Below are 70,569 nucleotides of genomic sequence, written 5' to 3'. Positions count from 1 at the left end.
ATATCTTTCAACCGTTAGATCGAACTTAGATTGTTACATACAAATGAAATGTACCCTCATTTAGGTTTATGTAACCGTACCTAAACGTGTACACCAGGTTGGTTCACAAATAGTTAACCGAGGTTAGCCATATGATTACTCTCATATCAACCTTATTCATCTTAACCGTAACTAGTTCAAATGACTCAAATGAAACTAGTTAAAGAGTTGTTCAATTGTTTAGAAAACACAATTGGAACCAAATCGGTTTTTGATTCACTTGAATCAATCATGGACATTATAGCCACGGTTTGCAAAGATTGTATTCCTTATAATTTAAATGTTTAAGTCCATGAACTGACCGATTTAACAAAGTAACCAGCTTAAGTATGCGTACGGGTATGCGTACTTAAGCAACCGGTTTTTGAGTTTGTAAAGTTTCCAAACTCAGCAGAAATTTTTGGTTCGAAAACTTCCGCCAGTATGCGTAAGGGTACGCATACTTAACCTGTCTCCTTCACCAATTTCGTATACACACATATGCATACTCTTGGCTTCCGGTTTATGGATTTATACACTAATGTGCTAACACACTATATATGCTTATATCCAAAGATGGTTACATCATCAGCTCTTTATTTCAATCATCGAAACATTCTTCTATAATGACAATTGTCGTTTTCACACACTATTAGCATCAAAGCAATTTTCAAGATATTGAAATAATCATTATCGAAACATTCCAATCCTACATCAAGTGATTGTATCACACAAACCATGTAAGATGTTACTCGGCAATTTTCTCATGATATAAGATGAACTTGGTCGAAGCGAAAGCTTACTAACACATATTTCGAGAAATATGTAAGCGAGATATACTCAGCTCGAAATCTCAAATGTGTATAGAGAAAACTATATTGTAACACGACTTATGTCTCAATATAGGAAATAGTAGAAATAGACTTTCCAAGTGATAAATGAGTTTAAGTCTCCACATACCTTTTGTCGAAGAAGTTCCACAAGCTCCCCTTAGTAGTTCTTCGTCTTCAAGAGATGAACGTCGAGAGATTTAAGCTAAACTACACTAACTATGTCCTAGTCTGAGACATCTATAAATAGGCCAGAAATCAAGACTTATAGTTTTGATCACTAACATTGACAAGCATGCTTGAGATAGCAACGCATGCTAGTTCGACCGAGCAATGCTTTAACAATCTCCCCCTTTGTCAATTTTAGTGACAAAACTATCAATACATATGGATTACAAAAAAGATAAAAAAAAATGTAGTTTCTCATCCACATGCTTGATCTCCTTGGCATCTTCAACGCGACTCGAAATCTTCGTCACTTCCAAGTACTCTATGATCCTAAAGGTTGTAAGTTCAACATCACAGTTGTTGAAGATCCGTAGCTATAACAATGAGAAAACTAAATGCTCCCAATCATTGTTATACAGTGTCATGGTATTATTACACAACATCAAAGTTAAATTGTATCATTACTTTGACAACAACACTATGGTGATATGTATCACTCCTCCTTAGTCAATACTGAAAAAGCGGTGGTCTAACAACCACACCTAACAATTCGATTAGCAATCTGTATGGACAAACTCCAATATACTTTCTAGAGAATCAACTAGACAGTCAGACTCAATCTAGATAAAAGTATATCAAAGAGTTTATATCTCAATCTCTCGATTTGATCTTTACTCAAGCAAATAGAAATCTGTGAGTCTTTATCAAAGAGAGATAACTTGGATGGTACCAAAGACCAATATCCAAGTGTCAATCAATTTAAATCAACAACCAAAAGGTCGGATATTCTAATTGATTGAACTAACGCACAACATGTATTATTTCAATTGTAAAGATAAAACAATATAATGCGGAAACTCAAATAACACAGACACCATAAATTTTGTTAACGAGGAAACCACAAATGCAGAAAAACCCCGGGACCTAGTCCAGATTGAGCACACACTGTATTAAGCTGCTACAGACACTTGCCTACTCCAAATTAACTTCGGTCTGGACTGTAGTTGAACCCAAACCAATCTCACACTGATCCAAGGTACAGTTATGCTCCTACGCCTCTGATCCCAGCAGGATACTGCACACTTGATTCCCTTAGTTGATCTCACCCACAACTAAGAGTTGCTACGACCCAAAGTCGAAGACTTTAATAAACAAATCTGTATCACACAGAAAAGTCTACGATAATAGATAAATTCGTTTTCCACGAATATACCTATGAGTTTTGTTCTGTCTTTTGATAAATCAAGGTGAACATGAACCAATCAATAATACCAGACTTATATTCCCTAAGAACAACTTAGTATTATCAATCACCTCACAATAATCTTAATCGACGCAGCGAAAAAAGATATTGTGGAATCACAAACGATGAGACGAAGATGTTTGTGACTTCTTTTCTATCTTGCCTGTCAGAGATATAAAATCTCGAGCCAATTATTACAATCGTACTCGTAACGATAGAAGATGCAAGATCATATCACACAACTACAAGAAAAGTAGTATCGGTCTGGCTTCACAATCCCAATGAAGTCTTTAAGTCGTTAACCTGGTTTAGAAGAAGAAACCAAAGGTTAAAGGAGAGTCGACTCTAGCTTAGCACAACTAGTATCACACAGAATGTGTGGGGATTAGGTTTTCCAGTTGCTAGAGTTCTCCTTTATATAGTTTTCGAATCAGGGTTTGCAATCAATGTTAGCTTGGTAACAAAACATTCAATATTCACCGTTAGATGAAAACTTGATTAGATTCAAGCTAATATTTCTCAACCGTTAGATCGAAAACTTAACTTGTCACACACAAACGAAATGTCCAATTTTGGGTTTATGAACTGTACCCAAACATTAACATTTGTTGGTTCAACAAGTCAACCAAATGGTTAGTCATATGATTACTTTCATATCAACCATATTCTTCTTCACCATAACTAGTTCAAATGACTCAAATGAACTAGTTGGAGAGTTGTTCAATTGCTTAGATCTTATGTAACTACACAAGACACAATCGAAGCAAAATCGTTTTGATTCACTCGAATCGGTTCATGAACTTTATAGTCATGGTTTGCAAAAGCATTCCTTAGTTTATTTAAACATTAGTTCAAGAACAACCGACTTTAGATATAATCTGCTCAAGTTCGCGGACTAGGTTCGCGGAATTAAGCTCATGGAAGGAGTTCACAAACTCCAGCAGAAATTCTCGGGTCAAGAATTTCCGCCAGTTCATGGACTGAGTTCGGCACTTAGCTCACGCCAATTCCATTTCTCTTGATCAACAAAGTTCGCAAACTTTGGTTCAAGGAATAAGGACTCATACATATATGTGTTTCCACAACAATGCTTATATCCTATCAATGGTTATGTAATCTAAACTCTCATTTCAATCATCGAAACATTCTCAGAGGACAGATATAGCCGTTATTCACAGACCATTTTTCGTCAGAGCAGTTTTCAAAGTGATTGAAACATAACATGACTTTCGTCACTAGGTAAAGATGAATTCGGCTAAAGCGAAAGCTTACCAACACATATTTCGAGAAATAGATAGGCGAGATAAACTCGTCTCGAAATAGTAAATGTGCATAATGAAAGTCTATATATCAAAACGACTTTTGTCTCAAGAGTAGGAGATAGAATAGATAGACTTGTGAGTGACAGATAAATTCAAGTCTCCATATACCTTTTATTCGATGAAGATCCACCAGTTCCTTGAGTAGTCCTTCGTCTTGTATAATGATTGCCATGGAGTTCTTGAGATCAACTACACTTTTTATCCTAGTCCGAGACCTTTAGCTATGTAGGCTAGAAATCAAGACTTATAGTTTCGATCACTAACATTGACAAACATGCTTGAGATAGCAACGCATGCGAGTTCGACCGAGCAATGCTCTAACAATCTCCCCCTTTGTCAATTTTAGGGAAAAACTATTAATACATATGGAATATAAAAAAATAAATAAATTAACTTTTGTAGCTCCTATTCCACATGTCTAATCTCAACATTACTCGAAATCTTCGTCACTTCCAAGTACTCCAATGATCCCAAAGGTTGTAAGTTTAGCATCATCGTTGTTGAAAATCCGTAGCTATAACAACAAGAAAACAATAGTTCTCAATCATTGTTATACAGTGTCATAGTATCATTACACAGCGTCAAAGTTCAATTGTATCACAACTTCAACAACAATACTATGGTGATATGTATCACTCCCCCTTAGTCAATACTCCATCTCACATGGAAACCATTCCCCCTTACATAATGATCCGAAAACCATATGTATTTATAGTGCGAACTACATATTAATTCTCTCCCTTTTTGTCAATAAAATTGGCAAAGGTACAAGAACGGGATCCTAATGAAATTTCTGAAAGAGACATTTCTTGACCAAAAGAAAGCAAAAATATCAACTTGTTCTTTAGATGCAATCATAAAGCCGAAGCTAAATGCATTCATCAAGAAGTTTAAAGATACAAGATAACCCTTCCACAGCCGCACTCCCCACAAAGATTTGGAAATTAAGCACAAGTTCAAAAAGAACTCTCCCCCATAAAATGTCATTCCCAAGGGAACAACAAGAGCGACCTTAATTTCGAAAGAGAAAAGAAGGATTTCTTTGGACATAAAAAATCACATACAAGTATGAATTTGAATTCAAAGTATTAAATTAACCACAAGAATTTCATGATTAATTTAACCAAAAATGCTCAACACAAGTAAACTTATGGAGACTTAAGAACGCTCAATTAGATTAATCACAAGTAAACCCATAATTAATCTAATCGAAATAAATAATTAAACTAATCACAAAGTAATCAATTTAATTGGTCATACTCACACAAGAGGGTCAATGGAGCAATGACTAAGTTAATCATAAAAAAAATCAACCCAGTCATGAACGCTCAACATAAGCAGACTTATGGAGTCAAAACTAAATAACCAAACAAGATGATTAATTTAGTTGAAAATGCTCGACATAAAGTACCTTACGGAACAACAACATAGCTAATCAAAAATAATCAACTTGGTTGTTTAATGCTCAACATAAAACACTTTACGGAGCCTCACAGTAATACATAAAATATGGATCAGGGAAGATCAATTACTGCAGAATACACAAGGATTCATTCTATTTTCATCACTATTTGCATAACGACATTTAATAGACATAATCCTTGCAAACAAAAGATTTTAACCTATCTTTCATCAATAAATCACAATATAGGCTTAGCTTTTGTATTTGTCAAAATTCCATTCACTCTTTCATCAATACATGCATATCAATTCATGAACGACTTTACTTTTGACAAGATATGGGACAATCAAGTTCACGGGCGCAAACACACATATCCCATAACAATATTGCAATATATAAAACCATAAAGATTAATACTGCAAAAATAATCTTCCAAACAAATTATAATTTAAACCAATAAATCTAAAAACATGAAGATGAAAAAATTGGACATACCTATGTGTAATCATAATAATGGTTATTCCAACCTCTAGTTATTCTTCTAATAAAAACAAGAAAATAGAAGATTTACTAGGCAATAAGACCTTTGAATAATTCTTTATCGTCCCCGAACTCCTTGTCGTCAACAACCATTGGGACATAAGGTTCATTAAGGTAGGAGTTTATATCAATAAACCTTATCGGTTGATGTTGTCGAACCAGGGCCTTATGAATCTCATGAGTCTCATACACAAAAGCCTTTATTTGTTGAATCTCCTTTCGCATCTCATTCAACTCTTCAAGAACACCAGAAAACTTGTGAGAGTTTGAAGGAATGGCTCTTGGCTTCCTCACATTCCTTCGTTTTCTTTTCAAGGTAGGAGATAACATAAATTTTTATTTTTCCTTCATGATTGATGGCTTAACAATCACATTAACATCTTTTCCATCAGAAGACATCATGCTTGGAGTATCCATAACGTATGGGTTTGTGAGAGGAAATCACAAATTGAACTCAACAAGTAGTCTTGGGATAAAAAGAGGTTTTGAGGAAGGAAAAAAGAATGTAGGGTTTCGAAACCTTTAAACAGGTTCGTACACGTCCAACTCACAACCCTATAAAGAATCGAATTGTCGATAATAACCCTCATTTGTTGATAGACAGGGAAGAACAAAAACTAAGAAAAGAAAGAAAACTTTTCCTAAAGCCTGAGAGGTACAAAATCATTGTCTCTTTTGATCAGGCACATGAGACAAGATTTCCAAATCAACACAATCAAGTTGCGTTGAGGTGAACAACAATTTGTCCACCATTTTCCTATTGAGAGGAATCCTCAGACTTCTGTCTATCAAACTGACTTGACCATACTTTCTTCTCTAATGGTCTTGGTTTATCCTTGGAAACTAACTTCTTAGACGAAGATAAGATCCTACATACCTCAGCGTTCTTCTGAGCAATTTTAAGCTTCCTTGATAAATGATTTGCTCTTCGTTGAAGTTTGTTGACGTGCCTCAATTGGTGTTTGTACTTGTAACACCTTGAAAGTTCATGACCCTTTATAGAACAATATGAACACGTCAAACTAGGATATAAATCAGGCTTCTGAGATGTGCATGCAACTAGACACATGGTGGAACCTGAAACATTACAAACAGAGTTTCCAAGAAATGGGTCAATTTTTTCTTCCAGATTAGTTGGATTATCTTCTGAAAGAATATTGAGATTGATGTATGTATTGCTACAGTTATCAAAATCAATATTTTCACCAAGAAGTGCAACACTTGATTTCTCGTCTTCATTAGAATCATAGCTGTCATACATTTCATCAAGAGTCACAGCAAGACCTTTGTTCCCAGTGTATTTTCTATGATTTGGACACTCGTTTGCAAAATGACCAAATCCTTTACACTTAAAGAACTGAGGCATATCCTCATCATCAGTCTCACCTGTTTCCATGTTTTTAGGAGGATTTATGAGGTTTAAATGATGTTTTAGGCTTATCTCTGGGGAACCGTTTACTTCTCTTCAATAAAAGATCCCTAAACTGTCTTGTGATCATCGAGACTGACTTTTCAAGATTTTCATCTGATGAGTCTGTCTCAGATTGATCATCTTCAGAGATATACACTTTTTTACTCTTATCAAGTAATTTAGTGTCCTTTTGTGCTTTGAACACAACATCCTTGGTTTTGGATGAATGTTCGTGATCAAGGATCTTGAGCTTCCCAACCAGCGTATTTATGGAGACATTATCAAGGTTATTTCCCTCAACTATGGCATGCTTCTTAGAATCATATCTAGATGGCAGCGATCTGAGAATTTTCATCACAATGTCCGTTTCAGGAATAGTCTCACCCAATGCATTAACAATTTCAGACACTTTGTGATTAAACTCATCAAATGTTTTTTCATCTGCCATACGAAGGTTTTCCCAATCGGAATTAAGGTTTTGAAGCCTGGATTCCTTTTCACTGGAGTTACCTTCGAATACGGTTTCCAAGATATCCCAAGCTTCTTGTGACTTAGTGCAATTAGTCACATGGTGCTGAAGATTTTGGGTAATGGCATGTATGATCGCATTTAAACCGTCGGAGTTTTTCTTTGCATCAAGTATCTCAGCAGGGCTGTATTCACCAATAGGTTTGGGAACGTTTACATCTCCAAATGCCACAACGGGAGGATCATGGCCATTAACAACATATACCCATGATTTAAAATCACGCGCTTGAAGAAAAGCTCGCATAGAAATTTTCCACCATAAGTAATTTGAGCCATCGAATATTGGTGGTACGTTAATTGAGATAGCACCTATGTCCATAGGGTTAGATCGCTACAAACACATACTTGTAAGGTCTTGAACGTGTTTGCCTGCTCTGATACCAATTGAAAAAGCAGGGGTCTAACAACCACACCCAACAATTCAATTAGCAATCTGTATGGACAAACTCCAATATACTTTCTAGAGAATCAACTAGAAAGTTAGACTCAATCTAGATAAAAGTATATCAAAGAGTTTATATCTCAATCTCTCGATTTGATCTTTACTCAAGCAAATAGAAATCTGCGAGTTTTTATCAAAGAGAGATAACTTGGATGGTACCAAAGACCAATATCCAAGTGTCAATCAATTTAAATCAACAACCAAAAGGTCAGATATTCTAATTGATTGAACTAACGCACAACCTGTATTATTTCAATTATAAAGATAAAACAATATAATGCGGAAACTGAAATAACACAAACACCAGAAATTTTGTTAATGAGGAAACCGTAAATGCAGAAAACCCCCGGGACCTAGTCCAGATTGAACACACACTGCATTAAGTCGCTACAGACATTAGCCTACTCCAAATTAACTTCGGTCTGGACTGTAGTTGAACCCCAACCAATATCACACTGATCCAAGGTACAGTTATGCTCCTACGCCTCTGATCCCAGCAGGGTACTTCGCACTTTATTCCCTTAGCTGATCTCACCCACAACTAGGAGTTGCTACGACCCAAAGTCGAAGACTTTAATAAACAAATCTGTATCACACAGAGAAGTCAACGGTAATAGATAAATCCGTCTCCCACGAATATACCTATGAGTTTTATTCCGTCTTTTGATATATAAATCAAGGTGAACAGGAACCAATCAATAATACCAGTCTTATATTCCCGAAGAACATCTTAGTATTATCAATCACCTCACAATAATCTTAATTTACGCAGTGAAAAAAGATATTGTGGAATCACAAACGATGAGACGAAGATGTTTGTGACTTCTTTTCTATCTTGCCTATCGGAGATATAAAATCTCGATCCAATTATTACAATTGTACTCGTAACGATAGAAGATGCAAGATCAGATCACACAACTACAAGAAAACTAATATCGGTCTGGCTTCACAATCCCAATGAAGTTTTTAAGTCGTTAACCTGGTTTAGAAGAAGAAACCAAAGGTTAAAGGAGAATCAACTCTAGATTAGCACAACTACTATCACACAGAATGTGTGGGGATTAGGTTTCCAAGTTGCTAGAGTTCTCCCTTATATAGTTTTCAAATCAGGGTTTGCAATCAATGTTAGCTTGGTAACAAAGTATTCAATATTCACCGTTAGATGAAAACCTGATTAGATTCAAGCTAATATTTAGATCGAAAACTTATCTTGTCACACATAAATAAAATCTCCAATTTTTGGTTTATGAACTGTACCTAAACATTAACATTTGTTGGTTCAACAAGTCAACCAAATGGTTAGCCGTATGATTACTTTCATATCAACCATATTCTTCTTCACCATAACTAGTTCGAATGACTCAAATGAACTAGTTAGAGAGTTGTTCAATTGCTTAGATCTTATGTAACTACACAAGACACAATCGAAGCAAAATCGGTTTGATTCACTCGAATAGGTTCATGAACTTTATAGCCACGGTTTGCAAAAGCATTCCCTTAGTTTATTTAAACATTAGTTCAAGAACAACCGAATTTAGATATAACCTACTCAAGTTCGCGGACTGGGTTCGCGGACTTAAGCTCATGGAAGGAGTTCACAAACTCCAGAAGAAATTCCCGGGTCGAGAACTTCCGCCAGTTCGTGGACTTGGCTCACGCCACTTCCATTTTTCTTGATCAACAAAGTTCGCAAAATTTGGTTCAAGGAATAAGGACTTATACATATATGTGTTTCCACAACAATGCTTATATCCTATCAATGGTTATGTAATCTAAACTCTCATTTCAATCATTGAAACATTCTCAGAGGACGGATATAGCCGTTTTCAAAGTGATTTTCAAAGTGATTGAAACATAACATGACTTTCGTCACTAGGTAAAGATGAATTCGGCTAAAGCGAAAGCTTACCAACACATATTTCGAGAAATAGATAGGCGAGATAAACTCGACTCGAAATAGAAAATGAGCATAATGAAAGTCTATATATCAAAACGACTTTTGTCTCAAGATTAGGAGATAGAATAGATAGACTTTTGAGTGACAGATAAGTTCAAGTCTCCACATACCTTTTAGTCAATGAAGATCCACCAGTTCCTTGAGTAGTCCTTCGTCTTGTATGATGATTGCCATGGAGTTCTTGAGCTCAACTACACTTTTTGTCCTAGTCCGAGACCTTTAGCTATGTAGGATAGAAATCAAGACTTATAGTGTGGATCACTAAAATTGACAAACATGCTTGAGATAGCAACGCATGCGAGTTCGACCGAGCAATGCTCTAACAAATACATATCTCAACATGAAAACCACTCCCCTTACATAATGATCCGTAAACCATATGTATTTATAGTGTGAACTACACATTAATTCTCCCCCTTTTTGTCAAAAAAAATGGCAAAGGTACGAAAATTAGTGGGATCCTAATGAAATTTCCACGAAGATACTTCATGACCAAAAGGTGTATTAACATACCAACAAATTTAGATGCAATCATAAAGCCTAAGCTAAATGCATTCATCAAGGAGTTAATAAAGATACAATATAACCCCTAAATATTCTACAGCCGCACTCCCCACAAAGATTTGGCAATTAAGCACAAGTTCAAAATGAACTCTCCCCCATAAAATGTCATCCCCGAAGGAACAACAAAGGCGACCTTACTTTCACAACAAAAAAAGGATTTCTTTTGGACAAAAAAATCACATGAAAAACATGAATTTGAATCCAAAATTATTCAATTGAAATAACCACAAGAGAACCCATGGTTAGTTCAATCGAAAAATACAACCAAATTAATCACAAGAAATCTCATGATTAATTTAATTGAAATACACAGCCAAATTAACCACAAAGTGATCAATTCAATTGGTTATGCTCGACATAAGAGAACTTACGGAGGAACAACTAAAATAACCAAAAGAGAATGACTAATTTAGTTGGTTATGCTCGACATAGGGAACCTTACGGAGCAACAACTAAGTTAATCATAAGAGAATGATCAACTCAGTCGGTTGTGCTCAAGATAAGGAACCTTATGGAACAACACAGTATATCCACAAAAATGTGGATCGGAGATCGACCAAATACCGCGGAATAAACAAGGATTCATCCTATTTTCCATCATTATTTGCACAATGATATACAATAGACTTCATCCTTGTAAACAAAAGTTTTACCCTTTGTTCCATCAAAATATGACATAAAAGGCTTTAACTTTTGTAATGCCAAAAGTTCATTCTATCTTTCATCAATACATTCATATCGACATAATAGAGATAACTTTTGAACAAGTATGGGACAGTCACAGGTTCACGGACATAAACAACAGATTCCATAACAATTTGCAATATATAAAATCATAAAGATTAAAAATTGCAAAAAGCATCTTCCAAAAAACTTAGAATTTAAATAAATAAATCTAAAAACATGAAGATGAAAAATCGTTGGACATAGCTATGTGTACTCACAATAATGGCTATTCCAAACCCTAGTATTCTTATAAACACATAACAAAGAAAATTTACTAGACACTGTAGAGCTTTTTCAGGGCATCTATGGAGAATTCCTTCTCATTATTGAAAAATATATTGATAATGGGATCATTCAATTCCTCTAAATCTTCAGAAATATCAGTTAACTCACTAAGTTCTCTTTTCAGTTCACGCAGAGTGTTCTTTGTTAGAGACAACATTTGTTCATAGTGAGAGATATCTCTTATAGAATAAATGATTCGAGATTTTAAATCATTTCTTTTCGCGATGAAATCCTTCATCATAGCCCTAAAGTTATTATCAGACAAAGGGAAGTTATAGGAGGAACCTGGATCATCGTTTGTGTTCTTCGCCTTCCTTTTCTTTGTGGAAGAAATTCATTCAAACAGATACACATTAACTGCTTCTATAGCATCTCTTTTCGTGGTACCTCTAGTTATAGGACCCATGAGATTGTATCTTTAGATAAGAAGATAAAGAACAGTAATGTTCACAAGTGAATATAAATAGACTCTAGGATAGTAAAACCCTAAAGGACCCTGAAAAAGTCTCCAAGGTTCATGATCCATTATTACTTTTTTAACAAAAAGATATTTATTTCTCAAAATGGAACAGAAAAATCAACAAAAGATTTACAAGACTTGAATCAACCTTGAAGTAATCCTTATTTTTCAAGTCCAAAAATAAGGATATAATCTATTACTATGGTTTAGATAGTAATGGAGTGAACAGAGTGTTCACATCTTGTGTCACCGAATGACGTTTCAAGGTTTGTTGAGTAAACGGACTTACCTCGTTTAGCTCTGATTCTTTTGGATTTCTTCTTGTGGACAGGCGTCTCTGATTGTTTTCCCTGAGTCAGATTCATCTTTTGCATGTCATTTTGAAGTTTGGTAATTCTTTTACAGTTACTCTTGAATCTCCAACACTTACTTTGGATATGACTTGAATTTCCACAAAAGGAGCAGAGCAGAGGAGGCTTTCTTTGTGAAGATGACTCATGTTTATCACAACGCTCGGGATATTTTGTTCCAGAACGGGCTGAGTTTGTTGTGCATATAGTCTTACTTTTGAACCCTAAACCTTGTGTGTTTCCAAAAGCCTTTTGACCAAATAACATTGCTGAAATTTTGTCTGAGCTTCCTGACAACCTTTGCAGGTCAAACTTGAGAGAATTGATCTCTTTTTCTTTTAGAAATAAGGTTCTGGTGAATTCATCATTAAGACAGTCAACCTCAAGAGTCTTCACGTGCGGTGATGATTCAAGTTTATTCAATAATTCTTTCAGTTGAATATTCTCCTGATGAATTTCTTTATATTTATTCAGAAATTCTAGGATTTCATTATCCAACTCGCATTCACTGGAAATTGAGTTACATGGAGCTTCTGCCGAGAAGGCTGAACTTTCCATACTCATTTCTACAGTGTGTAAGGAATTGGAATACTGAGATATTTTTTCTTGACTTGGATCATCAAAAGCAATAAAGAGAGAAGATGATCTCTCGGATCTTTTTCTTTTCCTTACCATGTCCTTGATCTTTGATGTAATCAGTGATCTATTAAAATCAACTTGATTAGGACAACATTCATCAGCCCATGACAAGCTAGAAGCTTTACTTGCAATGGTTACAGCATTGAACGCAGAGGTTCTGATTGTATTATGATCAAGATCAAGTAATTTAATCTTTCCCACAAGAGTGCTTCTGGAAAGAGTATCAAGGTTATTTCCCTCAACGATGGCATGCTTCTTAGAAATGTATCTAGATGGCAGCGATCTGAGAATTTTCATCACAATGTCCTTTTGAGGAATAGTCTTACCCAATGCAAAAGATGCATTAACAATTTCAGATACTTTGTGATTAAACTCATCAAATAAATCTTCATCTGCCATACAAAGGTTTTCCCAACCGTAATTAAAGTTTTGAAGCCTAGCTTCCTTCTCACTGGTATTTCCTTCGAATACGGTTTCTAAGATATTCCACGCATCTTTAGACCGAGTGCACGTAGTCACATGGTGCTAAAGATCCGGGGTAATGGCATGTATGATGGCATTCAAACTGTCGGAGTTTTGCTTTGCAGCAAGTATCTCAGCAGCATTGTATTCGCCAATGTTCTTTGGAATGATTGCATTCCCTACTGCCACAACGGTAGCATCATAACCATTAACCACATAAACCCATGATTGAAAATCACGCGCTTGAAGAAAGGCACGCATAGCAATTTTCCACCACAAGTAATTAGAGCCATCGAAGACTGGTGGTACGTTTATAGAGATAGCACCTTTGTCCATATCAGATCGCTACAAACACAGACTTATGAGGTCTTTAATGTGTTTTCCTGCTCTGATACCAATTGAAAATGCGGGGGTCTAACAACCACACCCAAAAATTCGTTTGGCAATTTGAGAGGACTTACTCCAATACACTTTCTAGAGAATCAACTAGACAGTCAGACTCAATCTAGAATAAAGTATATCAAAGAGTTTAATATCTCTAACTCTTAATTCAATCCGCAATTAGCAAATAGAAATCTGCGAGCCTGATTGAATATAAGAGGAGTTACTTGAACGGTACCAAAGACCAATGTTCAAGTGTCAATCAATGTAAATCAACAACCAAAGGTTGGATATTCTAATTGATTGATCTTAATGCACAACCTGTGATATTTCAATTATATAAAAAAATATAATGCGGAAAATAAATAACACAGACACCAGAATTTTGTTAACGAGAAAACCGCAAATGCAGAAAAACCCGAGACCTAGTCCAGATTGAACACCACACTGTATTAAGCCGCTACAGACACTAGACTACTACCAATTAACTTCGGTCAAGACTGTAGTTGAACCCTAATCAATCTCATACTGATTCAAGGTACAGTTGCGCTCCTTACGTCTCTGATCCCATCAGGATACTGCGCACTTGATTCCTTTAGTTGATCTCACCCACAACTAATAGTTGCTACGACCCAAAGTCGAATACTTTATCGACAAATCTGTCTCACACAGAAAAGTTTGTAGGATTGAATAAATCTGTCTCCCACAGAAATACCCAAGAGTTTTTGTTCCGTCTTTTGATAGATCAAAGTGAACATGAATCAATTGATAAACCGGACTTATATTCCCGGAGAAAAGCCTAGTATTATCAATCACCTCACAATAAACTTAATCGACTAGCGAAACAAGTTATTGTGGAATCACAAACGATGAGACGAAGTCTGTTTGTGATTACTTTTATATCTTGCCTATCGGAGATATAAAATCTCGATCCAATTATTTAAATTGCACTGAACACGATAGAAACAACAAGATCGTATCACACAATTACAAAGATAATAGTTGGGTCTGGCTTCAGAATCCCAATGAAGTCTTCAAGTCGTTAACCTACAGGGTCTCGAGAAACCTACGGTTAAAGGAGAATCGACTCTAGTTATGCAACTAGTAACACACAGGAGGTGTGGGGATTAGGTTTCCCAGTTGCTAGAGTTCTCCTTTATATAGTTTTCAAATCAGGGTTTGCAATCCAAGTTACCTTGGTAACAAAGCATTCAATATTCACCGTTAGATGAAAAACCTGATTCAACCAAGCTAATATCTTTCAACCGTTAGACCGAACTTAGCTTGTTACACACAAATGAAATGTACCCTCATTTAGGTTTATGTAACCGTACCTAAACGTGTACACCAGGTTGGTTCACAAATAGTTAACCGAGGTTAGCCATATGATTACTCTCATATCAACCTTATTCATCTCAACCATAACTAGTTCAAATGACTCAAATGAAACTAGTTAAAGAGTTGTTCAATTGTTTAGAAAACACAATTGAAACCAAATTGGTTTGATTCACTTGAATCAATCATGGACATTATAGCCACGGTTTGCAAAGATTGCATTCCTTATTATTTAAATGTTTAAGTCCATGAATTGACCGATTTAACAAAGTAAATAACTTAAGTATGTGTATGGGTATGCGTACTTAAGCAACCGGTTTTTGAGTTTGTAAAGTTTCCAAACTCAGCAGAAATTTTCGGTTCGAAAACTTCCGACAGTATGAGTATGGGTACACATACTTATGGTGACTAGTTAAGAGTTTTTCAAAAACCAAACTCAGCAGAAATTTTCGGTTCGAAAACTTCCGTCAGTATGCGTACGGGTACGCATACTTAACCTGTCTCCTTCACCAATTTCGTATACACACATATGTATACTCTTGGCTTCCGGTTTATGGATTTATAAACTAATGTGCGAACATACTATATATGCTTATATTCAAAGATGGTTACATCATCAACTCTTTATTTCAATCATTGAAAAATTCTTCTATAATGACGATAGCCGTTTTCACACACTATTAGCATCAAGGCAATTTTCAAGATATTGAAATAGTCATTATCGAAACATTCCAAGCCTACATCAAATGATTGTATCACACAAACCATGTAAGATGTTACTCGGATATTTTCTCATGATATAAGATGAACTTGGTAGAAGCGAAATCTTACCAACACATATTTAGAAAAATACGTAAGCGAGATATACTCATCTCGAAATCTCAAATGTGTATAGACAAAACTATATCGTAACACGACTTATGTATCAATATAGGAGATATTATAAATAGAATTTACAAGTGATAGATGAGTTCAAGTCTCCACATACCTTTTGTCGAAGAAGTTCCACAAGTTCCCCTTAGTAGTTCTTCGTCTTCAAGAGATGAACGTCGAGAGATCTAAGCTCAACTACACTATCTATGTCCTAGTCCGAGACATCTATAAATAGGCTAGAAATCAAGACTTATAGTTTTGATCACTAACATTGACAAACATGCTTGAGATAGAAATGCATGCGAGTTCGACCGAGCAATGCTCTAAAAAGGTCCAAACGTAAATTACCTATAACATGTTTTTATTATTTTTTTTGGTACACTTCTCTTCTCATTATGCACTCATCACGCAAATACCATGTCACATTTTATAAAGGGGAATGCAATCTAATTATTTTCTAGTTTGAATTTCAGTTGTTGTTAATAAATGGTGGTCTATCAATTAAAATAGAAATTGTATAAACCTTTGAGCTTAGGTTTTGAGTCAATGTATCTAAAATAAAATGACCGATACATGACAGAAGGGATAAAAGACCATGAAATTGCGAGCAATTTAATTCAGGATTCATATTGATACTCTTTATTAAACAGTTTAAATGGTTTCCTGACAGTTTGTTGTTGATTATATATTTGGTCACATAAAGTATAGATGTTTGCATGTTTTAATATACCAATCGAAAAGGATAGGGGTACCATGTACAACGTCAACTTTTTATTCTGTGAACCTACATAGACAAATTACTTAGATGATCTCAAAAATTAGTATCCAATGTTAACATAGTATTTAACCAAATTGTACAAGATCCTCGACAGGAACGAGTCTTGTAATCTACATCACAAGATACAATTTAACAAGAACAAGTTTTGCAAGATCTTGAAAATTGACCTAGAAAACTATCTAGGTTTTTTAATTATGAAGACAAAAAATATCATGTAGAAAAGAAATAACACAAGACACTGAAAACAAAAATTAACGAAGAAACTACAATCTTGTAAAAAAACCATGGGACCTAGTCCAGATTAAACACTCCCTGATATAAGCTATTACACATCTTGCCCATAATAATACTTCAGACTAGATGTAATAGAGACAATGTAAACCCACAAAATTTCCATGCTTTAGTAGTATCCAAGCACCTGTAAAAATTTCTCTTGTAAATCTTCTAGTTGAACACCAGTTCTCTTTAGATGATGCTCCATAGTACTTCGTGAAGCTAGTGCTACGCCGCATCTAACATGACACATATTTGATTTTCTGTAATGTGTTTCAATCAAGGTAATGGAAATCAGTTTTCTATAGAGGGATTTTCAAGAGAAAAATAGATGTCTAGAAAACCTCAACAATTAGGATTTAATCTCTTAAAAACTTATAGATATACCTAATTAATTTTGCCTTACAAGTATAATCTACACAAATATAATAAGAGTTTAGATATCTATTCGTGGAATTACAAAGTCTAAGACTAGAGTACTCTGTAATTTTTATTTAGCTTATTCCTAATCTGCAGTTAAAGTACTACAATAATCAATAAGAACAATATTCGGATTCAAGAGCTATCATATAAAAGATAATATGACTGGGCCTCAAGAATCCCTAAGTGAAGTCTTCAAATTCAATACAGTTTATTGAAGAAACCTAGGTTTTTTTAGGACGAATCCAGCTTAGCAACTAGGGCACAAGAGTTCAAGGATTGATAATTACAGTTTCAAGAGTTATATATTTATATATATTATCAAGGCTTAGGATAACTTTGAATTCAATCCAAGGTTTCTTAGAATTTGATCTAAGAAACTTCTCTAATTAGACGAAATTCCAAGTTAAGAAACCATGTAAGCATGTGAGATGCTTGCCTTAAATCACAAAGAAGAATATGCAGTCATGGTTCGATTGGTTACAAAACCATGCACAATAGGTGATTCACCATGAATAAGTGAGATCGTGAAGGTTCAAGTAATAATGGTTCAATAAAACTCAAGAGTAAACAATAATCCACAACCCCCATAAGATTTTGTGAATAAAGGTATCTTAAAAGTGTTTATCAGAGAAGCAAAAGTGCAAGGATGCCTTAGTAATTAGCGTATAAAAGTACAGGGGGTACTTAGCAAATAGTGTCATTTTTTTTACAAAAAAAAAGTACATGACCATGTCCAAATTGACAGATACCCGTTCTGCATACTCTAGGCAATTCGTGTACTTTTTCATTTGATAAAGGTTTTCATAACTATGTTAAGTATGACATGGTGTGCATACTCTTGGTAGTTTGTGTACTTAACTCTTTATAAATAAAAGGTTACATAACTATGTATAAAGAGACATGGTATGCATACCCCAAGCAATTCGTGTACTTTTCTCTCTCATAATATATGTTTAGAAACATACCCAGAAGTCTTAGGTAAACTTACTAGGTATGCATACCCAAAACAGTTTGTGAACTATTTTACTTGGGGTGATATTTCAAAGATCAATTTAAACAAAAATAATTTGTGAACAATAAATTAATCTTGACTAAGATTATTAAAGATCCATGAAGAACTATTGCTTGAATCAAATTTTGAGAGTAAATCAAGACAGGCTTGAACTCAAAATTATATTTTTTGTTATATAAATTATACTACGATATAGTCTCATAAGATAGAATGGTAGAAACATTGAGTAAAAGGACAAGCCTATCTTCACATACCTTTGTTGATGAATTACTCGCAAATGTTGTTGTTTGTTCTCAATATTCAATCTTCTAGGGTATTGGGTGATATCTAATACTCAATTACCATACTCTAATCCAAGTCCGCACTTGATTTTAGTATACTAGAAACCAAGATATAGTTTTGTGCAACTACCATTGACGACAAGCTTAAGATAGTAAAACTTGTGAGTTCGATTGAGCGAAAATCTATAAGTTATGAAGGTTTAAATTCATCTGGAAGTTCAACACAATAAATAATAACAAGTTACTAATTAATGTAGTGTCGAGAACACGAATTCCATAGATAAACTATACTTATCTATTAGAGCACTGCTCGGTCGAACTCGCAAGCGTTGCTATCTCAAGCTTGTTTGTCAAGTTTAGTTGCCAAAACTATAAGTCTTTATTTCTAGTCTACTTATAGCTAAGTCTCGTATTAGGATAGAAAGTGTAGTTGAGATTTAGACTTCAAGGCGTTCATCGATTGAAGACGAAGAACTACTAAGGGGAGCTTGCGGAACTTCATCAACAAAAGGTATGTGGAGACTTGAACTCATCTATCACTCAAAAGTCTATCTACTCTATCTCCTATTTGAGACAAAAGTCGTATAGCTATATAGACTTCGATTATATACATTTGATATTTCGAGCCGAGTTTAACTCGCTTACATATTTCTCGAAATATGTGTTGGTAAGTTTTCGCTTTAACCAAGTTCATCTTATATTCTTGAGGAAAGTAAAAAGATGATCATGTGAAAATCGCCTGATAACATCTTACATGATTTGTGTGACACAGTCATTTGATGTAGACTAGGAATGTTTCGTATTGATCATTCGATCACTTGAAAATTGATTTGAAGCTAATAGTTTGTGTGAGACATCTATTCCCGTCTTCTAAGAATGTTTCAATGATTGAACTGGGAGTTTAGAACAAGTAACCATGATTGGGTATAGCAGAGTATGTGTACTTGTGTGCTAACTGTTGCAAGTTATTCCAAGTCCGGGAACCATATTATGCATACATGTATGCGTACTGGTTGGTTAGTTGAAAGTCCGGGAACTTAGTATGCATACACGTATGCGTACTGGCGTAAATTCAAATTTTTGAAAGGTATGCGTACCCGTTCGCATACTGGCGAACCCAAACCAAGTCTGTCCACTTAGGTATATGTACCCGTTTGCATACTTGAGTAGGTTATGTTCTAAAATCGGTTTGTTCATGAACTAATACATTTATATAATAAGGAATGCAATCTTTTGCAAACCGTGGCTATAATGTTCATGAATTGATTCGAGTGAATCAAAATCTATTTTGCTTGAATTGTGTCTTGTATACTTCAATGACAATAAAAACAATTGAATAACTCTAGAACTAGTTTCATTTGAGTCATTTGAGCTAGTTGTGATTGAGATGAACAAGGTTGATATGAAAGTGTTCATATGGCTAACTTCGGTTAACTATTGTTGAGCCAACAAGGTGTACACGTTTAGGTATGGTTACCCATATCTAAATGAAGTCACTTTTCATTTGTGTGTAACAAGCTAAGTTCGATCTAACGGTTGAAAGATATTAGCTTGAGTCTAATCAGGTTTTTATCTAACGGTGAATATTGAATGCTTTGTTACCAAGGTAACATTGATTGCAAACCCTGATTTGAAGACTATATAAGGGACAACTCTAGCAACTGGGAAACATAATCCCCACACCTCTTGTGTGATACTAGTTGTGACTAGAGTCGATTCTCCTTTAACCTAGGTTTTTCCTAAAACCATTATAGGTTAACGACTTAAAGACTTCATTGGGATTGTGAAGCCATACCCAACTATTTTCTATGTAGTTGCGCGTTCTGATCTTGTTGTATTCTATCGTATTGAGTACTATCTTCTCTAAAATTTGCTCGAGATTTATTCTCCGATAGGCAAGGTAAAAAGTAGTCACAAACATCTTCGTCTCATCGTTTGTGATTCCACAATATCTTATTTCGCAACCATACGATTAAGATTATTGTGAGGTGATTGATATTACTAGGTTGTTCATCGGGAATATAAGTCCGGTGTATCAATTGGTTCTTGTTCACCTTGATTAATCAAAACACGGAACAAAACTCATAGGTATTTCTGTGGGAGACAGATTTATCTATTCAATAGATTTTTCTGTGTGAGACAGATTGGTTTATCAAGTCTTCGACTTTGGGTCGTATCAACTCTTAGTTGTGGGTGACATCAGCTAAGGTAATCAAGTGCGTACTGTCCTGCTGGGATTTAGAGGCGTAAAGAATGCGATTGTACCTTGATCAGTGTGAGATTGGTTAGGGCTCAACTACATTCCAGTCCGAAGTTAACTTGGAGTAGGCTAGTGTCTGTAGCGTCTTAATACAGTGTGGTGTTTAAATTTGGACTAAGTCCCGAGGTTTTTCTTCATTTGCGGTTTCCTCATTTAACAAAATTTCTGGTGTCTGCGTTATTTCTTTTCTGCATTATATTTTTTATATATTTGAAATATCACAGGTTGTGCGTAGTTAAATCAATTAGATAATCCAACCTTTGGTTGTTGATATAAATTGATTGACACTTGAACATTGGTCTTTGGTATCGTTCAAGTTGTTTAATATAATAATCAAGCTCGCGGATTTCTATCTGTTTGATTAGCTGATTACATTGTGAAACAGAGATACAACTCTTGGATATATTTCATTTGATTGAGCCTGACTGTCTAGTTGATTCTCTTGGAATTATATTGGAGTTTGTCCATATAGATTTCCTAAACGAAATATTGGGTGAGGTAGTTAGACCCCCGCTTTTTCATTATCAACTCCATATATATATATGTAAGTTGTATAAATAGTTATTGTACATCATCCTTAAGATGCTTTGATCACAGTATAATGACTAAGTCACCAATACCATGCCATTGTCACAAACTTAAATTTGCATGTTATGCTTTCAATGAATAAAAACTTGAAAGAACAAAAGATATAAATGGAACAAGGCATGCCTATAGTTACTAACCTCGAACTGAAGGATGATGTCTTCGTTGTCTTGGATACGTCTGCAAGTCTTCATTAGTAATTAGAATAAGTCTCAGCATTTTTATATTCCTAGTCTAACCTAAAGAAGTTGAATTTCGTAATCGACTCAAGTTATTCTGAGTTTTGGATATGAATTTGACAACCAAACTTGATTTACCAATGCTTGGTTGTTTCAACGAGTAGTGCTCTAATAGTTTTATGTGTAGATTTACTAATAATCCTAATATTAATAATTAGTAAAGCATTGAGCAGGTTATGAAGTGTTTTCAATGAACCTTAAACCTAAAAATACATTATCTAAAGGTTACCACAATGTTTCAAGGATATTATGATGTTGATTGGGATATCCTTTGGAGCGATTTAGTTCTCTACTAGGTAGAGGAACACTATTTACATAGTTATTTCACGAAATAAATATGATGATGGAAGGCAATTGTTTATGCTATGAGAATGAATTCTGTATTGTCTGAAAAGAGTTTTCGTCCATCCTTTTACAAAAGGATTAACAAGAAGGTGTGAATATCTCTTATCGGATGAAGTTGATGCTCGTTGAGAATTGAATCATTTGTGATGGGCACCCACCTAGAATTAGGTTCAAATGGAATAACGATCACAAATGATATGCACATAGTTGTTCGTGATGGATACCCAAACTATAACTCATGATCAAAGAAGTACGTTCAAAAGGTAATCCCAACCTATGAAGAGACATCCCAAAATATAGGTTAAATGGGACTAACAAGTCACAGATAATATGTAGACACAATATCATGATTTTTAGAATACAACCACCGACATGATATCCTGAAGCGAGTTAAGGTTGAGATTTTTCTTTTAAAAACTATTAATGATGCTTATATTTCTATTTAGAGTAGGCTACTTAATAGCATGGGTACTTTTGATAGACACACGTATGCGAAGTTCTCTAGATCATCAATTAAACTGGATACAAATACAACACCATAATGTGTTGGATTTAGACTTTACACTATAATACAATTTTGTGTGTTAAAAAATATATTTAACTCCTAGAGTTCAAAGGCTTGTCTTCACTTAATGGTCACGTTGGATTTTTAGATAGTCTTGCACTATGTAAAGGTTCAATATCTAAAGATTCCCTTTATTTATGCACATCATATACGAATCTTTCTCAATGTTTTGAAAATATAAGTGAGGGATTGTTGGAAACATATGTTTAAAATAAAAATATATTTCCATTTATCATTCTTATGAAACACAACCACGAGGGCTTTTACTGAAACACAAACAGTATATTACAAAGAATTGATTGGGAGCGTTGGGAGCTAGCAACAAGTTGCGCCCCAACACCTTTTTGAATAATAATACCCAACCTATAAAATAATTTTTAATTGTCATTCTTATTAAGATAATAATTTTTAATTGTCATAATGATCTTTATGAAAGAAATTTATACATAGTTATAAACTATTTGACTGTTTCATGTTATATATGTTCAAGAAAAAGATCACATTTCATAACTGGTCGATATGCATCCGAGAAATAATCTGCAATTATACATGCAAGAGAAAATTAATACCTCCTTCATGCAAAAGGAAAGACTAATAAAAGTATAAAATATAATACATGTTTACTTATACAAAGAGATAAAAAGAATATGGGTGGACAAAGGAAGGTACCAGATCTTATGATTCAAATATGTATCGAATAGATTCCTGATAAGACCTTTAATGGTATCATCCATAAGTATAATACATGTGACACAATATACCTAATCTAACCCTCAAATTTTCTCGAACAACCTTATTCGGTCTGATCTTTGATTCCTTACATGTATTATTGATAAGTGCTTCATTTGTATTTTTTGAGCGTTAATTTCATACTTTTTTTAGCTATGTTTTTTGCATATTATGTTGTATTATGATCTTTTCTAGTTTCTTCCTTTTGGTAGGTGAACCATCACAAAAAAAAGTGGAAATGTCTACAACTCTATACTTGTTTTCTTTGGGAAGCTAAGACAGTGGATAATACACAAGAGTTATAGGTGTCACCGTCAATACGAAGTTGACAGGTCAAAAATTGGAGATGGTTGTACTGCATCTTACGGCACCAATCCAAGCTCAGCAATATACTATTGAGAATATATACATGGGTCCCCATGACGACAAGTATGTTAACGCCATTAGAGAATGTGATCCTAACGAGCCCCTCATGCTTTACGTCTCAAAGGAAGTTCAGCTCGATGTTCATATTTTTGGCGTCTATTTTCCGGCAAGGTTTTACTTGGTGCTACAGTTGCGATTATAGGACCAGGCGATGGACCAAACAATACTAATTGTGAGTCTGTCATAGGTGTTCATCTCTGGAGGGTAACTGAGGTAGAACAAGTTCAGTAGACTATTATCTGTTGGGATAATACACAAGAGTGCCAAATACCAAGTAAAACTCATTCAAATCCAGGAGTTACCACTATCATCTTAAAGATAAAATTTTTTTGAAGCCAACACAAAAATAATGAGGCCAATCCGAGGTCGTATATGAAATGTGAGCAAAACAGTCGAGCTAAATAAGGTGTAACACCCAACAATGACTATTGGCATGTAAGGTGTGTCATTTGTGCCGGTAATTGCTTAAAATATACAAATAATGTCAAATTTTGATGTTTCAATTACCGGAAGATAAGGTTTATTGTATGTGTCGATGATTAAGAAAAAACTTTCCATGAGACTCGAATTTTAGATCAACGATTCTCAGCAGATTGGAGAAGTCTTACTGACGTGGGAAGCTATAGTGGAATAGTTCTGGTGTTTTTTTAGGTTTTCAAACCCTAAAAGAAAAAGAGGATACTTTAAGGGCAAACATTGAAGGATATAAAAGACAAAATCTAAGGTTCAAACAAGATATCTCTAAGTATTGCTAGATATTTTCTATCATCTTGTTCTCATACTAAAATCTTAGGGTTTACCCCTTTAAGGGGAAACCTCTGCTCTTCATTATCTTCTTTTTCTTCTTACATGTAACATGTGGAGATAAATTTCTATTGATTTAGGATGAATTTTATGTTCAAGACTAAAGTTTAATTAGTATACAAATTTATTTTGGAGTTTTAATCATTAATATATTGTTTTTTCTATAATTAAATATTTATAGAGTGCACACTGAGTTAATCTATTGATTATTCTATCGCTAATAGAAGTTGGGTGATGAATGTAATAGTCAAACGACTCTCTACAGAATTTATATCGTGAGATCTTGCAGAGGGATTTTGTGGAGCAATTGCGAGTGAACATAACAACAATAAGTGAACCTTGAGCTAAGAGTTTACCTGTTGGGATCAAACTAAATTCAAAAATCCTAAAGCATTCAATTTGGTTATATATATTGAGTGAGATACTACTTAGTGGTTCAGGCGAGGTGTTGAAGGGCTTTTGTATCCAGCGATACATGGAGTTTTGGGAATAATAGTTAGCTAGATGTTATTCTACAGTTGGTGTTGATTAATTCTAATGAAAGATTTGTTAATCATATCTTTATTCTTATTGTCCTTTTAGCTAATTATCCAACCAGTTCCCTCTAGTTGCTTTTCTACAATTTTGCTAATCTATATAACATCTCAATTACACATCTCTCGATGAGAATGATCCTTACTACCTTTATATTACTAGTAAATTAGTGGGAAATATCTTGAATAATTTGTTTCACGTACTACACGTATCAATCATCAAATACAACAATACAGATGGTATCTTTTTGTTTCTTTCCATGAAAATTAGTAACAAAGTGACAAGAAATTTAAAACCATAACTAACACATGCACCCATCATATTAAGTTTTTATATTCAATGTCAAAGCAATCACGAAAACGAGTCGTAAATTTCATGAATCCTTATTATAATCCTGAAACAAAGTTCTTATGATATAGAAAGCTTAAGTTGTTTGATTGACCTTTTCGATGTTAACGTCTAAATTAATATCAAATTTCTTGAATACATATATAAAATTCCAACTTTTCTACTTCTCATTGATTTAAAAGGATAGGAATAATCACTCATGATAACCTTTTGCAACTGTCTAAATCCTAAAAATTCAAGAACCCCCTAAAACCCAGTTTTCATGAATATAACAACTCATCTCATATAATCAACCTAAAAATTCTCAAAAACTCTAGTCTGGAACCTTGTTTGTCCCTTAATATTAATGTTGTATGCCATATATGGAATTTAGATATTATTAAGTAAAATATTGCATTAGCTTCTCAAAATGAAAAAAAATCTTCATTAGAGGTTGAGTAACGAATTCATCGAATATATAGTTTTTTATGAAGAGTCACAACTATTAAAATATATTATCGATCTAAGAAAAACTTGGAATTTTTGGTGTAGAGTGTGGAGTTTCCGGTAAAAGGACTTTCTCCCTTATGCATCTCATTTCAAAGATCACTCTTAAAAGTTAGTTTCTTCCATTAACGGTTTGTTAGATAAAATTTGTCGGTTTGTTAGATAAAATTTGTCATCATTATCATCATCACAACCAACACCACCACAACGCAGCTGAACCCATGGATGATAGTCTCACTTTACCCCTAGAAGTGAGAAATAATTTTGAGAATAATCATGAAGTTGAGATGGAAAATGAAACTGCTCTTGATCATCTTCCTCCACTTTCTCCATTACCGCTATGCACTCTTACAAACTCTGTTACATCTGCAACAACAGAGAACTCTAAGCATATACCTCAAGGTCATCTTATGAGTTATTTCCATGACTGGGTAACATCTGGAAAATTTGGTTGTACCTTTTATGATCAAAGTGGATTTTTAATAAAACCAGTAAATGAGTTTGACGCAGCTTTAAAAAAGCCAGTCGGTCAAAAAGTGGTTCCTATCAGATTCAGAAAAAGTTACAGGGATTTCACCTCCAAACTTACTGGTAATTGGGGTTTCCACGAGTATGAGACTTACAGGGAAGGAAATGTTAATGTTTATTATCGTCCTAATTTCAACAGAGGGAGGAGAGACGCGTATGGTCTTAATCCATACTAAGACATATGCTCAAAATTACGATATTAATCCCTTCTTGTAACTCAAGGCATGGGTGCCTTAAGGTGAGCCCCCTCTCGTAACTCCAGAAAAAACGACTCTCCTTTATATAGTATAAGTATTACAAAACTTGATGTATTTATTTTATGCATGATGATATTAATTTAATTATAAAATTTTGTCTCGCGTGTTAAAAATATGATAAATATATTGTTTCTTTGAAAATGTAAAAGACCGATAACACTTAATATATTCATGTTGGAGAATAAAATACTTTAATTTTTTCATGCTTTTTATTTGTTTGTTTGTTTGTTTTCTCTGGAATAGTGGTTTTTGTTTCCTTGGAGTATTTAGATCTATGGTTATGTTTTAGCCAAATAACTAGAATCTCTTGTAAATGTTAAATATTATTTTTAGTAAAGGCCATGTATCTGTGAAAATGCCATGTATCCATGTGTGAACTATACACTCCATTGTGCTATCCAACATGTGATTATCTTTAGAGAAGTGATGTTATATACAATGATATTGTACTTGTATCTGTATCTTTTGCAACCACTAAATATGGTAGTTGTTATTAGTTGACCAAATTATGTCACTTACCTGCTGAAACTTACTAACTAAGATTAATAGAGATGAATACTGTTAGTAATTCAAATTATCATCTAAATTTTATTTCAAACTTTTTTGAGATAGGTAAAAAAAATCCTTTACCAATCAAAAAATATATTTATATTCAGAAAAACAAAAATGATAATTACTCATCCAAGCTGAGACAATATCTGTCCATTATACTCGAACAAGTTTTACTGATAAGTTTCTTCATAATCTTTGACTTCAGAAATCAAAGGAGAAGAAGATGTGCGGACTTTAAGATCATTAGGAAGATCATAAACTTCGATAATAGAAACAATCGGTGTTGGGACAAAACCTAGGTCATGCAAGCCATTGATAATAAAAGGAAAGGATGTGAAGAATTATGGGATTTCACATAAAAACCTTAAAAGAAAAACTGAATTTTTGTTAGCTTGAAAATAAACAAGGCGAAGACTTGCCCTAAAAAAGTTACAGACTTTTCTTTAATGCTAAGTAAGAGAAAGAGAAAAGATAAGGAGAATAGCCGATGAAACGGTAAATAACTTCGGTGTCTCTCAATGTATTAAAGACATGATAGTGACCCACTATTAGGAGTACCAGTAAAGTGACGATTGAAAATGGGTGATAAGTATGTTTAATTAACCAATCTATTGGCATTCCTAAAAGGGTCTACGAAACTCTTAGAATCGAAAATTGCGCTAATAGTGAGTGACAGTATAAAAAATAATATTTTAAATAGAATAATGGGTATCATGAGATCGATTAGCTCGAATATGGAGAAAACATCTCGATTACAGAGCAAAATACCAAAGTGATGAAAAGTAACTAAACTTATATGTGGTATAAAATGCCTAGTCTGACAAAATAAGACAAAACATTTTTTGAAAAGATACTTCATTTTTTAGGGACACATGACAACATGTGCCGCATCTGGAAAAACCTAATAAAACCCGATGAAATCTGATTCTAAGAGGAGTAACACTTGAGACAAACATCTTGGTAAGTAAGAAAAAAAACATCAACACATATATAAGTTGGCAGAGGTTGGCACAAGTAATTTAAGCTATCAAAGCTAAAGTGAGAAAAAAAAGATACCTTATTAAAAAACGCTCTTCATCCAATAATAAAAGTTTAAGTTTACCAAAAATAAAATAAAAATACTCTTTATCCAATAATAAAATGGACAACTAGCTCAGCTGGTCATCCCCGTTTCTCAAAGGATTGATGCATTTCAGGAGGTCCCAGGTTCGAGTCCCCGATAACACAATATTGCAGAATTTGACATGGAAGGTAAAGTTAGTTTTCCCCCCTTGCGATATTATCAGTCCCCCCTATTCGCTTCGGCTCCCTTGGCTGGTTCCTCATGAGGCTCGCTGGTAGGCTAGCACGACAACCTATTCAACTGATGTAGTAGTACGCCGTTGGAGCTTAACTTGTTAGGTTTCCAACTAATTTCTTATAACAATACGCAACAAATACTTGGATCAATGTACTTCACACGGTTATGGTCTAGGTGTACTAGCCTTTACCACGCTGGGGGAACTTGGGGATGATACTTTGTGTTTTTTAAGAGGTTGAAGAATTGTATAGTTAGTAATGATGTTAGTAGAGGTGTTGGGAAATTTCTTTTCTATAGACTAGGTGTTGATATTCAGAAGGGTGTTGGTGCTCAGCTTGTTGCTAGGCTTCCAACTAAAGTCCTGTACGATTCTATCGATTAGAGATTATTCGTTTATAATCTAATGATTAGGGTGAATAGAGTTTTAAATTTTATTATTTTACAAGGCTGGAGTTCCAGCTAGAAAAGAGGTCAATCTTGGGATCTCATCGGATGATGGTAAGGATTTGAAACCGGCCGACATTCTTGTATGTAATTGGGTTAACGGGCAAGATTTTTGTTTTGATGTTACGGGTGTTTCACCTTTTTTCGGTATTCATGGTCGAACTTTCGTTCCGGGTGTCGCCATTTCTAATGATATTTCACGCAAGCGGGCGAAATATTTGGATAAGGTATCTACTCATGGGTTTGGTTTTGGCGTTCTTGCTTTCTCCACTTTAGGCGAACTTAGTGAAGACATGGTGTTTCTTTCGAAGAGGTTGAGAAATTGTATAGCTAATTATAATCTCAATTACAAAATAGGTAATTCTCTTTTTTATAGATTATGTATTTCAATTCAAAAAGGTGTAGGGGCTCAACTTGTTGCTAGGTTGCCCTCTATCGACATTGTACCTTGTATTTGATTCTTTTGTTAATAATAATAATAATAATAATAATAATAATAATAATAAAAACGGGCCCCTAGCTCAGCTGGTCATCCCCGTTTCCCAAAGTTTAATGCGCTCCAGGAGGTCCCAGGTTCGAGTACCCAATGGCGTAATATTGCTGGAATTAACATGGAAGTTAGTGTTAGTTTGCCCCCCTTGTGACACAATCTCATCCCCCCTCCCGCCGTTTCGGCTCCCTTGGCTAGGTTACCCATGAGGCTCGCTGGTAGGTCATCCCCGTTCTTTAACGGTTTAATGCATTCAAGAAGGTCCCAAGTTCGAGTCCACAATGGCGCAATATTGCAGAATTTGACATGGAAAGTAGAGTTAGTTTGCCCCCCTTGCGACATAATCAGCCCCCTATCCGCTTCAGCTCCCTTGGTTGATTCCTCATGAGGCTCGCTAGTAGGCTAGCACGGCAACCTGTTAGGCTTCTAACTAGTTTCTTGTAATAATACTCTTTATCCAATAATTAAAATAATTTATAATAATTAAAAAAAAAGTTTAATTTTTTTTTTGTCATATGGAGTTTTGCTTTGCAACTCGTTCTGTTGAGAGTTTGTAACCGATCCACCATTAACGATCTTCTTTATTCTTTTTCTTCTTCACATCCCGAGCTTGCATATATTAACAAATCAGCTAATTCGAACCTAAATCAAGATAGATTTTCAATTAAATGTTGATTGAACTGGGATAACGTTATAGTTGATGGAATCGAAAAGCGTGCATTATTCATACCTCTTAAGTTTCTAAATTGTTGGTTGAGTAATTGAAAATATGACTCTTACAGAAGTTGGAAACTAGGTTGAGTTCTTGGAATCTCCCTTCGTTTTGCTTTCATGTAAGTTTCTACAAGTTTTCTTTAAGCATCTGCCTGTTTTTTTTAGATTGCACGTACTCCTGGTTCTGTTCTACTCACTTTTGGCCGAAGATATTCCTATCTGTTATATGAAACTAGATTCGTATTTGAGTCGCACTTACCCTACAATCATTTCTGTTTTATTTAGATCTTTGTATCTTAACCCTACTATGACAAAATTAATCAAAACAATTTTCATAAAATCCCATTCAACATCACCTGCATCCAGGCGTTGCCTATTCTCTGAAACACCATCTCACAATCGTTCTTTTTGTTTTTATCATATGACTCCCTGTATCCATCAGTTTATCTATAATGGATTTCACATAAACCCATTGGCTTTCAAGAGGATCCAAAACTGGATCTCCAAACCGATCCAGGTAAAGAGGATTAAGAGTATGGATATACAGTTCCTCGGAAATCATCAAACAAAGAATAATGGTAATCCACACAGGGAAGATAGGTTGGAAGAAGAACTGGAAAGCAATACATATATTTTGATTAGTCTTCATCCCGAACTACTCAATAAAAGAAAATAAACCCCAAAGCTCTGGTCATGTTGGAGATACTAAAGAATTTTCACTCATAATCAAGTTTTTTACAGGAAAGACGACATTAATTTTCGGATCACTGTTTTTGCTTGGCTGAGTCAGAGGCATCCCGGGTTGAGGAATCAGAAGGAAACTCAGTCATCAAGACCCCACATGCTTCGACTCGATGTAAAATGGATTCGCGTCGCAATATCCCTAGTGGGGACATTTCTTGGTTTGGGGAAACAACATGTCCCTGTCTTTGTTTCCGACAAAGGAAGTGATAAAGGTCCTTTGGTACGGTGCACGAAAATTTTCGAATAGAAATTGGATGACCCCGTGGTGTTTTGCTATCCCATAAAGAGAATGATTGGAATTAAAGGTAATAAGATCGAAACACATTGTCCAGGCCGAGATACATATATGCCTAAAACCGAAGCCAGGGAGAATGCAGAGAGAGCAAGTTCAACTATAGGAGACCCAGCAACGCATTTGGCAAGGTTCGACTCTCGCAAGTTGAATGATTACCATATGGCCTGACTGTGCAACCATTGACAATCCGAAATCTGCATAGTCCTACACATTCTTCTAGGGAAAGCTCGGAAATTAGACTAGTATTTTCCTTCATGTTTATGAATAATCCAGCAAGGCGAGCACAGAAGGCGAGGGCGACAGACACACACCTCACCGCAGCAGCAACAACTACCAATCCACCAACCACTTAGATACACAACCACCAGCAACACCAAGGGATTACTTCAATGTTCAGACAATGAAGTTTCCGTCAAAATTTAGGTTACTCTTGTGGATAGTCACTGAAGAAGGTGTAACAACATTCACACTCCGAATTTATCACCACCACACCAACAACAAACATCGGGCTAGCTTTATCTGTTGTGTTCTACACCAACTGTGGACCAAAATACCAAAGTAAACAACCAACATGGTGATGAAATTATGCAAGTGACGAGGATCAAAACAGGAATCCAGACTTACATAAATGTCGATGCAGTTAAGAGGATTAAGAATGAACGAACAAGTCGGTCGTTAATGCTTATAATTGGGAATTTGGTTACACAAATATTTTTTTACCCAATTATAAAGACCAACAATGCCACATTCATGAAATATGCAAACCTTGAGTGCTCACATATATAAATAAATTCCTCTTTTCAATAAATAAATAAATAAAAGTTTAAAGAAAATAAAGAGGTTATTGATAAAATTATTTTCCTTAAAAACAATAAAATAATGATAATGATAAAAAACAAGAAGAAAGTGCCTTAAACCTTTTGCTAGCGGGTACCAGCATAAATTCAGAAAAGAGGATAATCCATCTCATTTACACCAGAGGAAGAGAGGAATGCAATAAACAAGCCCTAGCAAAACCATGGCATCATTATCTTTTCCTCCAAAGCCCCATCTTCATCCATTCCTCCAATCTTCTTCTTCTTCACTCTCCCAGTTACCTCCATCTCTTAAACCCTTCATTCCCAAACCCCAGAAGGCCCCTAAAAAAACTCTCTCAATCTCAATTTCTTGTACTGCTCCTACTACAACCAAATCAAAAATCATAAAAAACCCATCTTTAGACAAACAAGTAACAAAACAAAACAAAATCAGATTCGTTCAGAAACTCAAAACCCTAATCTTATCAAAACCCCAACACTACATTCAACTCCAAATCTTGTCAAAATGCCGTTCATACTTAGCAGTACCCAAACCAAGATCACTCCTTTCCATGATTCATAGGTACCCAACAATTTTCCAAACATTTACAATCCCATCTTCATCAACACATCAAGACCTTGTTTGTATTCGTCTCACTCCAAAAGCAAAAGCCTTAGCTTTACAAGAATTATCCTTAAAATCTGAAATTTCTACCTCTTTAGCTATCAAATTACAGAAACTACTTATGTTATCATCTCACCATAGATTGTTATTGTCTAAGCTTGTTCATCTTGGTCCAGACCTTGGGCTTCCACCTAATTTTCGGTCTCGGCTGTGTAATAGTTATCCGGATCGATTCAAGACTGTGGATACGTCGTATGGTCGTGCACTTGAGCTTGTTTCATGGGATCCTGAGCTTGCAATTCCGATGCCATTGCGGAATCAGAATTCCCCGGAGTTGATTGTTGAAAGGCCGCTGAAGTTTAAGCATTTAAAATTGAGGAAAGGGTTGAATTTGAAGAGGAAACATCGAGATTTTCTGATAAAGTTTGGTGAATTACCAGAGGTTTCGCCGTATAATGAAGTAGTGGGAGAGATTGGGAATGGGTTGAAGCCGCATTGGATTGAAGCAGAGAAGAGGAGCTGTGCGCTGGTGAGGGAGGTTTTAGGAATGACAGTAGAGAAGAGAACGTTGGTTGATCATTTGACTCATTTTAGGAAGGAATTTGGTTTGTCGAATAAGATGAGGGGAATGTTAATAAGACATCCAGAGTTGTTTTATGTGAGTATAAAGGGGCAGAGAGATTCTGTGTTTTTGGTAGAAAGTTATGATGATGAAGGGAAGATAATAGAGAAGGATGAATTGTTGGGGTTTAGAGATAAGCTAATTGAGTTAGTAAGAGAAGGGAAGAAAATGAGGAGAGAAAGAAGGAAGAAAGCTTGTGGTGTTGATTATCTTGAAGATGATGACGATGTTGAAAATGGTGAAGATGTTGCAGAAGAAGAAGAATTTGATGACGATAATGAGGATGGGTTTGAGGATTTGTTTGTGGAAGATGAATGGGAAGATTATGGTGTTGAAGAGAATGATGTACTTGGGTTTGATAGTGGTGTTGAAGGGAAGTTTTGGACAAGTGAAGCTGCATCTGCTAAGGGTGAGAGTAGAATTGAAATGTGGTAATCGATACTGACATACTGTGTTGCGCTTCTCTGGAGCCTGAATGAGACTTCTGCAACTTCTTTGGCTAGACAAAAGGGTGTTACCTATACTACCACTGCAACTAGCTTCGGGTAGATGCAAGGGGATATGATACTGTCACTGCTTAGGCTACAGGCAAGGGCATATCAATACTGCCTCCGCTTGGCTAAACGAGAGGACTGTCACTGCTGCTGCTTTGGCTAGACGCGAGGGCATTCCAATACTGTAACTGCCACCCTTTGGCTAGACACAAGGGTGTATGTTGTTGTTAAATGTATCTGTAACTTTTCTCCAAAACAAGAAATACAGACATATTTCTAGATATGATTATTTGCTGACTACCAAACTTATTGCAGTACAAAAATGAGATACTTTAAGATCTACTATGGGTTTCATACCTTTATTAATCATTGCGAATTGGCAGAAGTAGCAAGGTGATGTAGCCTCTCCAACTGAGCAAAAACAAAAATGCAAGTAACACAAAAGTGCAGAGTTCTGTGAACTTGTAAAAACAAAAGAAGATTTCTAAAGGAATAAAAGAAATTACTAACTGATGTTTTTTCTATTTTTCTCTATTTAGATTGAAAAAAACAACCTGTTTTTGTTTCTTTAAAATGATAATCACAAGAACTAGAAAAGAACTGTCAAACTCCTGAACAAAAAAAATTGATCTATTAAAATCCATCCATGCAAGGAGGACTCTGAATTTGGAGGAAAGGGGAAAAAAAAGATTGCAGACAACTATTTACAATGGAAAACCTCCGATATATGGTTGACACATAACTGAAGTCGGTGTATTTGCAAGATGGTTCAGAGAGTCGAAACCAGAATCATCCTTCTCTTGTTTCGGCCTCAGAAACCTAATATTTGTATCTTCTTCCTTAGGCCGCTGAACCCCAAGAAACGGTTGGACTGGAGTGACAGGCTTTCCATGATTATTAAAATCAAAACTGGTATATTCTAGGTTTGCAGATAAAGCTAAATTTATTGGATAGGAAATAGGAAAATCTGGAGCAACCTGGGGAAGAGAAGCTGGATAATGAACTCCATTGACGTTAGAGTTCATACCAAAAGATCCACAGGGAATTCCAGTCTGAAATGGTGGAAGCTTCATGTCATAGCACGCAGAAGGCCCAAACTTCATGTCACTAGCAAAACCTCCCAGATGGCTCGGTTTGAAAAATTCATTGCCGAGATTGGGTTTCCTTTCAAACCGAGGCACAAGATCTTGATATTGTGGTTCGGACTTCGGAATGCTGGTGTTTCTTGAAGCATTGCCTGCAGACCCATTTGCGCTCACATGACTGCTATTCCTGGCCACTGGAACTTCATGGGTGTGTTTACCTTCGTACGTTGTAATTACGTACTTCAAATCATGGGCAGCTCTTTCTACATGCTTTCTTACAGAGCATCCAGCACTTGTGCATTTGTAGTAACTCCTGCAGTAGATTGGTGAAAATGATAAGAGATGATGCAGCTGGAGGGACAAACATTTGATTACATGAACAAGAAGAAACGCTACTACATCTCTCAAAACCTAAAATAAACCCAATCAAAATGACATATTTTTCATAGAAAACAACAATCTTTTGGCCTTTTATATCAACTGAGAAACCTTTAGAGACATGAAAAATACAATTGTTTCTCATGAAGAAGAAAGAGTGTAACCTGTTAGAGCAGCAGATGCAACTGACAGATACACAGAGTACAAAATAATTTACTTATAAGGTACCTGGGGTTCGGGTTTCCTTTAACCACTTTTTGCCCATATTTGCGCCACCTATAACCATCATCAAGTATATCTACTTCACACTCTGTCTGGACGACAACTCTTGGTTCACGAACAGCTCTGGATGTCATATTTGATTCAATATAACAGTTCTCTTTCTTCCTGTAATAAGCAAATTAACAGTGTAAATGAGCAGCAAAACTTAATGCCAATATGCAAGTGGCATATGGAAAAGACAAAAGAAAGCAAAGCTCACCGTCTTTTCGACTCTGATTCACCATCATCAGCATCATCACCAAGTGATATGCTTCCCTGTGTTGTCCTATCTTCCTCCTCGTCATGGCTTGCAAGTGTTGATGAGAGCTCTGGAGTACCTACAGATTCAAGAATGCCTAAATGCTTCCCTTGAGCAGGTGATAAGTGATCATCGAGCTCAGTGACAACAGATGCAGATGACGACCTTTCTACACCATCAGTCCTCCAATCTGAACCTGCAATGTTATCCCTAGACCCGTAAGGGTGAGAGCTTCTCCACGAAGATCCACCCTCGGCTTCGGCATAAGAACCCTCTACCTCACCAATCTCGTGCAATTCATTAGATGAATATGCCGATCCAAGCCCTGCTCGACGATTTGGTTGAGGTTGTGGATGATTATGGGCACCTTTGTAAATTATTTCGGTTATCTGGCCATCCCGGGAACATTCAACCTTTTTCTTCACCTGACAACTTGGTTGAGTGCATTTATAATAGCTTCTAGGGTGGACACTTCCTTTGACATGTTTCTGTCCATACTTTCTCCAATTGTACCCATCTTCATTTGGCTTCCCTATCCCTGAGGTGGAATATGTTCCTTTCTGGTCCACTTCCTGACACGGTTTTGATTCCATATCCTCTCCAATCACCTGTTCTTGAGGCTGAGGTGCGCGATCAGTAGCAACAGCTGATTGTGATGTTTCTAGAGCAAGCCCCTTGGTTCCCATCATCACATTGTTTGGAACATCCATATCAGAAAGAGAGTTGGAGGTAAAGTTCCTTAACATAGTTTGTTTCAGAAATCCATCTTGTGAATCATATCCCATTTGTGGTTGAACTGGAGGGTAAAGTTGATGGTTGCCATCACCCATAACCACATCCTGAACCTGCTCGTAGAAGTGAGAAAGCACTTGTTAAGGTATACATGCCACATTGACTATTTTTTTACTCTCATTTATTAAATTATAGCCTGGATTTCAACCATGTGCCAAGAAACCATAAACTGATATTTATATGGAAAATTAAATTTGACGCAGATAGAAGGATAAAGAAGTAATGGTGATTTGAATAGTTACAAGATTATCATCTTCTACAGAAAATTATGTATGTTTTCTTTAAGATCTAGACAAGATTGTAATACCGAAAATTATCTGTAATTTCTGCAAATATATTACAGTTAGGGAGAAACTTAAAAACTCAAGGGAATTGAATAAAAGAAAAAAACATTTTAATTACCTGGTTTTCTACACTAGAAAATCCTTGAAATTGAGCGGGAATCATGTGGGGTTTGAACATAAATGAAGAATCAACATCATCTTCCTGGTCCCCTTCTGTTTTACAAGCTGCTGAGATAGGCACTGAGCTCTCATTGCTCTGAGAAGGCAATGGATAAGTTCCAGTAGTTGGAGATGGTAATGCCTGAGACAGAAATGGTAAACTCTTTCATGAATTCAAAAAAATTAGATGACTGTGCTTTGAAGTTTCAAGTAAAATTTGCTTTTTCTTTTTTGTTTATGCCATTCAAAACTTGCTACAAACTGTCAGAAAGAAGTAGGAAAAGCTCGGCTAAAAGATGACAACTATCATTGGCGGGCTGCCTACATTTTCACACATTGAACTGAAATACCAGGAGTTTTTCCTGGTTTCGAAAATGTGAAACTACATACAGACTACATAGAATTAACTCTTCTAAATGTACGTTTTTTTTGCTTTTAAAGCACACAATTGAAAAGTTTGATAATGGTGTGAACTCTTCCTCGAGTCCTACTACTCAATCAGATTATCCCACCCAGGTAGGCTTACAACAGAACGGATAACATCGGAAACAATACTAGATGGTAAAAATCATAATTGATATCTTATTGTTCATAGACAGCATTATATGCATTAAGATACAGAACGAATAACAACAACACTGACAGAACTCAAAAGACATGATCCTTCATATGAAAATCAAACAAGTCGCAAATTATAATCGTCCTTGACTTTGCTTTTAGTACAATTTCCACCTGTAATAGTTAAGTGACACATCTATTCAACAACAACTTCACCATCTCCCCCTACCCATGTCAAGGGGTAACCGCAACTGGAAATGTAGTTACCAGTATCATCTCAAGCAGTTAACAAAATCACAATGATTCATTAAAAAATTTACAAATGAAACGAAAAGGAAAACCCCTCTCAGACCAAAATCACAAAGAACATGTCAAATCACAGAGCTATGATTTGAGAAAACAAACCCCACATTACAAACACAAATGTTATGACAAATCTATTAGCCAAGTATTCAATATCCAATTGTACAGTAAATCAAATACAAAGTTGAGCATTCAATATGAAATTGAGAACAATCAAGACATACACAATTCAATAAATTGAAATTCCAAATGTGATACAATAGAAAAACGAATTACCTGAGAATTTGAGAGCATAACAGGTGAATCTAACAAAGATGTAGGGCTAAGACCAGCTGGAATTGTAATATAAGGAGATGGTGAAGATAATGGACTGATTGATCGAAACCGAGCTGTATTAATCTTTGGTGCATTAAACCCACATCTTGCTGCCCTTCTCTCAGCAATACTAGTTTTACTACCACCACCATCGTTAACCCTAGCTGCGGCATTTGAATCACCACCACCAATACTAGTTTCACCATTTTTGTTCGGATCAGAATTTTGAGTCCCATTCATCATAAGTTGGGAAAATGATGATTCTGATGAAAACCCAGGAATCAAACCACCGCATTTAGATGTGGGGGTGGTTGTTATTAAGCTTCTTAAACTCTCATCACCACCACCACCACTACCATTTCTGTTACTATTAACCACCACTTCTTCCGCCATTAAACTCTCAACAAAACAAACAATAATATATTTCCAAAATCTTTTGATTCTAAAAATACCTACATTACACTAAACCAATAATAATTGATAACTAGGGTTTGATTTCAAACGAATTTTAAGAGATTATCCAGCTCAAAAAATCACGAAAACAAATTTGTAAAAAAAAAAAGGCTCAAAATCCCAACAACCTCTTTTCAATTTCCCAAACAAAACAGAGAAACGGAGAAGAGAGAGAAAGAATTGAAAAAAAAGAATGGACGAATCAAGTCTTTCTCTCTTGTTTGAGAATTGAAACCGACGATGGAAAGAGAAGCTCCTCTTCTTTTTTACAGAGAAGAAGAAGAGAAGAGAGGCGAGGGGAGGAGAGAGGGAAAACAGAGAATTTCAGATATGTTTGACGAATTTCTCCATTCCTTTGACCGATTTTATTATCAGCTGCTCTCTCCAAAAAAACGTCTTTTTTCTCTCTCTCTGTTTCAATCAATAATTTATTCACAAGAAAACAAACTGACATTTAGCGCGCTAATATACACCCGTTTGTGGGTCCCACATATTTCAAGTGGCTTTCCATATATACCCCTATCATTTGCAATACTGACCATCGACAAATTAGACCGAATGACCTTAATTTAGACTGTGAATATCATTGACCACTAAGCATTATATTTTAAAATTAGTCAGCGGATGTGTCTATCAGAAAATTAGAAACACTTCTTCAGAGATGTATTAAAAATATTCTAGGTCCGTCGAGGAAATTCAAAAATTCAGTAGTTACTTACGATTGTTCCGATAAGAATTTTGCACCGGTTGTTGTAGGAGTTCAAAATTGGGGTCCTCAATTTGTCCAAAAAAAAGAAATTCACCCAATTTGTTTCATGTTTCCCGTTATATTAAAAAACGGTGGGTCCCACACCTAGGGAAAGAAAGCGTGTAAAATAGCGTGTTACGTTTTGTTTGAATTCTGTTATGCCATTTATGATTTATATGTGTATAATTAATGAGAGGAGGAATAATTGGAATTTACTAAAAATGGGAGAGTCTAGTTAGGGAATAAGTTCCCGACGTGTTTGCCTCGCCGGAAAAAATGAGAAATCGGTTATCGATAGATTTGTTTAAATCCATGTATGTAACAAAAAGAGTACCACGTATTTAAAAGCTCGCGTTTAGCTCACGATTAGTTATAAGATAAACTAACTTGGTGTTAACCTTTACCACTAGTGAAAGCCACCTAGGATTTACGGTTGCATGAATCTAGTTTTAAGTTAATTGGAGTTTCGTTCGGATCATTTTTGTTAGATTTGAACTAAATTTAGGTTTCTTATGGCAATATGTGTGGCATGATCATAGATTTGTTTTCTGTATACCACCAGAAAGGGTCGGAAATTGCGTGTTAAATTCCACACACATATCGAAATGGAAATATATCAATTGGCATGCCACCTGGTTGATCATATGGGTCTTTTCCCAAAAAATGGATTTGTGGACATGGTTATTTTCACGGTCTCTCATAATATTTTTTATACGGTGATATGTAATCATATTAGTACATTTCTAGATATTATATTTCATTGTCTGGCAATTTTATTATTGATCATTAATTTTTAATAACTAGCTTTCAAAATGATAAGTAGTAGTATTATACGTTTCAGATTTTTTTCATTTTTAAAATCGAGAACAATAACATCAAGTGAACCGCGTGCATAGGATTGATAACGCATAGTTGGTAATTTGTCTTCGGTTACTCTAGTCGCAATAAATTCGTTGACATATTAGTCAATATTGTTAGACCGAACCTGTATTGAATTGATCTGCATTGATCATATTAGATTTCTCATTAATTTTTTTTCCAAAATAAAGAAATATCTTTTATTACATTGATAGCTTCCAGTTGGCAAAAGTAAAAAACACTTAAGCTCGGCAAACACCTTTGCCTTTGATGGTTAAAAATCTCGACCGTTATGTGCTCAAAAATGTCTTAGATTGTTCGGTATGGGGTATTGTGGTAACCTAAAATCGGTGAAAGGATAAAAGCGGATTCTAGGGTTTCTAAGAGTGAATTTCAGGAGGTTGACACGAACGGTCCTCAGCTAAACCAAGATAAATGGTCTACAAGGGATGCTTCAGTCGTATGAGAGATTAGGGTTTGTATTATGGAATGAAGTAGAGAACAAGATAAAGACCAGCAAATTATAAGTTCAGAAGAAGAATTGTTCTGAGAGTAGTTGAGAGAGCTGTGTTTAACTTGGCGATTAGATGACCTATTTATAGCCTAATTATCTAATCTCAGGTAGGAGAAAACATGGATTACTTGTCGTGCGTAGTGCTCTTCGCGTATTTTCAGAAACAACTAAGGATAACCTAGGCTGAGTTTATCCTCTTTTGCAGAAGTATACAAGACACAATTGAAGCAAAGTCGATTTTGATTCACCCGAATCATTTCATGAACATTATAGCCACGGTTTGCAAAAGATTGCATTCCTTATTATATAAATATATTAGTTCATGAACAAACCGATTTTAGAACATAACCTACTTAAGTATGCAAACGGGTACGCATACCTAAGAAGCCGGACTGAGTTTGGTTACGCCAATACGCGTACGGATACGCATACCATTTTGCACTTCCAAACTCCAGCATAAATTCACGGAACTTGAGTTCATCCTCAAACAACTATCTCATAGATTTTGAGTTCATCCTTTGCAACGCTTTTACTTTCTTTTGCAGTGAGAAATAGGTTGGGTTTATTCTCACACGTGTCTTAGTCCTATAGACAATACCGTACTTGATATCCCCCTTTTCGTGTGTGACTGAGTCGGTCTTTTGTGATAATATGTTAACAGGGTGGGATATTCTTTATAGCCGACATTAGACGTAAAGGTATATTTTTTGATTTGTGAGCATGACTAGGATGAGTCACGTGAAAGAGCTTGAACTCCCAGAGAAACCGTATGCAGAACTTAATAAGAGATGAGGCTGAACTTTATCTCTGCATGGCATGTCACATGTGAAGGCCGAATTCTTGCTGGTGGGTCCATATTGAAAAAGCGGGGGTCTAACAACCACACCCAATATTTCGCTTAGCAATTTGTATGGACAAACTCCAATATACTTTTAAGAGAATCAACCAGACAGTCAGACTCAATCTTAATGAAAGTATATCAAAGATTTATATCTCACTTTCTCGATTCAATACTTACTCAAGCAAATAGAAATCTGTGAGTCTAATTAAATACAAGATAAATCACTTGAACGGTACCAAAGACCAATGTTCAAGGATCAATCAATAACCAAAGGTTGGATTTCCCAATTGATCGATTCAACGCACAACCTGTGATATTTCAATTATATAACCAAATATAATGCGAAAAAAAATAACACAGACACCAGAAGTTTTGTTAACGAGGAAACCGCAAATGCAGAAAAACCCCGGGACCTAGTCCAAATTGAACACACACTATATTAAGCCGCTACAGACACTAGCCTACTACAAACTAACTTCGGTCTGGACTGTAGTTGAACCCCAATCAATCTCATACTGATCCAAGGTACAATTGCGCTCCTTATGTCTCTGATCCCAGCAGGATACTACGCACTTGATTCTATTAGCTGATCTCACCCACAACTAAGAGTTGCTACGACCCAAAGTCGAAGACTTTAATAAACAAAATTGTATCACACAGAAAAGTCTACGGTAATAGATAAATATGTCTCCCACATAAATACCAGCAAGTTTTTGTTCCGTCTTTTGATAAATCAAGGTGAGCAAGAACCAATTGATAACCCGGACTTATATTCCCGAAGAACATCCTCAAATTATCAATCACCTCACAATAATCTTAATCGACTAGCGAAAGAAGATATTGCAGAGTCACAAACGATGTGACGAAGATGTTTGTGACTTCTTTTATATCTTGCCTATCAGAGAAATCAATCTCAAGCCAATCTTACGATTGTACTTAATACGATAGAAACAACAAGATCATATCACGCAACTACAGAGAAAATAGTTGGGTTTGGTTTCACAATCCCAATGAAGTCTTCAAGTCTTTAACCTACATGGTCTCGATAGAAACCTCAGGTTAAAGGAGAATCGACTCTAGTTAATACAACTAGTATCATGCAGAAGGTGTGGGGATTAGGTTTCCCAGTTGCTAGAGTTCTCCTTTATATAGTCTTTCAAATCAAGGTTTGCAATCTAAGTTACCTTGGTAACAAAGCATTCAATATTCACTGTTAGATGAAAACCTGATTAGATTCAAGCTAATATCTTTCAACCGTTAGATCGTACTTAGCTTGTTACACACAAATGAAATGCACGTTTATTTAGGTTTGTGTAACCGTACCTAAACATGTACACTTAGTTGGTTCAACAGTAGCTAACCAAATTGTTAGCCATATGAGAACTTTCATATCAACCATATTCATCTTCAACATAACTAGTTCAAATGACTCAAGAGAACTAGTTAGAGAGTTGTTCAATTTCTTAGATCTCATAGAAGTATACAAGACACAATTTAATAAAAAACGATTTGATTCACTCAAATCAATTCATGAACTTTATAGCCACGGTTTGCAAGTATGATTGCTTAGTTTATATAAATTTAAGTTCAGGATTATTCGTTTTTCAAAACTAACCCACATACGCATACTGGTACGCAGACTTAAGTATCCGGAATAAGTTTGTTTTCAGTTCACAAACTCCAACAGAAATTCACGGGATGTGAACTTTCGACAGTGCGCGTACTTCAGTTCCGGTTTTCCTGAGCAGCAAAGTACGCATACTTTGGTTCAAGGAATAAAGACTTACACACGTATGAGTTATCACACAATGTTTATATCCTTTCAAGGTTATATTCTAAAATCTCATTTCAGTCATCGAAACATTCTTAGAGGACGTTATATAGTTGTTGTTCACAAGCTATTTTTCGTCAAAGCGATTTTCAAGTAATTGAAACTAATATGACTTTCGTCAATAGTAAAGATGAACTTGGCCAAATCAAAAGCTTACCAACACATATTTCGAGAAATAGATTAGCGAGATAAACTCGGCTCGAAATAACAAATGTGTGTAATCATAGTCTATATAGCAATACGACTTTTGTCTCAAGATAGGAGATAGAGTAGATAGACTTTTGAGTGATAGATAAGTTCAAGTCTCCACATACCTTTTAGTCGATGAAGTTCCACTAGTTCCTTGAGTAGTTCTTCGTCTTTGTATGATGATCGCCATGGAGTCTAGAGCTTAACTACACTTTCTATCCTAGTCCGAGACTTAGCTATGAGTAGACTAGAAATCAAGATTTACAGTTTTGGCAACTAAACTTGACAACAAGCTTGAGATAACAACGCTTGCGAGTTCGACCGAGCAATGCTCTAACAATCTCCCCTTTTGTCAATTTTAGTGATAAAACTATCAATACATATGGAATACAAAATAAATAAATAAACTTTTGTAGCTTCTCTTCCACATGCATGATCTCCTTGGTTCTTCAACATTACTCGAATCTTCGTCACTTCCAAGTACTCCAATGATTCCAAAGATTGTAAGTTTAGCATCATCGTTGTTGAAAATCTGTAGCTATAACAATGAGAAAACAAGAGTTCCAATCATTGTTACACAATGTCATAGTATTATTACACAGCATCAAAGTTCAACTGTATCACAACTTCGACAACAATACTATGGTGATGTGTATCACTCCCCCTTAGTCAATACTCCATCTCACATGGAAACCACTCCCCCCTTACATAATGATCTGAAAACCATATGTATTTTTAGTATGAGTTACACATTAATTCTCCCCCTTTTTGCCAATAAAATTGGCAAACGTAGGAAAACTAGTGGGATCCTAATGAAATTTTCATAGAGACATTTCATGACCAAAAGAAAGCACATATAAACTTTTTAGATGCCATCGTATAGCCGAAGCTAAATGCATTCATCAAGGAGTTTATAAAGATACAAGATAACCCCTATAATATTCCACAACCGCACTCCCCACAAAGATTTGGCAATTAAGCACAAGTTCAATTAAGAACTCTCCCGCATAAAAGGTCATTCCCGGAAGAACAACAAGAACGACCTTACTTTCACAAGAAAATATGGATTTCTTTGGACATAACAAATCACATACGAATATGAATTTGAATCCAAAATACTCAATTAAATTAACCACAAAAAAACCCATGATTAATTTAATCGGAAATACTCAACATAAGAGAACTTATGGAGCCGCACAGTATATACATAAAAATATGGATCAGGGAAGATCAATACTGCGGAATAAACAAGGATTCATTCTATTTTCCATCACTATTTGCACAATGACATACAATAGACATAATCCTCGTAAACAAAAGTTCATCCTATCTTCCATCAATATTTGCATAATAACATATAATAGGCTTAAAAACTTTTGTAATGTCAAAAGTTCATTCATTCTTTTATCAATACTTGCATATTGACATGTGAAAGACTTAAATTTTGACAAAGTATGGGACAATCAAAGTTCACGGACGCAAACACACATATCCCATAACACATTGCAATATATAAAACCATAAAGATTAATACTGCAAAAATCATCTTCCAAACAATTTTAGAATTTAAATAAATAAACCTAAAAACAATAAATATGAAAACGTTGGACATAGCGATGTGTAATCAAAATAATGGCTATTCCAAACTCTAGTTATTCTTCTTAAAAAACACAAGAAATAAAATTCTCATCAGAAGATTTCCTAGACATTAAGACCTTTGAAGAATTCTTTATCGTCTCCGAACTCCTTGTCGTCAACAGCCATTGGGACATAAAGTTCATGAATATAGGAGTTAATATCAATAAACCTTCTTGACTGATGCGGAACCAGGGCCTTCTGAATCTCGTGTGTCTTAAGCACAAAAGCCTTTATCTGTTAAATATCCTTTCGTGTCTCCTTCAACACTTCAAGAACAACAGAAAACTTCTGAGAATTTGAAGAAACGGCTCTTGGCTTCCTCACATTCCTTGTTTTTCTTTTCAAGGTCGGTGGAATCAGAGAGTTTTCTTTTTCCTTCATGATTGATGACTTAACAGTCATATCAACATCTTTTCCATTAGAAGAAATGATGCTTGGAGTATCCATGAGTGTACGGGTTTGTGAGAGGAAATCACTATTTAACTCAACAAACAGTCTCAAGATGAAAGAAGTTTTTAGAGAAGGAAAAAGATATGTAGGGTTACAAGACCTTTATGCACACAGGTTCGTGAACATACAACTCTCGACCCTATAAAAGGCAGAATTTTCTATTTTAACCCTATTTTTTATTGACTAAACAGGGAAGTTCTTTCCAAAATCAATTAGATGTGAAAATAGACGTGAATTCCAGAATTTGTTTAAACAAAAGAAAAATATCAAAACAACTAAAGAATTTTCTTTTCTTAAAGCCTGAGGTATGCAAGATCTTGTCTCTTTTTAATCAGGCACATGAGACAAGACCCACTTACCAACACAATTTAAGTTGTGCTGGAATGAACAATAATTTGTACATCATATCCCTTTTGATCGGAATTCATGGAACCATGTTTCTTATAGTTCTTAGACCACAACTTTCTTTCCAATTCTTATTTTTTCCTTGGAAACTAACTTCTTAGACGAAGACAAAATATTACATACCTCAGCGGTCTTTTGAGCAAGTTTGAGCTTGTTTGCTAATCGATTTGCTCTTCGTTGAAGTTTGTTGACATGCGTCAATTTGTGTTTATACTTGTAACACTTTGATAGTTCATGACCTTTGAGTGAACAATATGAGCACGTCAATCTTTGATATAACTCAGGCATCTGAGATATGCAAGTTGCTAGACATATACTGAAACCTGAAACATTACACAAAGAGTTTCCAATAGGAGGGTCAATTTTATCTTCCAGATTGGCTGAGTTTTCTTCTGAAAGAATATCAAGATTGATGTATGTATTGCTACAATTATCAAAATCAATATTTTCACAAAAAAGTGCGACACTTGATTTTTCATCTTCATTAGAATCATAGTTGTCAGACATTTCATCAAGAGTTGCACCAAGACCTTTGTTCCCAGTGTATTTCTTTCGATTTGGACACTCATTTGCAAAATGACCAAAACCTTTACACTTAAAGCATCGAGGCATATCCTCGTCATCAGTTTCATCATTATCCCAATTTTTAGGAGGAATACGATTATGGGGTTTATCCGATGACCTGGATTTATCTCTGTAGAACCGTTTACTTCTCTTCAAAAAAACATCCCTAAATTGTCTTGTGATCAAGGAGACTGACTTGTCAAGATCTTCATCTGATGAATCAACCTCATAAAGATCATCTTCAGAGATGCAAACACTTTTACTTTTATCAAGTAATTTAGTGTTTTTTAGTGCTTTGAAAGAAACATCCTTACTAGACTTGGACGTATGATCATGAAGAAAGATCTTTAACTTCCCAACCAGAGTATTTATGGATAGCGTTGTGAGATTATTTCTTTCAACGTTGGCATGCTTCTTAGAATCGTATCTAGATGGCAGCAATCTGAGAACTTTCACCACAATGTCCTTTCAGGAATAGTCTTACCCAATGCAAAAGATGCATTAATAATCGCTGTCGTATGCGTCAAAAATAATTTCACTTTCCTAAAGTATATGATAAGAAAGAGTTCGCTTCCACAGAGAGGCAATTGTATTTATTACGTATTCAATTTCCTAAGTAACCAATTAGGGGGATTTCTGATTTTATAAAGCAATATGAATTAAATTAAAAGCAAAGTAAATAGTAGAATGTAATCAATGAGAGAAATATATTGGTAAAGGAATTCATCTTCTATCTTAAACAAGTGCTTGCATTCATGATTAGAATTACAATTTAATCTCTTTTATTATCAAAAGCCTAGAGAATCAAGAGAGCAAGATAATCTATTAATTTCCTAAGTTCAACAACATACACATTAGAGTTGCGTATGTGAGTTCTACCTAAAGAATAACCTAACGCCTTGCGCTAATTATGTTCAATTCCCAGGAGCATTAAGTTTTGGAAATAGGCTAATCAATGCAATTGTCATACATTTCGCATGACAATTCGGACAAAGGTCAACTCTACATATGATTACAAGAGTGTATCGCTACAATCCGTAATCATATCATGCTCTTGTATTCGGGGTTATCGCTTGATGAAAAATCCTAAAATAGCTATGGACAAGGATGCAAGTTCAATTAATTGGCCACTTAACTAACCAAACATCTAAGTCTTATCACAATACATCAATCATGTGATTATTAAAACAATAGAGATTTGAACGATAATCAAGAGAGAAAACTAATGCATTAATCAAGCACAAGTTGTAGATATAGGACTACATCCTTAACCAATAATATAAGATTTATCTACTCATATCTATGGAGTTCATCATAATCAATAATCAAATAAGGAAGATGAAAAATAAATACGAAAGCAAACCTTAGTTGTGTAAACAAAAGCGACTCTCTCCTTAGCTCCAAGTAGAATACGTCCTAAAAGTTGTAGAGTTCTTCTCTTTTATAGCTCCTCTTGTTCCAAAATTAGGTCTAGTCTTCAAAGTCCATTAGATGAAAATCCATGTGGCCCAAAAGTGAGAAAAACCCATGTAGAAACTTTTCCAAATCGTCGTCGGAAATGACCGGAAGTTGCTGGAAGAGTAGTTCAGGTGACCGGCAAAGTCCACCCGGTCACCGGTCAAACCTCAGGTCAACTGAGTTAACTCGGGTCAAACACCGAGTCATACCGAGTCAGCATCTAACTTGGCTGAATGAGCTAACTGGTAGAGTCTAGGCCAAGGCTGTTGAAATCTTGCACAGGCCATTCTCAGTGTTGCACAATGATCGTGCAACATTTCCCTTTTGCCCTTGGTCAATCTCAAGCCAGTCTCTCGCCTGTCTCACCATAATCAGCAACACTACCAGTCCCATTTCTTCTATGCATTCAGTCCATATCAATCTCGACCTGTATCACCACTTAGTTGTTAACATCACCAGCTTTAATTCATGCCTGCATCTTCTAAAACCCATCGACTCCACTGAACATCACAGATCATCATCTCAGGCCATATGTTATGTTGCGCCATTAACACTGCAACTTTTATTTTCCATTCACTGGCAACTTCAATGCCAACCATTCTGCGCAACAGCATCATCAGTTCACTCTCCTAACAACATCATCATCTCAGTGTTATCCACAGCTCAAATTTCTCGATCTCTCTGAAATACGACGCAACCATTTTCTCTCGGTTTCAGGTAGAGTGGGAAATGAGAAGATAAACTCTTCTCTGATTTTTAGGGTAAGAGAAGCTGACATGATACAACCACTCAGGTGAATTGGCTAAAGGGGTAACCAGATGACTCTAGGCACCCTAAGTGTTGATACGTGCCCCCAAAGAATGACAAATCCTTTTCCTCCATTGTGCTTCCAATAGCATATGTATGTGAGAAATGCCGCTTTTTCTCTTCTTCGAATTATTTCACCAACAATAGTCATCTTTTACTTCTCATATCCACTTCTCCTCTTCAATGTCTATTCATCACTAAAGTTGTCATGCTTTTCAGACAGAAATTGCATCACTAAAGACGACATACTTTTCAGACAGAGATGAAGAAATAAAAGCAAATAATGAGAAATAATCCGCCTCCAACATCATTTGCATCTTTTTGCCTTTTAAGCGACGTCTCCCCTTCTTTTGTTCCAAATGACTCCAAAGTACCTAAATACTCAAAAACAAACATAAGATACATAATTTACAAGAAAACTTAGCAAAAAAAACATAAACAATAGATAAATATTAAGGTGTTATAGACACCTATCAAATTCCCCCACACTTAGACTTTGCTAGTCCTTGAGCAAATCAAACAAAATAATTATAAAACATACATACAACTCCGTGCCGCTGAGGATACGGTTACTCTTAGCATGAATAACAGGCCTTTGAACCCCTAGGTGTCCCTAGTGGACGAGTTATAGTCTCGTGAAGGTTTACAAGAGGTGTACCTACAAAACCTTTTCTTCCAAATTCCAACTACCTGTGAAAAGTCTATGAATGACACTAAACATTTTGTACTTAGCATACTATCAATGATTACAAGAGGAAGTACCCACTTTCAAATCCAATTCATAAATTAGTAGTAAAGCTTTATCAGAAAGTTAATACAACCAAAATACTCGGAATCGAATCAACCACAATCACATGAAAATATTAAGAAGATGGATATAGAAAGTAGATGGTGGCGAACTGTTGACTAAGGTGAACGGTGTTTCCCATATCTGTCTGAAGGTCACTGCCAAAACAAACCTGAAAATCCTATTGGATTGAGATACTGGTCCGAATACTAATATCAACACGACTGGCATATACAAGGGAACCAGCGGTCAACAAACTTAATTCTAGATCAATTCACTGGCATATACAAGGGAACCAGTAATCGATTTTATTCAACACAATAATAATCTTTTTCTTTTTCTTTTTTTCCATTTTTTTTCCATTGACATCATGATTGGATCTTGTGGATCCAAGCGCATGTTTCTTGTCAGCAAATTACATGATAGTTCCCTTGGATCCTGCACTCCACGCTTGCTTAGGCGACGGAGACAGGGAGAACACACAAATAATGCTTTATCCAAGTGTCATGTTTATTTATTTTGGTCAATTGGTCGGTCTCTTCTTTCTTTTTTTCTAGTAACTCAATCACTCTATTTCATCCTAGCAGTGATAACAATTCGATGTTCGTGCCCCACCAATTCACTTAGAGAAACAATATATAAATATGGAAAAAATAAAAATAGAACGTGATATGGTAACGACTCCGAGATATGGTGACAACTAACATATTATTTATTTTCACATTTTGTTCGTTTTCATATGAATAGACTCTACTAACGGGTTCCTCAACTCCTACAACCACGATGTTTCCATTAGTGTAAGGCACAAGTTTCTAGACTTTGGAGTTAATAAAGCAAGTTTTTCTTGTTTTTCTTCTATTTTTCTTCTATTTTTCAAAATTTTTTTTTGTTTTTTTTAGTTTTTTTTCTTCTAATTTTTCCACTAAAGACATCAAATCAACTAATAAAGGCATCAAATCAACTAATTATACAAACATATAAATGCTCCCCCACACTTAAACTTTACATTGTCCTCAATATAAATCAAGTCATTCAAAGTAAAGTTCAAGGTGGGAAATTCCGCAAATGATATGCAAAAACAAAGATAAAATGCTTAAAATAAAAAGATAAAGATAAAGATACAAAATCGGTGGGTTGCCTCCCACTTAGCGCTTGGTTTAAAGTCGTCAGCCCGACTTGCAACTCCAATCACTCCTCCAGAGGGAGTACTTCCACAAGGTTAACTCCTTCCACGACTTCCGAAGAGAAGTTCTCATAATATGGTTTCAGCCGGTGCCCATTCATTTTAAGCTCATTTCCTGTAGCTAAACTACGAATTTCCACTGCACCATGAGAAAACACATTAGTCACAATAAAAGGTCCAATCCAACGTGACCTTAATTTACCCGGAAATAATTGCAAACGAGAATTAAACAAAAGCACTTTCTGCCCAATGCAAAATTGTTTCTTTATAATCATACTATCATGAAATGCTTTAGTATTTTCCTTGTAAATCCGTGAACTTTCAAATGCATCATTGCGAATCTCCTCTAACTCTTGGAGTTGTAACTTCCTTTGCCTTCCAGCACCATCCAACTCCATATTGCATCGCTTAATAGCCCAAAACGCCTTATGCTCAATTTCTACGGGTAAGTGACAAGGTTTACCATACACAAGCCTAAAGGGAGACATCCCGATAGGTGTCATGTATGCGGTTCTATACGCCCACAAACCATCGTTAAGTCGCATGCTCCAATCTTTCCTTGTTGGATTCACCGTCTTCTCAAGAATGGATTTCACCTCCCGGTTGGAAACCTCGACTTGTCCATTTGTTTGTGGATGGTAAGGTGTTGCAATCCTATGCGACACATTATACTTCCTTAACAAGTTTTGCAAGAAACTGTTTTTGAAGTGTGAGCCTCCATCGCTAATTATAGCCCTTGGAATTCCGAACCTTGCAAAAATATTTGTTTGCACAAAATCTGAAACAACTTTAGAATCATTAGTTGGGGTGGCCTTAGCTTCCACCCATTTCGAGACATAATCAACAACAAGCAAGATATAATAATTCCCACTAGAATTGACAAAAGGGCCCATAAAATCAATTCCCCATACATCAAAAACCTCAAAAAATTGAATAATAGTTTGTGGCATTTGATTTCGGGCACCTAGATTGCCTGTTCTTTGGCACCTATCACATGTGATACAAAATTCATGTGCATCCTTAAACAAAGTTGGCCAAAAGAAACCACATTCTAGTACTTTGAGAGCGGTTCTCTTGCTCCTAAAGTGTCCTCCACAAGCATATGAATGGCAAAAATACAAGATAGAGTTAAATTCTGATTCGGGAACGCACCTTCTTATTACTTGGTCACTACAATGTTTCCATAAGTATGGATCATCCCATATGTATTGGTTTCCTAACTTCTTAATTTTGTCCCTCTCATCACGAGACAAGTTTTTTGGGATTTGTTTAGACACTAAGTAATTAACAATATCAGCGTACCATGGTTCTCCAAAGGCAATTGAGAATAGTTGCTCATCCGGGAAACTTTCACGCAATGGGATAGCTTCCTTGTCCACAGTAAGACGGCTCAAGTGATCCGAAACGGTGTTCTCAATTCCTTTCTTGTCTTTGATCTCTATATCAAATTCTTGCAAGAGAAAAATCCATCGTATGAGCCTCGGTTTCGCCTCTTTCTTCATTAGCAAGTACCTAAGTGCTGCATGATCAGAAAAGACAACAACTTTTGTACCAATTAGATAAGACCGAAACTTTTCTAAAGCAAAAACAATGGCTAACAACTCTTTTTCAGTGGTTGTGTAATTTTGTTGAGATTCGTTGAGTGTCCTAGAAGAATAATAAATGGCATGAGGTATCTTTCCCACACGCTGCCCAAGCACCGCACCAACCGCATAATCACTTGCATCACACATGAGCTCAAAAAGCTTTCTCCAATCGGTGGTTTAATGGCTGAAATCAAAAGTTCTTTCAAACGATTGAATGCCGCCACACACTTATCATCAAAGTTAAAAACCACATCTTTTTGCAATAAATTGCAAAGTGGTGATGCTATCTTGGAAAAGTCCTTGATGAATCTACGATAAAAACTTGCATGACCAAGAAAATAGTGTATCCCTCTCACCGTAGTGGGAGGGTTTAGAGCACAAATAAGGTCTATCTTAGATTTATCGACTTCCAAGCCTTTAGAAGATATTATATGGCCTAAAACTATGCCATGAGTTACCATGAAATGGCACTTCTCCCAATTCAGCACAAGGTTTGTTTCAACACATCGTTCAAGGATTAATGATAAATTGTGCAAGCAAAGGCCAAATGAATCACCAAAGACACTAAAGTCATCCATGAAGACTTCGATTATGTTTTCAACATATTCTGAGAAAATACTTACCATACACCTTTGGAAGGTAGATGGAGCATTGCATAAGCCAAAAGGAATCCTTCTATAAGCAAAAGTACCGAAAGGAAAAGTGAAAGTGGTTTTATCTTAATCTTCCGGTGCTATCACAATCTGATTGTAACCTGAATAGCCATCAAGGAAGCAATAGTAAGAGTGTCCAGCTAAACGTTCAAGCATTTGACCAATAAAAGGTAATGGAAAGTGATCCTTCCTAGTGGTGGCATTCAATTTTCTATAATCAATACAAACCCTCCAACCGGTTTGCACACGAGTTGGGACAAGTTCATTCTTATCATTCTCCACCACCGTCACACCTGATTTCTTTGGTACCACTTGTACCGGGCTCATCCACTTGCTATCAGATATGGGGTAGATAACACACAAGTCCAAAAGCTTGAGTATATCCTTTTTCACAACTTCCATCATGGGAGGGTTCAAACGACGTTGCGCTTCCCTTGTAGGCTTTGCATCGTCTTCCAATCGGATCTTGTGCATACACACGGCATGGCTTATACCCTTGATATCGGCAATTTTCCATCCTATGGCCATCTTGTACGTCCTTAGCACCCTTAGAAGTTTTTGCTCCTGTAATTCACTAAGCTCATTAGAAACAATCACAGGTAATTCTTCGTTATCACCCAAGTACAAGTACTTTAAGTGACTTGGAAGAGGTTTCAATTCTAACTTTGGAGATTTAACAATAGAAGGCACAAGCTTTTCATCATTGCAAGGTAAAGAAGCATATGAAATATTCTTAATTGCTGATGTTTCCGGTAATGAGTCAAGAGAACCAATGGTTTCTTTAATCTCATCACCATACTCCAAACCATTATCAATGGGTGTAGTGAGCACGTTTTCCAAAGTATTAACACCATTCAAATCAAACATTTGTTGCGCCAATGTATCCATCACATCAATGGAGAAACAAGAGTGGACATCACTAGGATATCTCATCGTCTCGAAAATGTTGAAACGTATTATTTTTCCATCAAACTCCATAGTTAGCGTTTCCTTGTCCACATCAATAATGGTTTTTGCCGTTTTCATGGAGGGACTCCCAAGTAGCAATGGAAGAGATGAGTCCGGTGAACCTTCATCCATCTCTAACATGCAAAAGTCAGCTGGAAATACTAGTTGATTAACCTGCACAATAACATCCTCAACAATACCCATTGGGTAAACATTAGAGCGATCGGCTAATTGCAATACAATTCCAGCCTTTTTAAGAGGACCAAGATCGAGTGAGTTATACATAGATGCAGGCATAACATTAACGGATGCACCTAAGTCCAACATAGCTTTGTTAAATGTGGTGTTACCAATTGTGACGGGAATGTCAAAGCTACCGGGATCCTTGCACTTAAGTGGGAGTTTGTGTTGTAAGATTGCCGAAGCATTCTCCCCCACACTTAGCACTTCATTATCTTTGAGCCTTTGATTGTTGGTACACAAGTACTTTAACACCTTTGCATACTTTGGAACTTGCTTGATTGCATCTATAAGTGGTATGTTCACATTGATCTTCTTGAGAACATCTAAAATCTCCTTTTCTAGTTCCGCCTTCTTGGAATTTGCAAATCTACAAGGAAAAGGTATAGGAGAAACATAAGTAGAAACCGGAGTTTTAGAGTTAGAAATAGGTACCTCAGAAGTTTGGGGAGAATCCTCATTTTTCTCCTCCAAAACAGGTTCCTTTGGTGTTTCCACCTTGCCCGAATCAGTAACTTCGGGTTGCACAAGTTGTGTACCAATTCTCAACGTAATTGCATTGACACCCTCTTTTGGGTTGATAGGTTGAGAAGGGAGTTTCCCACCATTTTGTTCCTTCAACTGATTCAACTCAATAGCCATAGAACCAACTTGAGTTTGCAACTCGTTAACCGTACTCTCTGTTCTTTGCATAAAAGATTTCAGCAACTCTTTCATATTTGACCCCTGATTTTGAGGTTGTTGTTGTTGTTGTGGAAATTGTTGTTGCTGAAATTGTTGTTGTTGTGGTTGAAATCCACTCGGACGGTTGAAAGTAGGTTGCTGAACCGCTCCTTGCTTGTTGGCATAGCTAAAATTGGGGTGATCTCTCCATCCCGGATTGTAAGTGTTGGAGTAGGGATCATACCGTCTTTGTTGATTTGGAAAGACAACATTAGCTTGTTCATTGGAGTCTTCATACCCTTGAAGAGAACTTGGTATCACCGTGGCTGCAACTTGTTTCATCATTGCCGTCATGTTACCCATTTGTTGACGAAGTTCCTCGACCTCGCTCACTTCATTTACTCTCCTAAGAAGCACATATGAACCACGACTTGAAAATTGTCGCGAGTTCGCTGCCATATTCTCAATCAACTCTCTAGCTTGTGCCACCGTTTTGTTCACTAGTACACCACCACCCGCAGCGTCAAGAAGATTCCTATCACTTGTTTGGAGTCCTTCATAGAAGTATTGGATTATCATAGCGTCACTAAATTGGTGGTGAGGACAGCTTTCCACCAATCACTTGTATCGTTCCCAACATTCATATAAAGATTCTCTCACATTTTGCTTCATCCCGCAAATATCCTTGCAAATTTGAGTAGCCTTTGATGCTGGAAAATATCTCTCTAAAAAGAGTTTCTTCAACCCATTCCATGTTGTGAAACTTCCGGAAGGCAAATAATACAACCAATCCTTAGCACTATCCGCCAAAGAGAATCGGAAAACTTTCAACATTGCACCATCCGCATCATTATCCGTTGGAAGAATGGCCGTGAAAATGGTGTGGAAGTCCATAAGATGCTTGTTTGGGTCTTCATTCACAATGCCATGGAACTTTGGTAATTCTCTAAGAAACCCCGGCTTGATCTCGAAAGTAGAGTTTGTTTGAATACACCATTGTTGTGTATCCAAATTGTGAGAAGCCAAGTCCTTGAGTGTACGATTTGCATCACCCATTGCTTCTTCTTCTTCAACTAGTGGTTCTTCTACGAATGGAACCTCTTGTTTTTCTTCTAGTTGTAACTCTTCTTCCACTTCTAACTCTTGTTCTTCCGTCGTGTCTTGACTTGGTTGGAGTATTGTGCCTCTTCGAGTAGCTATCCCGCACCTTGGATAGTTCCAATCTTCAGAAGCTAGGGAATAGGTACCTGAAAAACAATTCTCACAACACAAGTAAGAAAAACGAAACAAGAAACAAAAAGCAGAAATGATGATAAGAAACTAAAAACTTAATAACTAGATGTATTCAAAATTTGATCGCTGTCGTATGCGTCAAAAATAATTTCACTTTTCTAAAGTATATGATAAGAAAGAGTTCGTTTCCACATAGAGGAAATTGTAGTTAATACGTATTCAATTTCCTAAGTAACCAATTAGGGGGATTTCTGATTTTATAAAGCAATATGAATTAAATTAAAAGCAAAGTAAATAGTAGAATGTAATCAATGAGAAAAATATATTGGTCAAGGAATTCCTCTTCTATCTTAAACAAGTGCTTGCATTCATGATTAGAATTACAATTTAATATATTTTATTATCAAAAGCCTAGAGAATCAAGAGAGCAAGATAATCTATTAATTTCCTAAGTTCAACAACATACACATTAGAGTTGCGTATGTGAATTCTACCTAAAGAATAACCTAACGCCTTGCGCTAATTAAGTTCAATTCCCAGGAGCATTAAGTTTTGTAAATAGGCTAATCAATGCAATTGTTATACATTGCGCATGAAAATTCGGACAAAGGTCAACTCTACATATGATTACAAGAGTGTATCACTATAAACCGTAATCATATCATGCTCTTGTATTCGGGGTTATCGCTTGATGAAAAACCCTAAAATAGCTTTGGACAAGGATGCAAGCTCAATTAATTGGCCACTTAACTAACCAAACATCTAAGTCCTATCACAATACATCAATCATGTGATCATTAAAACAATAGAGATTTGAACGATAATCAAGAGAGAAAACTAATGCATTAATCAAGCACAAGTTGTAGATATAAGACTATATCCTTAACCAATAATATAAGATTTAGCTACTCACATCTATGGAGTTCATCATAATAAATAATCAAATAAAGAAGATAAAAAATAAATACGAAAGCAAACTCTAGTTGTGTAAACAAAAGCGACTCTCTCCTTAGCTCCAATTAGAATACGTCCTAAAAGTTGTAGAAGTATTCTCTTTTATAGCTCCTCTTGTTCCAAAATTAGGTCTAGTCTTCAAAGTCCATTAGATGAAAATCCACGGGACCCAAAAGTGAGAAAAACCCATGTAGAAACTTTTCCAAATCGCCGCCGGAAATGGCCGGAAGTTGCTGGAAGAGTAGTTCAGGTGACGGCAAAGTCCACCCGGTCACCGGTCAAACCTCAGGTCAACTGAGTTAACTCGGGTCAAACACCGAGTCATACCGAGTCAGCATCTAACTTGGCTGAATGAGCTAACTGGTAGAGTCTAGGCCAAGGTTGTTGCAATCTTGCACAGGCCATTCTCAGTGTTGCACAATGATCGTGCATCATTTCCCTTTTACCCTTGGTCAATCTCAAGCCAATCTCGCGCCTGTCTCACCATAATCAGCAACACTACCAATCCCATTTCTTCTATGCATTCTGTCCATATCAATATCGACCTGTATCACCACTTAGTTGTTGACATCACTAGCTTTAATTCATGCCTGCATCTTCTAAAACCCATCGACTCCACTGAACATCACAGACCATCATCTCAGGCCATATGTTATGTTGCGCCATTAACACTGCAACTTTTATTTTCCATTCACTGGCAACTTCATTGCCAACCATTCTGCGCAACAGCATCATCAGTTCATTCTCCTAACAACATCACCATTTCAGTCTTATCCACAGCTCAAATTTCTCGATCTCTCTGAAATACGGCGCAACCATTTTCTCTCGGTTTCAGGTAGAGTGGGAAATAATGAGAAGATAAACTATTCTCTGATTTTTAGGGTAAGAGAAGCTGACATGATACAACCACTCAGGTGAATTGGCTAAGGGGTTTACCCAGATGACTCTAGGCACCCTAAGTGTTGATACGTGCCCTTAAAGAATGACAACTCCTTTTGCTCCATTGTGCTTCCAATAGCATCTGCATGTGAGAAATTCCGCTTTTTCTCTTCTTCGAATTCTTTCACCAACAATAGTCGTATTTTACTTCTCATATCCACTTCTGCTCTTCAATGTCTATTCATCACTAAAGTTGTCATACTTTTCAAACAGAAATTGCATCACTAAAGCCGACATACTTTTCAGACAGAGATGAAGAAATAAAAGAAAATAATGAGAAATAATCCACCTCCAACCGCATTTGCACCTTTTTGCCTTTTAAGCGACGTCTCCCCTTATTTTGTTCCAAATGACTCCAAAGTACCTAAATACTCAAAAACAAACATAAGATACATAATTTACAAGAAAACTTAGCAAAGAAAGCATAAACAATAGATAAATATGAAGGTGTTTTAGACACCTATCAATTAACAATTTCAGACACTTTGTGATTAAACTCATCAAATGTTTCTTCATCTACCATACAAAGGTTTTCCCACTCAAAATTTAGGTTTTGAAGCCTAGCTTCTTTCTCACTGGTATTCCCTTCAAATACTGTTTCTAAGATATCCCAGGCTTCTTTAGACTTTGTGCACGTAGACACATGGTGCTGAAGATCTGGGGTAATGGAATGTATGATATCATTTAAGCCGTCATAGTTTTGCTTTGCAGCAAGGATTTCTTCCGGACTATATATACCAATATCCTTAGGTATAGATACATCGCCATATGTATTAACCGGAGGATCATAGCCATTAACAACATGTACCCATGTTTGAAAATCACGAGCTTGAAGAAAAGCACGGATAGCGATTTTCCACCATAAGTAGTTTGAGCCATCAAAGACTGGTGGTACGTTTATGGATAAAGAATTCCTGTCCATAGAGTCAGATCGCTACAAACACAGACTTGTAAGGTCTTTAAACTTGTTTGCCTGCTCTGATACCAATTGAAAAAGCGGGGGTCTAACAACCACACCCAATATTTCGCTTAGCAATCTGTATGGACAAACTCCAATATACTTTTAAGAGAATCAACTAGACAGTCAGACTCAATCTTAATGAAAGTATATAAAAGAGTTATATCTCACTTTCTCGATTCAATACTTACTCAAGCAAATAGAAATCAGCGAGTCTAATTGAATATAAGAGAAATCACTTGAACGGTACCAAAGTCCAATGTTCAAGGATCAATCAATTTCAATCAACAACCAAAGGTTGGATTTCCCAATTGATCGATTCAACGCACAACCTGTGATATTTCAATTATATAACCAAATATAATGCGAAAAAGAAATAACACAGACACCAGAAGTTTTGTTAACGAGGAAACCGCAAATGCAGAAAAACCCCGGGACCTAGTCCAAATTGAACACACACTGTATTAAGCCGCTACAGACACTAGCCTACTACAAACTAACTTCGGTATGGACTGTAGTTGAACCCCAATCAATCTCACACTTATCCAAGGTACAGTTGCGCTTTTTACGTCTCTGATCCCAGCAAGATACTATGCACTTGATTCCCTTAGCTGATCTCACCCACAACTAAGAGTTGCTACGACCCAAAGTCGAAGACTTTAATAAACAAATTTGTATCACAAAGAAAAGTTTACGGTAATAGATAAATCCGTCTCCTACAGAAATACCTACAAGTTTTGTTCCGTTTTTTGATAAATCAAGGTGAACAAGAACCAATTGATAACCCGGACTTATATTCCCGAAGAACAACCTAAAATTATCAATCACCTCACAATAATCTTAATCGACTAGCGAAACAAGATATTGCGAAATCACAAATGATGAGACGAAGATGTTTGTGACTTCTTTTATAGCTTGCCTATCGGAGAAATCAATCTCAAGCCAATCTTACGATTGTACTTAATACGATAGAAACAAAAAGATCAGATCACGCAACTACAGAAAAAATAGTTGGGTCTGGCTTCACTATCCCAATGAAATCTTCAAGTCGTTAACCTACAAGGTCTCGATAGAAACCTAAGGTCAAAGGAGAATCGACTCTAGATAATACAACTAGTATCACGCAGAAGGTGTGGGGATTAGGTTTCCCAGTTGTTAGAGTTCTCCTTTATATAGTCTTTCAAATCAGGGTTAGCAATCTAAGTTACCTTGGTAACAAAGCATTCAATATTCACCGTTAGATGAAAACCTGATTAGATTCAAGCTAATATCTTTCAACCGTTAGATCAAACTTAGCTTGTTACACACAAATGAAATGCATGTTTATTTAGGTTTGTGTAACCGTACCTAAACATGTACACTTAGTTGGTTCAACAGTAGTTAACCAAATGGTTAGCCATATGAGCACTTTTATATCAACCATATTCATATTCACCATAACTAGTTCAAATGACTCAAGAAAACTAGTTAGAGAGTTTTTCAATTGCTTAGATCTCATAGAAGTATAAAAGACATAATTGAAGCAAAAATGATTTGTTTCACTCGAATCAATTCATGAACTTTATACCCACAGTTTGCAAGTATGCATTCCTTAGTTTATATAAGTTTAAGTTCACGAATAATCGCTTTTAGAAACTAACCCACTTAAGTACGCATACTGGTACGCGGACTTAAGTACCCGGAATAAGTTTGTTTTCAGTTCACAAACTCCAGCAAAAATTCACGGGATGTGAACTTTCGACAGTGCGCGTACTGGTACGCGGACTTCAGTTCCGGTTTTCCTGAGCAGCAAAGTACGCATACTTTGGTTCAAGGAATAAGGACTTACACACGTATGAGTTATCACACAATGTTTATATCCTTTCAAGGTTATATTCTAAACTCTCATTTCAATCATTGAAACATTCTTAGAGGACGTTATATAGTTGTTGTTCACAAGTTATTTTTCGTCAAAGCGATTTTCAAGTAATTGAAACTAATATGACTTTCGTCACTAGTAAAGATGAACTTGGCCAAAGCAAAAGCTTACCAACACATTTTCGAGAAAAATATTAGAGAGATAAACTCGGCTCGAAATAACAAATGTGTATAATGATAGTCTATATAGCAATACGACTTTTTTTCTCAAGATAGGAGATAGAGTAGATAGACTTTTGAGTGATAGAGAAGTTCAAGTCTCCACATACCTTTTAATCGATGAAGTTCCACTAGTTCCTTGAGTAGTTCTTCGTCTTTGTATGATGATCGCCATGGAGTCTAGAGCTCAACTGCACTTTCTATCCTAGTCCGAGACTTAGCTATGAGTAGACTAGAAATCAAGACTTATAGTTTTGGCAACTAAACTTGACAACAAGCTTGAGATAGCAACGCTTGCGAGTTCGACCGAGCAGTGCTCTAACACATATGATGAGCATCCAGAGCTTATGGATGATTATCTAGGTTTTTTGGAATGATTGTGTGAATCAGACTCAAATTACTAGCCCTGAGCGTGTTTGAAAAGAAGAAAAATGGGGGGCTTGTGCCTTATTTGAGGATTTTTCCTGACTCTTTTGCTTAGATCATGAGATTAAGTCTCTTTCGAGTTTGTTGGGACGTGTCCGAGACGAAAAGTAAGGCTTGCATGCCTAATAATGTCTCTATGAAAATGTATCTCGTTATACGAGACCATGGATCACTTGTATTTGACCAGCATGATGTGGTAGGATTCAGTTACGTTTGTAACCATAATACGGGGCCGACATGGCTAGTGTATCTAAAAAGGATGTTATATGAGTCTGTTACAGAATCCGAGGCATAATAATTAGTGTATCTCGCGGACATGTTCCAGGAGTCATTCAGAATGCCTCAGTAAATCGAAATGGAAAATGCAACAGTTGACACACCACGATCATATGGTTCTTTTTCGATAAAGTGGATTCGTGGAAATGGTTATCGTCACATTATTTCATAATATTTTTTTATATAGTGATCTATAATCATACATTTACAGATATTATATTTACCATTTGTCAATTTTATTGTCAAACATTAATTTCAATAACTGATTTTCAAAATGATAAGTAGTATTATACGTTTCAGATTTTTCTCATTTTTAAAATTAAGAACAATAATACCCAGTGAGTCGCGTGCATAGAATGGATAACACACAGATAGTTTGTCTTTGGTTACTCTAATTGTAATAAATTAGTTGACGTATTTATCAAAAATGTTAGATCGAACATATACTGAATTGATGTGCATTGATCATTTTAGATTTCTCATTAAAAAAATCCAAAATAAGGAAATATAATTTATTACACTGATAACTTCTAGTTAGGAAGAAAGAAAAAAAAAACTTAAGCTCGACAAACATCTTTGTCTTTGATGGTTAAAAATCTCAACTAATACGTGTTGAAAAATGTCGTAGATTGTTCGGTATGGGGTGTTGCGGTTATCTAAAATCGGTGAATGGTAAAAGCGTATTCTAGGGTTTCTGATCGGGATGGTTGAGCACGAATATTCCTCAGAAATGGTCGTACATGTTGCTTTAGTCATAAAGGAGATTATGGTTGGTCTTAGGGAGGGGCAACAGAGAAAAGAGAAATACCAGAGAATTTTAAGTTTTAAAGAAGAATTGTTTCGAGAGTTTTTGACAAAGTTGTATTTATCTTGATAAATAAATGACTTATTTTTAGCTGAATTCTCTAATCTCAGGTCGGTGAAAACCTGGATTACTTGTCGTGTGGAGAATTTTTATGCTCTTTTAAGATACAATTAAGGATAAACTAGATTGGGTTTATCTTCTTAATCCTTATGACCGCCTATACTATCTTTTGTGGTGATAAATAGGTCGATTATTTCTCACACATGTCGTAGACCGCCAAACCAAAATCCTAATTGATATTCTCTCATTTGTGCATGATTGATTCAACACTTGTAATGATGTGTTGTCAGGGTAGGATATTCTCTATAGACGCATTGCCCGAGATAGAGGAATATTTTTGATTTGTGAGCATGAATAGGATGAGTCACGTGAAAGGGAGGGAAATGCTTTGGAAACCGTATGCAGAACTCAAGAGGATTTGAGGATGAGCTCTATGTATGCATAGCCGGTTTAATATGTGATGTGGAGGACAAATTATTGTTGGTGGGTCCTTCTAATGAGCATGCAGATCTTAGAGATTGTTATCCGGTTTTTGGGAAAGATTGAATGAATCAGACTCAATTTACTAGCTGCGAGCGTGTTTGAGAAGCTGAAAATGAGGCGTGTGCCTTAGGTGTGGCTTATGCTTGATTTTTGTGCTTGTACGGGATTTTCATGGCTAGTTAAGGCTTAACTCATGATATTAAGTCTTTTCGGATGTCAGTTGGGACGTGTTCGAGACGAAAAATGAGGATTGCATGCCTAATAACGTTTTTATGAGATCGTCTTTCGTTATATAAAACCATGGATCACTTGTATTTGACAAGTGTATCTCGCATGGATATGTTAGAAGTTAGCTACAGTTGTTCAAATGATCACTATCTCATAGAAATATATATGAATCATTTGAAACAAAATTATTTTGGTTTGTAATTGTACAAAGTACTTGTACAAGAACCAAGTCATAAACATAATGCCACGGTTTGTAAAACAAGTTCATAGAACTTATTTCATTAAAGTTCCAGGAACTTTAGTTCGCAAACTGAGTTCGCAAACGAACCTGAGTTCATGAGTATGTATTTCATACTTACAGATTTTAGAATCTTACCACTGTGTTCGCAAACAAAGTACGCGAACAACAGTTCCGTACTTTGGCCTTGCCGTGCCGTTCGAAAACAGAGTACGCGAACAACAGTACCGGACTTTGGCCTTGCCGTGCTGCTCGCAAATAGAGTAAGCGAACAACAGCTCCGGACCTTTTCACAGGTAAATCCGTTCTCAAACATAGTTCGCAAACAAGAGTTCCGGACCTGAACTAGAGCTATACAGTGCACATACAAAGTATACATGTTGTGTTATATCCAGGCATTGGTAGTCATTCTAAACTCTCATTTAATAATTTAAACATCTTTAGAAGACAACAATAGTAATCTAACACATACCACTAGCTTCAAGTAATTTTCAAGTGATTAATCGATCAATACGAAACTTCCCATGTTAACATCAAATGACTGTCTCACACAAATCATGTACTCCCTCCGTGCCACATATATAGGGGGAGGGACCAATTCTCTTAGATTAAGAAACTTTTATTGATTTTATACATTTCTATGCTTTTTCCTGTTTTACCCTTAATTATATTCCCAATGTTAGAGACATATACTCAATGTGATGATTCCCAAGCAAATGAATAGGGGTAATACAAGTAAAAAACCGTTTTGAAATTTGGACTGCGCCTATATAATGATACAAGAAAAAATGGAAATTCCACCTATATAATAGGTACGGAGGGAGTAAGATGTTCAAGGTAATTTTTACATGATTATCTTGACTTAATATTTAGTTTCCAACAAATAAATTGTCTCCAACTAAACTCGTCAAGTAGATGATGAACTTTAGCTAAAGCTAAAAGCTTCCAACACGTATTTTGATAAATATATAAACGATATAAACTCGGCTCGAAATATCAAATGTGTATAATGTAAAAGTCTATAGAGCTATACGACTTAGTCTCATTAGAAGATATAATAGAATAGAATTCTGAGTGATAGATAAGTTTTAGTATCCACATACCTTTTGTTGACGAAGTTCCTCCAAGCTCTTCAGTAGATCTTCTTCTTCAATTGGTAAACGACATGAAGTCTAAAGCTCAACTGCACACTTCTATCCTAATCCAAGACATAGATATAAGTAGACTAGAAATCAAGATATAGTTTTGATCAACTAAACTTGAAAAACAATCTTGAGATAGCAACGCTTGCGAGTTTGACCGAGCAATCCTCTAACAGTATGGATACGTTACATAATTCAAATTTGTCTGAGATGTTTACATTATTTACCAATTATGAGATATTTTTTTAATAAAAAATATGAACTACATGCTAAAATGAACTCAAGACCAAAAATGAACTTAGTGATCACAAAGAAAAAATGAGATACTTCCAAGAGTGTTCCTGTGTGATTTTGATACATGCAGAGAACTATTTAATAACCATAGAGCACTTAACCATGCATCACTAAGCATAGATTCACTAAAGATGAGTGTGAAGAATCGGATACATGGCATTTTAACCTATTGTTGTTCCATATATATCATTCACATAAAAGATATTATAATCCTTTAACATCTTTTTCATGACATGAATAGAGATTCTAAAGTACGAACTCTCCCCATTTTAGGTTTTCCAAGGTGAAACTTGAGGAATAATCAACAATATTGTCCCCCCCCCCCATTGTTGACCCAAGTCTGTTTGAAGAAATTTTTTGTCTTAAATAAGAACATCCTAATATTATTTCATTTAGGGTTTATGGGTTTAAAAGGCTTTTACTACTTTTTGATAAAATATTTAGGATAATATTAATATTGATTATTGTTTTGACAAGATCTAAGAAGGCAATATTCTGACATCTAGATGTAAATAAACGAACTATTTCAGTAATCTCAACAAAAATAAGAGTGAAACAGAACCAATGCCATCGGGGGAGAAAAGCTCCGCAAATCGAGAGGCCACCCGAGTCAATTCATCTTCAATCGATCTCAACAAAATCTGATCTCCTGATCATTGCATGTCCGGGATTTGATAAGTGTTTCTCTTCTAAAACTCTCGTTTTGATTTTAGTCTCTCAATTTTATCGCTTACTTGGTTTTTCAGAATTTTTCTATCTTGATTTTGAGGAATAAGTTCAATCCTCCATGTCCGGCTAATTTTTTTTGGCTTACCAACCATGTAGCCTAATTAGCAACCATTGAATCTACTGTAGTATTTGTATTCTCTATGGAGAGATCTCGTTTTCCTCATCTTGATGGTGGTCATATAGTTGCAGTTTCACCAGGTCAGGGCATATTTATATTTAATTCAAAGATTCACATCATATTTTTTTAGGGTTGTTTACCTTTTCTAATTGATTAAAATCAGGGATTCGTTTCTTTTACACATGTTTGATTTATATTGATAAGCCTCAATTTTATTAGTTCAGAGGTTTCAATTGACCTTCTATCCTTTCCTTGCTGCAATCCAGTATTTTTGCCACATGGTTTGTGTTTTGATTTTTTATTATCTATACGAAATTTCTTTGATCAATCCATCGATTAATGTATTCATATTTTTTCATAGTAGTCTTAATCGTGTTGTTTCTTCTTAATCATTTTTGTATATTTTCATCTTAATTATAATCGTGTTCTTCCGTCTTCTATTCATGTCATGTTCTTAATTTGTTTGTTTCATTGTTTCAAAGAACATGTTTTTGTGTTGCTGGCCTTTAAAATCCCCTTTTTCTCTAATCTTGCTTAAGCCTTTCCACTGTGGTTTATCTATTTTGGGGTTCTGTCGGATTAATTAAGGTATGGTTTCGTTTTTCTTCTTGTAAAATAGGTAGTACCTAGTGGTTTATTATTCTTGTGTCATCATCTCCATAGAACTTTCCACTGTTAAGTAACTATTTTGGGGTTGTTTGTCGGGCATTTCTAGTCCAGTGCTGTTTTTTCGTTTTCGTGGAATAGTTTACTTCAGGTGATTTTTTAAATTGTGGCCAGCAACTCATAACAATTACCGTCAGTCTTTAGTTTATCTTTTGCATCAATCCTAGGAAGTTTCCTCTTCCTTTCATTTTAGTTTTCTCTTATTTGATAACCCCCCCTGTTTGGTTTATTCCGTTAAATTGGTTAGCTCCTTCCGCAGCTTTAGTATATGCCAGTGTCTCTGTGTTGGCCATGTCTTACAGGCAACATCTTGAGAATCTTTTTTCTTTTAATGTAGAAGAAGGTTTCCCCTCATAATTTTCATGGTAGTCCCCATTTAAAAGAATTTTACCAGCTTGCTCTTAGCTTTGGTGTTTGCTCTCCCTGATTAAGCTTTTGTGTGGTGTTTCTCCTTTTGGTCTGCAACTAACGATATCTCCTGCACCTTTTCTCTTATCAAATACTATACTGATTTAATGGTTCGCCTATAGTGGTTACAGGGTCGGTGAGCTAAGTATTTTTTTATATATAATTCCCCTTTCTTTTTATCGTTCTTATACTGTTCAAATATTCAGTTTCTTTTTATCTGTGTTGGTTATCCAGTGTTCCTTAACATTTCTTATATCTTCAATAATAGGGGTTGTTTTATCTTTCCAGTTTTCTCTCTGGCCAGATCTCCCTCCGTCTGACTTCAAATTCTGTTGATGTTTTTTAAGGGTTGTATCTTTTGTTATTAAGTAGACTACAGAGAAATCACCTTGTTTGCTCATCCACATCATTTTACCTAGTTGATTTGTTTACTCTTTTCCATTTATTTTCAAGTGACATTATGAAACTCCTCTCTTGGAATGTCCAAGGTATTGGTACTCCAATTACCCAGGACCATTTTAATCACCTCAATCTTTTTTACAAGCCAGACATAGTCTTTATTGCCGAGACAAAAGCTCTATTGTCTCGAATGGAATTTTTTTTTTAAAAAATCCCAATTTGATGACTGGTTTATTGTACCTTCGGTAGGAATTGCAAAAGGGTTGGCGATTGCGTGGCACAACAACATAGAAATGAATCTCCTATCTTCAAACCTCAATGTGTGCCATTTCGAAACAAAAATCGGACTAGAAGAGGTGCTAATCACTTGTGTTTATGGTGCAGTTGAGCCGGAAGCTAAATTTGAACAATGGTCATATATTGCTAGCATTGCTCAACAGGTCAACAAACCTTGGCTCCTAATAGGAGATCTAAATGTGATACTAGATCCAGATGAGAAACAAGGTGGAAATAAAACTAGCTGAAGCAGCAAATCTTTCATAGTACGAACAATTGACTCGTTGGGACTTCAAGATGCGGGTTATGAAGGAGCACCATTCACATGGTCCAATAATAGAGAAGGTGATGCCAATATATGTGAAAGAATTGACAGAGCATTAACATCATTTCAATGGTCGCAGAAATTTCCCGACACAAAGGTGAGCCATCTTTCTAGAGTTGGTTCTGATCATACACCTCTCCTTTTTGATTCAAACCCGGAAAAACAGAATACCCAAAAACCGTTTATATGCATTAGATCATGGTTGACTCATCCAACATTTTCAACAATAGTTGCCAACTCTTGGAATTTTCACTCCAATATTACTCTCGATACAAACATCTATTCGAAGCTCCAACTATTATCCTCGGATTTATCTCAATGGAACTCATATGTGTTTGGAAACATTCACAAAAACATAAAATCCCTGAATAATAGGATTGAAAGTCTACATAGAACCGGGAAATATTCCGAAAATCTAGAGAAAATAAAAAATCTCCAAGCTGAGTTAGGAAAATGGTACAAAATCAAAAATGATTACTACCACCAAATATCACGAGATAAATTTTTTAAAGAATACGACCAGAACACGGAGTACTTCCATGCCACGGTTTCCAATAGAAAAAGAATCAACGCCATAAACTCTATTCGAGAACCATCGGGCCTGTGGATTTCAGATAGAGACCAAATCAATACCCTCTTGATCAACCACTTCACTCAAATAGGCGCATCGAATAACAACAACTTGGTAGAAGATTTATCAAGCTTTATTGAACCTTGCGTCTCTGATGAGGAAAATTCTTCCCTAATAATTATCCCATCAAAAGAAGAAATTTGGAAGACAATTTCCAACATGAACCAGTGGGGAGCGCCAGGTCCAGATGGGTTTCAACCAGGCTTCTTCAGAGCTAATTGGGATATAATGGGTCCGGACATAATTCAGGCAGTTCAAGATTTTTTTAAAACCGGAAACCTAAATCCAGAATTGAACCATTCCTTCGTAACTCTGATACCTAAAATATCCACTCCACAAACCCCATCAGATTTCAGACCCATCATCCTGAGTAATACAATATATAAGATCATATCTAAGATTCTAGCAAACCGGTTAAAGCCAATCCTAAACAAGATAATTTCCCCAAATCAATCAGCCTTTCTGCCAGGGAGACAAATCACGGACAACATTATCATCGCTCATGAGCTTATTCATTCAATGAAAAACTCAAAAGCCACAAAAGATTATTTTGCATTAAAGTTAGATCTCTCTAAAGCTTTCGACAGAGTGGAGTGGAACTTCATCAAGTCGGCTCTATCAGCACTAGGTTTTGGTGACACGTGGGTAAAGCTAATAATGCAATGCATTTCAACCACCGCTTTTTCTATCCTCCTAAATGGTTCCCCAGGTCCGAAATTCACCACTTCGAGAGGTCTAAGACAGGGTGACCCACTTTCACCATACTTATTTTTAATTTGCATGGAGATTCTTTCTAGACTCTTAGAAAAAGCAGTTTCTGAAAAGAAAATTTTGGGCCTTAAAATAAATAAAGATGCCCCGAACATCTCTCATCTTTTTCGCAGATGATTGCTTTTTATTCACAAAAGCTAATCTAGGTGAGGCAAAAAACTTATTAGACATCCTATCAAGATTTGGGGAGATAACGGGACAGATGGTCAACCTTCAGAAATCTAGTATCTACTTCAGTCCTAGAATTCATCCGAAACATGGGAAAATCATCGCGAAAATTCTAAAAGTTCCTTTAATGACAAAAAATGATAGATATCTGGGAACTCCTCTTTTCTTCGATAAAAATAGAAAAGAAAATTTTGAACCTCTATTACAAAAATACTATGCTACTCTTCAAGGCTGAAAATCTAAATTGCTCTCTCAAGCTGGCAGAATAGTTCTAATAAAATCCATTCTTCAAGGTTATCAAACTTACCAAATGCAAGTGCTAGCTCTTCCTAAAGAAACGCTAGATCAGATGGACAAAATCCAAAGAGATTTCTGGTGGAAAAAAGACAAGCCCAAAAGCAAAGGAGGATATATTAGAGCTTGGGCCAGCATCTGCAAGCCTATTTCCCAAGGAGGCCTTGGAATTAAGAATCCACACTAGTTTAACATATCTCTCCTTACTAAACTAGATAGCCGTCTCATCTCAGAGCAAGATCAACTTTGGGCTCAACTTCTCAAAGCTAAATATTTTTCAAACTCTCATCTCTGGAATTCTCTAGATCTTCCAAATTATCTTGGATTTGGACTAGTATAAAAAAAGTTTTGGATATCATTAAAGGAAATTTTATCTGGCAAGTAAAAGATGGAGCTTCCACAAAAATTTGGGAAGACAAATGGGTTCCTAGCACATATATCATTCAGAAGCCCATTAATGTTCAAGAGACGGTTCCACAGAGGGTAAATGAGTTGATCACTCCCGAGGATACATGGGATCAAGGAAAACTTGATACTTATTTTGATCCAGAAATAAAAGCGAAAATTCTAGCTATT

General features: G+C 35.8%; 2 protein-coding genes across 2 annotated transcripts; one reads left to right on the top strand and one right to left on the bottom strand.

Moving 5' to 3' along the window:
- The first annotated feature begins 32,238 nt into the window (after window positions 1-32,238).
- Window positions 32,239-34,169, top strand: LOC113315271 (protein WHAT'S THIS FACTOR 1 homolog). The gene has a single exon (XM_026563576.1). The coding sequence runs from the start codon at window positions 32,367-32,369 to the stop codon at window positions 33,825-33,827; it is 1,461 nt and encodes a 486-aa protein (XP_026419361.1). The 5' UTR covers window positions 32,239-32,366; the 3' UTR covers window positions 33,828-34,169.
- A 219-nt stretch (window positions 34,170-34,388) lies between these two features.
- On the bottom strand, window positions 34,389-39,114 carry LOC113315263 (probable WRKY transcription factor 2). The gene is made up of 5 exons (XM_026563570.1): window positions 38,242-39,114; window positions 37,064-37,246; window positions 35,831-36,714; window positions 35,578-35,736; window positions 34,389-35,284 (listed from the first exon to the last, which is right to left on the bottom strand). Exons 1-5 carry the CDS (start codon window positions 38,671-38,673, stop codon window positions 34,591-34,593), a joined length of 2,352 nt encoding a protein of 783 aa, XP_026419355.1. The 5' UTR covers window positions 38,674-39,114; the 3' UTR covers window positions 34,389-34,590.
- Between the last annotated feature and the right edge of the window lie 31,455 nt (window positions 39,115-70,569).

This window comes from Papaver somniferum, chromosome 1 (genome assembly GCF_003573695.1).
Source record: "Papaver somniferum cultivar HN1 chromosome 1, ASM357369v1, whole genome shotgun sequence".
In the NCBI taxonomy this organism is placed as follows: domain Eukaryota; kingdom Viridiplantae; phylum Streptophyta; class Magnoliopsida; order Ranunculales; family Papaveraceae; genus Papaver; species Papaver somniferum.
Note: the sequence above shows the minus strand (reverse complement) of the source record. Positions and strands in the feature narration are given on the sequence as shown.

What these genes read in the sequence shown, in the direction of transcription:
- LOC113315271 (XM_026563576.1), top strand. Translation starts at nt 32,367, where the DNA reads ATGGCATCATTATCTTTTCCTCCAAAGCCCCATCTTCATCCATTCCTC.
- LOC113315263 (XM_026563570.1), bottom strand. Translation starts at nt 38,673, where the DNA reads ATGGCGGAAGAAGTGGTGGTTAATAGTAACAGAAATGGTAGTGGTGGT. An exon ending in TTATGCTCTCAAATTCTCAG is followed by an intron (nt 37,247 to 38,241) that starts GTAATTCGTTTT and finishes TTTCTGTCTCAG; the next exon opens with GCATTACCATCTCCAACTAC. An exon ending in TTTCTAGTGTAGAAAACCAG is followed by an intron (nt 36,715 to 37,063) that starts GTAATTAAAATG and finishes TTCTACGAGCAG; the next exon opens with GTTCAGGATGTGGTTATGGG.